Source organism: Paroedura picta, chromosome 1, assembly GCF_049243985.1.
Source record: "Paroedura picta isolate Pp20150507F chromosome 1, Ppicta_v3.0, whole genome shotgun sequence".
Classification (NCBI taxonomy): domain Eukaryota; kingdom Metazoa; phylum Chordata; class Lepidosauria; order Squamata; family Gekkonidae; genus Paroedura; species Paroedura picta.
Genome location: NC_135369.1, coordinates 171,556,693 through 171,628,781, shown reverse-complemented (window position 1 = coordinate 171,628,781; position 72,089 = coordinate 171,556,693). Strand labels below are relative to the sequence as shown.

Here is a 72,089-nt window from a genome sequence, read left to right as displayed (position 1 = left end):
CATGCAGACCCCTGGGGATCCATGGACACCTGGTTGGAACTCCCTGATCTAAATCGAAGAGACAGGGAGATAAAGTACATCGTTGTCTGACGTCTTTGCCAATTGGAAGCCATTTTATTACTCCCTACTCTGTCCTCAGAGCAACCTCTTGTTCAGAGTACAGGCTGCACATCAAACAACCAGATGTTGTGGTGCATGCATTTCTTTTAACACCAGCCATAGCTTTTCCTGGTCCACCCAGTCTGTCATTTGTATATTGTTAATTCATTAATTATTATTATTTTATAAAGGAGCTAAAATTCACAAAACACTGCCCAAAAACTGCAACAGAAGGCAATCTCTGAGGGCGAGCATGTAATCTAATTTTATAACGATAGACATGCTGACTTTCTACCTGTTTGCAAATCCTGTTAATGAAAATGTGTCTATTTTAACCAGCTTGGACTTTTTTTTTTTTGATCTTCCTTCTGAGTATTGTTGCCATATTTCTCTTGGCTCCCGTCACTCTCCAGTCTCCCTCCCTCCCATCCTCCTTGTATCCAGTCCATCCCTCCTGGAATGAGAGAGACTTGGCCTATTGCAAAGGATATGGAGATTATAGAGGATCACAAGCTAAACATGAATCAGTAATCTGGTGCTGTTGCAAAAAAAGAAAAAGTAACAACAACCATCCTTTGATGATTCATTTACGACGGGTACAGGAGCCAGCTGCTGAAAGAAAGGAAAAAAAAACAATGGGATTGTTTCGTTCTGTCCGGGTTAAGCATCAGCTGTGATGCTGTTTTCTACATTTTACGAAGGCCGCAAACAAACGGAAGCTAATACAGAGCAGAGCAAAATAAGCATTCTAATTCCATGCGGCTTGTGTGCCCTAATGCGCACATGGAACTCCTGACTGCTTTGAATCGCCCAGCCATTAGTGTGCTAGGGGAGAAAGAGAGAGAGAAAGAGATGGTTTGATTATATTTTATTGAAGCCATTTGCCTCTGGTTTTCCCATCATTTCAGATGGGGGCTCCCACCACGGCTGGAGCCCTCCTTCCAGCAGGGTTCTGCTCCTCTGGGTTCCTACTGCTGCTTGGAGCTGCAGCAGAGCAGAAATGAAGAAAAAAGAGGCATCACAGCAATGCCCATTCGGTTCTGATTTCACCATAGAATTCCTACAGCAGGGGTGGAAGGGGCCCATGGTAAGTGTAGCCCATGGACATCTAGAGAGCTACAGGGTTGCCGCAACACTTTGACATCACTTCTGGATACTGAGAGTGTTGTGGTAGTATCGTGCAACATGACACCACCCCTTGCCCGTCCCCCCACACCAGGGCAGGTGAATGGGGAGGGAGTAAGTGGTCCGTTACCTACCCTGGACCCAGGCCAAAATGGGACTAAGACCAATGGTACACAAAGCTCCTTGCTCAGTTGAAGTGAATGGGGACCCATCATGGAAGCTGTAGAAGAAGCCCTTTGGAGACACATGAAGTAAACTGACCATTTCATAAAAACTGGCAACATATGGAAGGTACCTTTACTGGGAGCAACATAATTCCACTGGGGGATCATCATTTGGGCAGTTTGTTGCACTTCATCATACACACACACCATCAAGTTGCACTCAACATTCAGACGTGGTTTGCCATTGCCTGCCTCTATGTTGTGACCCTGGACTTCTTGGTGGTTTCTCACTGACCAGTCACTCTCGCACACCCATTGACCATAGTGCAGAAGTCATCTTTTGACCCAAGGTGCAGCCGGATACAACTCTTCCAATTTCCGTGGAAGTATAACTCCGAGCAGCTTACCATTCGAGGTTGTCGAAATAGAACAGCCCAATTTCCCCCCTCTCGTGGGTATCTTCCAGAGAAGCACTGAGCAATCAGAATTTCTAGCTAATACCAACTCCAAGAGGGATTATTTTGGAAGTATCAAGCATTGTCATTCTTTTCAGGGTCGTTCCCCCCCCCCTCCTTTGGCCCTTGTAAAATCAGGCAGACAGTGCATTTCAGGGGGAAGAATTATATTGTCACAGTATTTATCTCTTGACACTCATTCAGCTTTCCACGAGCCCAAATGAAATAATCTCTCTTACAGCCTCAAAAAACGATGGCTTCATATGCATGGCAAAGGTCCAGCCAATTTGGGGGATGAATAAGTTGGCTTGGTGTGCAACAACAAGCAATAAAAACCTTTGAGCTTTATGCAGTCGGGCAGGCTGTGGGCAGCAACTACCCTGTGTTGCTAATTTCCAGGAAATGCTTATTTCCCCCTCATCCCCCTCCCACGTTTTGGTTGTAATAAAGATTCCCACTGCCTCACCATAGGCCTTTCTTGATAAAGCTGACAAAATCTGTATCTCTCTCCTACTTTATTAGAAGGAGTGGACAGAAACAATCATACCCCTGCCCCCACACCAAAACAACAAAACCTCCCAAACAAACAAGGGTGTTGTAACTTAGCCGGAGGACGTAATTAACTTCTGTGTGCTGAGATCTTTGATTGCATTCCTAGCATGATCTTAATTGGAAGTCTGAACTTGTAAAAAAAAAGACCTGATGGTGTTTCGGAAGTATTTGAAATGGTTGGCTGGTGTATCTTTTCTGGTCCCTATGAAGTGGAGCCCAGGCTGTAGATAAATACCCGCTATTACGGTGCAATCAAATATCGCACAAAGTAAACAGAAAATGCATGGAGCTCACGCAGAGAATCAAGAGGCCGGAGCACGCTACAGACTTGTTCCTGCACCAAGTATGTGTGGGCTAAACCAGGGCTGCATTCATTAAAGCTGATTTTCCCCACACAATACACTTTTCTCCCATGTAGTGTGGGTTTCCTGTCTAAGCCCTATTATGCACCGATGTTTTCTCTCTCTTTCACCATGCGTGTCCACCGGGTTTTCTTTGTTGCTCTGCATTGATCTTCCTCCCTTCAGCGCTTCGTTTGTTTTCTGGTCACTATTTCCCCAGAGTGTTTTTGGGTCAATTTCCCTCTTGTTTCGCTTCCAAGCTGAAGGTAATTCAAAAGCATACAGATTTTCTCAGATTTTTCCTGGCTTTTTTTTTTGCCATCCTTAGAAAGCCACTCTCCCTACACACATCAAGATCATTCTGCCCACTCTGCACCTTCTACCAGCCTCCCCTCATCATTGGTGGACGAACTCCATTTCCTCCTCGTTTTTCAATTTCATCTCTTTTACAAGCAGCATGAGTGTATCGATATGAGGCAATCTCTAGTCTTGTATTGCTGCATTTTAAAAATTTAAGGAGCTGCATGAAGTTTAAAAGGTAAAGGTATCCCCTCCTGTGCAAGCACCGAGTCATGTCTGACCCTTGGGGTGATGCCCTCTAGCGTTTTCATGGCAGACTCAATACGGGGTGGTTTGCCAGTGCCTTCCCCAGTCATTACCGTTTACCCCCCAGCAAGCTGGGTACTCATTTTACCGACCTTGGATGGATGGAAGGCTGAGTCAAACTTTAGCCGGCTGCTGGAATTGAACTCCCAGCCTCATGGGCAAAGCTTTCAGACGGCTGTCTTACCACTCTGAGCCACAAGAGGCTCATGCATGAAGTTTAGTTCCCTGTTAATATTGACTTGAAAGAAGGATGAAGATGAGGCAAATGACAGGGGCTTTCCGCACCAGGATCTTTGTAGCAAATTGGTTGCTGAATGAAAAATCGCCATTTAAAATAGTGGAATTCGTCGTTATGCATACCTGCCTTTGTAGTGGAATCCAGTTGCGTTTTGTAGCGTTTCCCACAGGCTTCCGGTCTCGGCAAAAATCGCTAGCCAGGAAGTGCTATTGCCAAGCTCGTCCCGCCCCTGGCCGTCAAGCAGCCAATGGGCAGCCGTTAGCATGCTCCCAAACAGCCCCTTTCCCTTTAAGAAAGTTTAAAAAAAAAACACACCCGTTGCAACGAATCTGTGTTGATTCGTTGCAACGGAGAGACCCATCCAGCTGCCTGGTGTGTTTGAGCTGTCGTTTCATCGTTGCCACGCTCCCTCCCAGTGAAAAAAAAAAATCCCCCCCCCCTCACGGGCCCGATTTTCGGCCGAACACAGTGTAAAAAATAAAGGGAAAATACATCAGCAAACGGGCTTCTCTCGTTTGTGCTTAGTGACTGAAGGGGAGGGACTGAAGCCGGGGAAGCCTCTAAACAGAAAGAGGCTCGCTGGTGCGTTTATCCCTGCTCGCTCGGAGAAAAAAAAATGGCGATCGCTTCGCCGGAAGATCAGAGGAGAGAGCCAGGGGGAGGGACTTTGTAGAAACCGCAACAATGTTAACGCACAGGTCTTTTTCGCTAGTGTTGCAGATTGGTTGCAGGAGTGTATCGCTTTCCGGAGGGTGAATCCACTTTTGGGGATTTCCCTGAAAGCGCTACAACGAAGCGCTTTTTGCGGATCGGTTTCAGGTGTGTGGCAGATTGTCAACGACGTTGTGCATAACGGCAAATCAATAGCGTTTTCAATTGGCAACCATTGTGCGATTTTGAAGGCGTGCGAAAAGCCCCACAGTGTTCCCAGGGCAAAAAAAGAACAAAAAGTACTTCAGTGGTGCATGCAAACAAAAGGGAAGGAGGATTGTCAGCCTAGAATGACATTAACATGAGATGTAATAAGAGAAACACTGGGACTGGAAACCTAAGCTTTGAAAACATGTTTTCCCTTTGATGCTTTAGTGAACAAAGTTTGTAGGGGGACCATTTTGGCAATCTCTGAAAACCTAATATTAAAATAGTGGCTGAGCCACATTGGCCTTCTGCAGACTGCTGAACTTATTAATCACTTGGGATCAATCTATTTGGAAAATGGCGGGCAATCCACATAGGACAGGCTTTGATTAATTGCCAAGATCACGACTGGTGTGCAGGATCAAATCAGAGAATAACAAAGAGAAAACTATACAAGAACTATACAAGAAGGGGACAACAGAAATTGAGGTGGCTGGATGGAGTCACTGAAGCAGTGGGTGCAAACTTAAATGGACTCCGGGGAATGGTAGAGGACAGGAAGGCCTGGAGGATCATTGTCCATGGGGTCGCGATGGGTCGGACATGACTTTGCACCTAACAACAATACAAGAAGGGTAAGAAACATCCAGAAGAAGCTCTTGACAGAGTGGTTCCTCACTGGAACAGGTTTCCTCAGGAGGTGGTGGGTTCTCCATCTTTGGAAGTTTTTAAGCAAAGGCTAGATAATCATCTGACAGAAATGCTGATTTTATGAACTTCGGCAGATTGTGAATGGGTGGGCAGGAAGGGATGTGCCAGTGTTTGTCTCTTGTGGCACTTTCTTGCATACCCAGGGAATTGCTGATCGCCACTGTGAGATGGTAGGTGAATTTCCCCCAGGCCTGGCTGGATTCTGGAGATTTTTGGTGTGTGCAGGGATCATTTGGGCATGAAATTGGGGTCAGTGTGGGTGGGCAGATACTTGCGAGTTCCTGCACTGTGCAGAGAGTTGGACTAGGTGACCCTGGAGGCTAAGGATATTTGGTGATGGTGTGATGTCACTTTGGGGGAAAAACCAGGGAGTGAACATAATGTCTCTCTAAGATGCCTACTGCACATCTCTCTGATTTTGGGCCTGGGGATAATAGCCCTGATTCTTCTCACTAAAACAAGGGGAGGCTTTGCCCCACTTGTCCACACCTGATTTTTCCTTCATCATGAATCCCTTGAGGCAGAAAAATAAGTTGGCGCCTCTGCAGACGTTGCCATCTTCCCACATCCTGTCGCCGCAGCTCAGCTTGTTAGCTGTTCAGGCCACTGGTAGGGCCAGGGCCCTCGCACCACATCTCCACCACTGGTGGTGGTTGGGTGTGTTCCCAGCACTCTTCCCTCCCCTCCCAGCCTGTCTTTGTGGAATGAAGCAGTTGCTTCTCCACTCAACATCTTTGGGGGATGCCTGCAAAATGCCCCTCTCCTTTCTGCGATTCCACTGCAGTAGAGCTGAATGGAACATTTTTTAATTTTTAAAGGACTTATTGTGTAATGTGAAAACGCCTTTAAAATAAAAAAAATGCGGTGATGCCCTTCCACCACGGTATTCTCTCTCTCTCCCCCCCCCTCTCCACGGCCATCTCCTAAATGGAAAGGGGGAGTTTGCAGGCATGTATTCTTCTTGCAAGAGGAATGAACGTTTGTGCCATTGGAAAGCATTACTGCAGAATGCAGAAGAGCTGCACCAGACATTTCGAAGAAGGGAAAGTTTGAGCCCACCAGGTGTGTGGAAGAGAAGGACTGGTTTTCCCATTAGAGAAAGATAACTCTTGTGAGACAATAAAATGTGGGGGAAAAGCTTTCTGCTGCTCCACAGGGTCTGTCTCCTTACTGAAGCACAGTATGAAAGTTAATGAGTAGTTACAATAGCAGCAAATTGCAAGCCTCTTGTGGCTAGGCTGCAGGCAGACTACATGCCACACATCAGCAGATGGAGAAAGAGCTGAGCCTAATGTCTGCTTGCTTGCTTCAGCAAAGGTATACACACTGATCTGTTCTTCCTGAAGAAGCAGGAAGTGGGTGGGAGCCCACCTTAAACAAAGAAATTCCCAGAGCACAGGCTCAGAATTCCTTGCAGCCTCTCCAGTGGCCACATGATGCCACTAGCAAGCACACAGGTACAACAGCTTAACAAACAGCCCTTCAAGGCTGACTTCACCAAATTACTTGCTGATTGCAATTCCAACAGAATTAATGTGACTTCTGGATTTCCCTCAGAAGTGATTTTACTCCTTTCTAGGAATGACTGGCCATTCCTAGAGAAGACTGGTGTTACTTCTGTGTATCCACTGGAAGTGGTGTCCTGCCGTTAGGTCTATGACCATTTAATCTCCCCTCCCACTGTCTGAATGGTGGAGGCTGGATACTGATAGGGGAGATGTTTCCACTGGACACAGGAGAACCTTTTGTACTAACTATGCAGGCAAAGAATGGACACAGACTTCCTAATAATTAATAAACTATTGTAAAGTTTTACAAGAGTATAACTTTACTCAAAACAAACAGTACACAACAAAGGAAGAAGAACAGGGACTTCAGAGCAGCTTGCATGGATCCAGACTGTATACAAAACCATAAGTAAGATCTTGCTTGGAATGCCTCCGGATTTTGATATGATGGAACTACAATAAAGCACCAACTAGTCTGATTATTAGACTCTCCGATTCCTTAGACTTAAATGACTGAAAACCTGCACTATCCCTGCCTTTGCTGCGTTCCAAGGAACCAGGCCTGTAGATTTGGACAGCCAACATCCTTTTCGGTATGAAACAAACCAAACCATTTGTGTGAGATTTATGCTTTACTCCAAATAAATTCACTTCTTCCACGCTGACTATTTACTGGGTCTGCAGTCACTGTGTCAAAGGGCCCATTGTGGGGAAATGCCAAGGTTCCAATTCAGACCAGCAAATACATACCCAGTACAGGGTGGGGAAAAGGTTTTGGGTAGGAAGAATCCTAAAGATTTATCTGCATGCATCACCATAGTCTTCCACTGTGGTAGAGATGCTGATCTACTTATCCCAATTTTGGAACTGGAATAAGAGCCTTTGTTTTGTTTTGTATTTTGGCAGAGTTTCATGTCTTCCGTTGCGTGATTCACCTGAACGTGGCAGGGTCAGATGGCTTCCATACAACTTTTGTCTGTGGCTTTTATCATAATAAAGTAGATCACCACTGTGTGGCATCTGTTTAGGCGCATGAATTTAAGGAAAGCTTCACCGCATGAGAGTGCCTGGGAGAAATGAGGGATGATGTCGAATGGCTCGTCCCTGCTGTTTTGACCTGGAAAAAAATCCCTCCTTTGGTTTTGCTTCCTCTGTGTAAACTACACATCATTCCTTCTTTTTGGATCATTTTCTTTTGCCTGCCTCCTCCTTTAGAATGTATGGCCCCGCCCCCCCTTTCCAGCAGGGGATATTAATGATACATTATGCATATAAAACATGTACCATTTATGTAGAAATATTGCATCTAAAAAATATCCTATGCATACATAAAGGAACATTACAGCAAAGAAGTGGAGAGCCTAAACTGTAGGTAGAAAACTACCATAAAGGAATGAACTAGGGCAGGGGTAGTCAACCTGTGGTCCTCCAGATGTTCATGGACTACAATTCCCATGAGCCCCTGCCAGCAAACACTGGCAGGGGCTCATGGGGATTGTAGTCCATGAACATCATGGGGCTCATGGGGATTGTAGTCCATGACCACAGGTTGACTATCCCTGAACTAGGGAACATTTGGCCATTTATTAAATATGTACCATTTCATTTGCTTAAAACCCCTGAGCTGGCCCGCTGGGAGAGCAGTATAGAAATTAAATTAATAATAATAAAACATGGCCGAGTCTCACCACAGCAGCTTATTGATGCAGTGGAGGGCCAGCTGGAGGCCTTAGTGGGCCGTTTGTGGTGCGCGGTGCTTTTATGCATAGCCAGGAGCATAGATAGCCACTTGCTGGGATACAGCCTGGAGTCACTGGGCTTCACCCCCCTCCCTCCGCCTGTGCACTTACTGGCAGGTTGGGTTTTTTGGACCGGCTCCATGGGGTGAGAGTAACTGGGGTGGCCGAATGGTGCCCCCCCCTCACACTTTCAGCCAGTGCTTGCACAGGGGATACCTTTACCTTTTTAAAGGTATCCCCTATGCAAGCACCAGGTCATGTCTGACCCTTGGGGTGACGCCCTCTAGCATTTTCTTGGCAGACTCTACGGGGTGGTTTGCCAGTGCCTTCCCCAGTCATTATGTTAACTTAGCCTAAGTGTCACATTAGTAATTGCCAGCCTGCTACCCTCTTGCCCTTCTGGCAAAGTTGCCAACTTCTAAGTGGGGGCCTAGAATTGCAAGAGATCAGGTCCTCCCCTGATCTATGGTATCCCTGCAAGGACACCACATGTCCCTGTCAGCTCCGCGGAGCCGTAGACCTGGCCGGGCAGTGCACCGGGCATTCCCCTACCCCCACCTTGATGGGAGAGTGGCACGCCACTCCCCGCCATTGTTTAGTGGGAGCCTCGTCCCCCCCGCTCCCCCGCTTCACCACCGGGCAGTGCACCAGGCTTTCCAGCCCCGGCGTTGCGCATGCACGGATGCTACGCCAGGGCAGGCTGCGTACGGCGGGGGATTCCCACCCCTGTGCATATGCGAGAAGCAGCAGGGTATTCCAGCCTGACGTATAATGGGTCAGTATGTATTTTTGTACGATGCATCAGATTCAGATTATAGTTTGCAACTTGCATTTGTAGTGTACTGTACAATAATGCCTCCCAGCAAGTCCCTTAATTTGTATGAGTGACTCTTCAGAGCCTGTGTCGGATACCCATTGTTGGAATATATAAGATCTGTAGTGGGCATGATTCAAAAGCATATGAAGAACATCCTGCAGGGGACATTGGAGTCATCATCTATCTGTTCCACTTAATATTTCTGGTAAGGCCTTGGAGGAGGAGTACGTCTCATGATTTAAGTGCCACTCAACGCTTAACACCCACTCAGAGTGGCTGTCCCAACCCTAAGTGCCTCCTCCTCCTCCAACTGGCTTGACTGTCTGTCCAGAGGCCAGCTAATCATCTTCCGTCCCCCACCCCCAACCACCCTCTCCTCCTTCCACTTCCCTCCGAGGCTCGGAGGCTGCAGATCCCCGCCTAACAGCTCCCTGCAGCCTTTCCAGGTCCTGGGGGGAGGGAGAGGCCTTCCGCAGTGTTCTTCCACCCCACCCCCGTAATCTACCGCCTGTTGTATTTCTGAATGCAACGGGCTTGACCCCTAGTTTAGTATAGGTAGATTAGGAACCCCTAAGAACAGAGGCTTCTTGCTTAAGGGGACCAAATTTACAGAACAAGGTCCTTCTTAACAATTGCTGCATGAAGTGAGTTGGGGTATTCCGTCAATTGGAAAAAGGCAGTCTAAGTGATCTGCCCAGGAACTGCTGATGAGACCAGACTGCCTTTCACCAGTTGGTAGAATATACCCCATTCAGGAGCAACAGTGTCCTTCCTGCCTGGACTTTTTCCATTGCTGTGGCCAGGCAGGGTGAGGCGATATGGCTGATACACTACTTCTGGCAAGGGGCTGTTGGTCAGGGCTGGTTGGGGATATGCTGCCTGCCAGGGGCTGTTCAGCTACAAGGGAGCCTTGGCCTCTGCACGCCGGTCTGATACATCTCCAAGGATCGTCTATGCCAGGACATGGCTCGGCCTCCAGGGAGCACCCCAACCCTCCTGCCCACCCATGCCTTCTCCCCCTTACCAATGTGTATGCTGGCAAGGGGGAGTGGGTGGGGGATGCGTCCACCCACCCCACCAGCCTCAAGAACTGCCCGTCCACGCTTCCTCACCAGGCACCCAGGCCTCTATAGATCTCATATCCAGGTGGCAAATCCACATCAAGGAGCCCAGCTGAGGCTATGGAGGCCTGAAGGCATGGATCCCCCCCCCCCACCAACCAAGCCTTGGCCAGCATGAGGGCAGCCCCAGGGCTGGCTGACTTAGCATATCCCCCAACTTCCTTCCCTTTTGCCCGCTGACCTCCCCAATGGTGACGTTGCCCCGTTTTTCTAGGTCCCATTGTATTTGTGTATGATGCATCAGATTCAACCTAATTCTTCGTTGCATTACAGCTGCATGGTGAAAACCATAGAGAACTGGGGAAGTCCTAGAATATTGTGATTTCTCTTCTGGGTACCACTGGATGTGGCATTGCAAGGCCAATTCCCACCCCTCCCTTTGTGAGAACGCATGGTGGTGAAAGGCCAGATGGCAGAGCCAAGAGACTCCTTGCCGTGGCAAGCAATCCATTAAGCCCGGCTACCCATGAGCCACAGGCCTTCTCCCATTAATCGGAACATGTCCTCGGAGGGACTGAGTCTGCTGCACGGGACGATCCGGCTTTCCTTTTTAAAAATATCTCCACCAGGTTATTCCCCAAAATCATCTTTCTTTGTTAAGTCTGAGGCTGCAGTCTCCATTCGAAATTAAACAGTTTCATTCCTAGTGGCAATACCAGGCCTTTATTAAGGACATGTTTTGTTGCAGCGGGGTGTCATTTATCCACGATGGCCGCTGTTGTAATAGCACTCCAAGAAGTTGACAATAACTTTCTGTCCCTCCGGGCTTGAGAGTTGTTCTTGGCACGTAGCTCTTGCTCTTTTTTTTTTTCTTCCTCTCTCGCCCTCTTTTTAAAAGCACAGTAAGAAAATAATAAACATTGTACTTCATGAAAGGGGGAAGAGGGAAAAGTTGGCCGTCTCCTTCCTGCACTCTGTAATTGAACATGAAATAATAGTGAGACGGACTCGCGGGCTGTGGCATTGTGCAGGGGGCGTTCTGAGATGCCTGCCGCTGCCCCTTGCCTCTGCAGAATTTTTTCCCCTTAATCGTCTTTTTTTATTCCCCTCCTATCACAACAGCCTAAGTCAACTATTAACGCTGAAATGAACACAACTGTAAACAAGAACCAACATGCCGATGGCAAGAGGCCAGTCTTTGGCTGGGGGCGACTTTTATCTCTTGTGTGTGCCCTCGTCTGATGGCTGACACGGCGAAAGGTTTCTCGCTCTGTTTCTGATGACTTGCTATTAGCAAGAATCCCGGTGTACAGTCAGCGGACGCTAGGCAATCCCTCGGAGCCAGTTAAGCTCGCGTCTCAGCAAAGTACATCTGAAAGATTTTCTTCTCACTGGGGAGGATGGGATATAGTCCGCGGAATGCTGCCCGAAGAGCAAGTCGACGGGTGAGATTTTTGGTATGGATCATCACTGTACTGTTAGCCAACCCTCCAGTTTGGTGTAGTGGTTAGGAGGGCGGGCTTCTAATCTGGCGAGCCGGATTCGATTCCCTGTTCCCCCACGTGAAACCGGCTGGGTGAACGTGGGCTCGCCACAGCACTGATAAAGATGTTCTGACCAAACAGGAATATCAGGGCTCTCTCAGCCTCACCTCCCTCACAGGGTGTCTGTTGTGGGGAGAGGAAAGGGAAGGCGACCTCCACCAAGCCAGGATGAGGTCTGAAAAGCCCCGGGCCTGAGTTGAGGCCAGACGCACATTGTTCGGGCTGGGAATTCTCAGTGTGTTGTTATTTGCTGACTGATGCACACCCTGGGGAACGTATTCAGATTGGCAGTCCCTTAGATATGTAGGGCCCAGACCATGTATGGCCTTGAAGGTTAAAACCCAAACCTTAAATTCCTAAACACCAGAAGAGGATTCTGATCCATTAATTCGCTTTGTCCATCTTCTTATCCTGAGGTAAAATTTGAATCCTACTTACTACAGCTGATAGACAGCAGTATGAGGCACAGATTCAGACTCATAGCACTTTGAGGTTTAAAAGGGAGAATCTTTACTACATGGCTATTTTCAGAAAATATGCCATATTCATCTGCTTCAGTCTCCTTACTGAAGCAGACTACAAAAGCTTAAAAGACAGTTACAAAGAAAAACACATTACAAGCCCTCCCCCTTGCCCTTTTGGATATCACTGTCATGTGTCCTGGGAGAATGACCTCTTGGAGGGTGGCTTGGACATGGTGTCCATGAGTCCACCAGAAACTCTCCAAACCCAAAGCATGCCGACAAAAGTCACAGCTCTCACACAGGGCTTAAATATAGAGCTAGTAATTGGAGGACAGACAGAAAGGCAGACCTGGCATCCCAAGAGTTTTGATGGGGTTTCTCCATCTACCCCAGGACAGCTTGGTGGGCAGCCCAGCCAGACACCATAGGGCCATTGAGGGCTGCCTCTTTCCCAACCACCCACACATCTCCCAAAGGCCAGGCTGCTTGGGGAAGACCATGGCTGCCTCCTTCCCTTCGCCTTTCTCCCAAAGGGCAGGCTGGACAAGTAAGGCTATGGGGGGCTGCCTCTTTCCCATTCCCCCCTTATCTCCCAAGGGCCAGGCTGGGTGGGGAAGGCTGCTGGATCTCCCCAGCCCCTCAGTGGAGAAAGAGGGTTGGGGAATGCAAAGATTGCACCAATGGCCAGCTACAAGGCCATGGGGATGTGTTGTGAGGCCAGGTCCTGTTAGTCAGAACTCCTCAGAGGAAAAGCCTTGCCAGGAGCTCCAGATGATGAGTAACCTGGTCCCAGCCAGACTGGCACACAACCTGATATGTCCACACATGCCAGCCTGAAAAACTCACCCAAAGAACCGCACTGCTGGTCCCAGGCGAAGACCACAACGAGTCCCACATGGCAGCGTCAGAGGTGATCAGCACTGGCAGCTCGCTGTCAGGGTAAATGGGGCTCAGCTGTGCCTCCTTCTTCTGATGAGGACTAAGACCAGCTGCAAGCCTTCTGGCTGAGGGCTGCCCCACCCACCTTGGTTGTATTTAAAAAGGGCTTTTGGGCCAGGTCCTTCATGGATGCAACACATGCATTTCCCCTCTTATCTTCCCAGACAACTCTGTATTCCAGTTTGTGACAGTGAAACTCTGCCTGTCTCCTGACTCCTGACTACACTCCTAGCTCCAGACCCTCGGCTTTCAGTTCCTGATTACACTCCCTGCTTCAAAACTATGGCTTGGCTCCTGACTATGTCCCTGGCTTTTGACCACAGTTTGGCTTGTTTTCCTGGCTCCTGACTGTAGCTTGGCTAGATCTTGTTCCCTATCCCACCTACTGTGTGAATTGTCTCTCTGCCTCCTGACTGGACTCTCGTTTCTGGCTCACACACCCCTGCCTCAGCACAACAACCCAGCCAAGTAGGCGTGGCCTGGTCGGGCAGCACAAGAAACAAAGGAAACAGCTGGCTTCCCTTCCTTGCCTGGGGGAGATGGAGGGTGGGAAGAGGCTGAGGATGGGACAGCTTACCCACAGAAGGGCCTTTCAGAGAGGCCAGCACCTCTTCCACCTAGCAATCAGGAAGAAGAGGACAAATAAGCCCCATAATTGACCCTCATTGGAAGAGTACTCTCTCCCTATTGGTAGCACACCCCAAGGGAGGGCTAATCAGGCAGGGAGTGAGTTGTCTGCTTATAATTTGACCTGATTGACCTTCATTGACAGTGCATGCAATTTGACCTGATTGGTCCTCGTTTGCAGAGTGCAAATTGAACTGAATGACCCTCATTGTAAGAGAGCACTCTCCCTGTTTGTGGTACCCCCTCAGGGAGGGCCAATCAGATAGGGAGTGAGTTGTCTGCACACAACTTCAATGTTTATAATGTTTAGTGGTAGTGATATATATGTGGGGCAAATGCTACAGTGTACCTGTTGCCCATCTTGACTCTTGTCCTGATAATATAGTAGAGGACAATATTTAAATTGAACCTGTCAGCTGTTGAAATTTGGCCTCCTCTTCAATCGTAATGAATTATCTACCCAGTCCTTTGGTGTTCTTCATGTCATACTGAATCATATTCTTACCAAACCTCCTTACCAAAATTTTGCCTGGGAGGACTGAGGTGTATAAATCATTTTTTATTCATCATCAGTCTCCGGGAACAAAGATGTAAATATTCAGCTCTTGGACTTATGGGTTTGCTGGGGAAGGCTGAAGCCTAGCAAATAGCTTTGTTTTAATGGAAGGGAACAAGATCTACAAGAAGGTACTGGAATGATGACAACTCGGACAAGGCAATATTTTGGGGCCCTAGTGGAACCATAAACCATTTGTGCTTATGTTTTTTATGGCTGACTGAGATGCTAGCAAAACTCTGGGGCATGTGAGAAGCCCTAAAATTCACAAACATATTCTCTCTTTTTTATTTATTTATTTTACATACACACACACATTTAAAAATAGAGGTATTTGTGACTGGTTAAAAGCCGTTCTGTATGTGGTTTAAAAACAAAAAAATCTTATTATTTGCAAGCGTACGGATGAATTTATTAGATGTTATAGGTAAAAGCCAATGGAAATTGTTTTTTTACATTAAAAATTAATATTTCGCACCCAGCTGGGTCCGACTTGGCACTAAATCAGTGCCTCACAATTACTTATTTGTCAGCCAGCATGTGAGTTCGAAAAGCGAAGGAGCTGAGCCTGGAGGTCCTGCTGCACTTGAAAAACAGGAAGAGTTCAGGTCAAATCAATTTGAGCCACAGTAATTAAGAACAAGATTGAAGATTCTTTGCCACCTACATCGCAAGCATCTGGAGTCACCCAGGAAAGCTGGATCTAATTCATGAAGGCAGATAACAATACACTCAGAGAAGGAGGAGAGGTTTGGCGTGTGTTCTGTAGCATTTATTTCGAGACGGTGGCAAAGTGAGACAAAAATCCCATCCCAATTTTAGAAACTTTTTTGTACCGTAAGTTTAACTTCTCCTATTCAACCAGGACCCGGTGGGACACCATTGTTTTTTTGAAAAAACCCGAGTAAAGCCTGTAGTCTCACTGCTTTTCTTTATTAAAAGACGGCATGGTGAGCAAATTTCAGTCGTTGAGTAGTTTATAGGGACCAACTAAACAAAGCCAACAATAGGCAGCCAAGGTAGTCCATTTGGATAAAATAAATCCAGACAGCATCAGGAAAAACATCTGCATTTTATTTCAGTATTAAGATGGTAATGGAAGAACTGCACCGCGGAGTAATTGAGTGGGATCAATGCCCTACACAAAAGAGATCAGGTTACACTGAGGCATGCTGGGATAGGGAAACAATGGAGGTTCTCTGGTTGGGAATTCAAAACACAGCAGTGATCTTGATCTACGATGGGCAGTTAATTGGAAGCCCGTGAATGTGAGATCAACAACAGCATTCTGTCAGTACTTAATTTTCCCTACCAGCAGCTTGGCTAGTTCCCAGGACCTGACCAAAGGCAATCGTTTCTCAGAATTCTGTGGATGTAACCCAAGGTACCGATAAACGTGCTTCAGAGCAGGAAAGCTGAGGAATTTAAAACATTATCTGCAGTTGCGCGTACAGTGACTGTATTCTCACACCACCCCAAGACACCTCTTTTATTCGAGGAACACACTTTGGACAGTGAGAAGTTGGTGGCTATATGGAAGAAACTACAGTTTCTATGAGGAAGCACAAAAACACACATGGATGACTTTATCTGTATTTTGCACAAATTTATCTGTACCAGGACAGGTAATCTGGCTTCCTCAGCCTCACCTGTCCCTTTTGTCTCCTTTACGGGTTTGCTTTTATGTGGCTGTTGGCCAGACTATCTCTGCCTTGCCCTTCTGGTGAACCTCCTGTCCACTTCCCAACTCTAGCTTAGTCTGGCCTGTGCCCTCCAGGTTGTTCCTAGCTGCTGCTTTGATCCTTTCAAGCTCCCTGTTTTCTACTGATGTGCCTCCCTGCTTCCAGCTCCAATGGTATCTCTGCAGTGTTGGGTGATTCCGTCATCACCAGGCATCCCTTGTTCTACAGTTTCAGAGATTGTCTCCAGGGCTTGCACATTGATGACAGCCCTTGACCTCCACCTTCCCTGGAGGCTGCCCATCGTACAAGGGGTGCAAAGAATCATTCCTTTGCTCCGTCCCAATGGAGGCAACAGTGACTTTGCTGGGGGTTGTCGTAGACAACACAATAGAGGCTCGAATAGGTGCCTCTAGTTCCAGACAAGACATACCTCCCAACCAATGTAAGGAAATCCTTTAAAAAATCCTGCTCAAACACATCACTTCCCCAACTTCTCTGTCACTATGATTTAGAACAGCCTATCTCAACCTTTTTATCATTGAGAACACTCCTGAAATTCTTCAGGCTTCAAGGAATTCCTGGAGTGGTACCATCATGCAGAATATGGTTGGGAAGCAGAGCTGTGTACATGCCCATATGGGTCTCCTCCCCTTCCTACCCCCTCCTGACCCATCGTTGGCCATGGGAGGGCGGGGTCAACATGACCTTATATGATCATGTCACCTGATAAATGTTTAACAAATTTGAAATACACATATAAAACTAATTAACTCCCACCCATTTGGGATACCCTTCCAGGGTCATCAGCAAACCTCAGGGTTTCATGAAACCCTGGCTGAGGAAGCCTGAATCAGAACATAGCAGATTACAGAAAGAGTGAAAAAAAATGGGCGGGGGGATCAATAGTGAATATTTACAATCACAACTAGAGAGATTGTCAACATTTACTTGAGGCTAGGTTGAGGCTGGGGTCAGTGAGGTAGATCAATGCCCCCCCACCACCACCCTGGGTATGAGTAGTACTTCGTTGACCTCCTTACTCACCCCTCCTGTAGTAAGGGAGGGTGGGTTTTTTTCCGGCATGTTGGAATCTTTTTTAATCTTTTTAATGGGGGTTTTAATGGGGGTTTTATAAGACTTTGTAACCCGCCGTGAGTCGACTCGGAGGAGGCAGGGAATAAATTGATGATGATGATGATGATGATAATAATAATAATAATAATTTTTAAGTTCTGATGCAAGAACAGAGATACAGTCCTAGCATACCATATGATTTGTACAGTGTTTTCATGATTCTCGAGACTATGTTTTCCCAGCGCAAAACTTTGAAGGAGGCTCCAAGTTTTTCAGAAAGTATAATGAGAATTTTCTGGTCGAATTCATACATTTCACAGTGCATCGTCAATGATACAGGATAACAGGATATGTCAGGGAAGTATCTGGCTAGTTTGTACATGATACGTTGTGACAAGGAGGTACATTACATCAACAAGAATTGTTCTGGGTTAAGTGATAAAAATCAATTTTTATGCCACGGATTCACAACAAGCAAGGATTTTCAAGGGAAAGCGACAGTCGCTAACACTGGAAAATTATTGAAATTTGTGACTATAATGATAAAACATCTAAAAGCATGCATCTGTAATAACGCTCATGATTGAATAAAAATTAGTTTCGGTCATAAATTCAGAATAATGATTTTCTGCTTCTGATGTACCATAAATCACTTAAAAATGAAAATAATTTTGTAGACAGCTAGCGCTCACTGTACTTGGGGAATATGTATAGCTTCTTCGCTGTTGATAAAACACAATATAACGGTGGTCATGAACTGTCCACAGTTCCCTGTGCTGAAGTTTTAAGGAGTGTTGAGTTCAGCAGGATGCCTGCCTCAGCCTTTATGGTCAAGGCATTTAGTGGCTCAAGACACCTTAAAGGGGTCGGAAGTATGAAAGACAACTCTAACAATGGGCAGACAATGTGAATGCCCTCAAGGGCACCGCATAGCTGTAAGCTACATACCGAACTATCTTATTAGGTAAAGGTTCTGGGAGTGAATATATCCCAGGAAATAATGATTTCTTGGCATACAAATTCTGTTATTGAACACACTAACAGAAGCCAACTCAAGGCTCGCCTCTTTGACAGAGCGAAAGAGCTGACTGAGGAAAACCAAACCTTTGTTTCTGCTTTCTGGCCTCTGACAGCATATCGCCTGAGAAGTCATGAAGGCGACCCAAAAACATGGCTGCCAACTCAGGGCTAGAAGAAGAGTTGATTCTTATATGCCACTTTTTCTCTACACGAAGGAGTCTCAAAGCAGCTTACAGTCGCCTTCCCTTTCCTCTCCCCACAACAGACACCCTGTGAGGGAGGTGAGGCTAAGAGAGCCCTGATATTCCTGCTCGGTCAGAACAACTTTATCAATGCTGTGATGAGCCCAAGGTCACCCAGCTGGCTGCATGTGGGGGAGTGCAGAATCGAAACCAGCATGGCAGATTAGAAGTCCGCACTCCTAACCACTACACCAACTGGCTCCAATACCGAACTGGCTACATTGGGAGTTAGAGCTTTCTTTGAAACTGCCCCTGCTTCAAAATGGGAATTTGCTTCCCATTGAACACTGTACATGTCCTTCGCTACAGGCGTTCCGGCATCACGCAGCTTTTATTTTTGTTCAATCTTGCCCTGGTGCTTGCAAATTTTTAATGCCTGTTGCCTGTTTTCAAACGGTATGTAAAGATTTCAGTATTGCAAGCTGCCTTCATTCAAAATTTTTAAAAATACTAACTATAAACATTTTAATAAATGAATGAATCTTGTGGTCTTTCATATCATCTACTTCCCAAGTCTTTTTTGTTATATTGGCTAAATTTCCCCACCCTGAAATGAATTAGAATTCCTTATTCATCTTACAGATCATGGGTCCTAATGGCATCTCTTCTGTGCCATTTTCACTTCAGTATTAGACAATGTTGTCCTGTTTTTCCTCTTATTTTTGACCTGTGTTTGGAATCTCTGGCTATCTTCGAAATGACTGCAATAGGGGCTGTGTATGATCTCATAATGAGCCTCTTGTGGCGCAGAGTGGTAAGGCAGCAGACATGTAGTCTGAAGCTCTGCCTATGAGGCTGGGCGTTCAATCCCAGCAGCCGGTTCAAGGTTGACTCAGCCTTCCATCCTTCCAAGGTCAGTAAAATGAGCACCCAGCTTGCTTGGGGGTAAACGGTGATGACTGGGGAAGGCACTGGCAAACCACCCCGTATTGAGTCTGCCATGAAAACGCTGGAGGGCATCACCCCAAGGGTCAGACATGACCCGGTGCTTGCACAGGGGATACCTTTTCCTTTTATGATCTCAAAATATTGCTGAGTTCTACAAACTGATTGGCCACCCCGTAACCGAGTAATCTGCAATGTAGTGTCCTTGAGCACTATGGTGCCTGCAGATGTATTTTTGACCTATGTTCTTTTCTCCAAAACATCTCATCAAATCAAAGAGCCCACCCTGTCTTTACTCCACCTCACATGAATGAGTGGTCCTCCAGAATAGCTCAGGGGCACCATCTTCCTCCATCTCTCATGAATAGTAGGTTTTCCAGAGTAGCTCAGGGGTATCATCACCAACAAGAAATACCTATCTCCATGGAAATAAGTTGCTTGGGTTGGGACCTCCTGTTATTCCGTAGAAACTTGCATCAATTTGAGAATGGACACAGCCCCTGCGGCAAACATTTTGTGATTATTACCCCCATCCTATGGCAGTCATGTTGTTGTAGTTCTCATTTCCTGCTCTCAGTATTTCAACTGGGCCTCCAGGCTGACAAGGTTGAAGACCGATCTCATAGATTTGTAAAACCCAGGAGGACAGCTTGGTGTATTTCCTCTGGGTTCCTCGGAGAGAAGGCAGGTTAACAATATTTTAAATACATGTTTAAGATGTTCACAGTATCTCTAGTCCACTGGGGCTTTTTTTTTATAATAATGCATTAAAAATTTTCTATCCAACTATTAGTTCAACATTAACTTTTTTCTTCTTGCTTTTTCAAGAAAACTTCACTCTTTTAGGACTCCAACAAATTCTACATACCACTAACATAATCAAAGACCCAGTCATCAAAAAATTAAAAAGTTATCACATTATTACATTACTTTATCAGCGTTGTGCGCAAGGCTTCTAAAAGAGCCTAACTGATACCAATTATTTTGTCATTATCACCAATGCAGTTGCTTGTGTCTTCCTCGGGTTCTGAAATCTAATTGTATTACTTGCTTTGCTTTGTGGTAAGCACGTTGCAAACCCTTTTTGCTATTTATTGAGACAAATGAACATTTTGTCGCATGCAGTGTCCTTAACACGAGTTTCTTGATCCCAGACTAATTATTCTACAATAAAACGGCATTGAGTTGAATTTGCCTTCTGCTTGGGCAATCTTATAAAGTCGTTAGAATTTGATTGCATTGTTCCTCATTATTTGTTCCCCGAATTCCTTTTTGGTATCCTTGGCACTGCAGGGGAAGTTATCATCAGTAACTTTTTGAATCGGTTCATATACAACTGAGAATTATCAAACACTTCTCACAAGAAGAATCTATTGGGATAATAGTTTTGCCCTCCTGTGTCTATTAGCAGGAAGAGATGCATCTTGGGCCTCTGTTTCTCACTCCTTTTCTAAAAGAGTTGACCCATGTCAAATCAAAGAACAACAATACTGGATGAGGCCCATGGGTTGTCTGGTTTTGGTGTACTGATGGTGGAGTTCCTGTACCATACTCTTCTTGCATAGCTTGTGGTGGTTGTGCCTGAGATCCAGTTTGGTGTAGTGGTTGGGAGTGTGGACTTCTAATCTGGCATGCCGGGTTCGATTCCGCGCTCCCCCACACGCAGCCAGCTGGGTGACCTTGGGCTCCCCACAGCACTGATAAAGCTGTTCTGACCAAGCAGTAATCTCAGGGCTCTCTCATCCTCACCCACCTCACAGGGTGTCTGTTGTGGGGAGAGGAAAGGGAAGGTGATTGTAAACCACTTTGAGACTCCTCCTGGTAGAGATAAGCGGCATATAAGTACCAACTCTTCTTCTTCTTCTGCTTCTGACAGAACTGAATCAATGTGTAAATAGAAAAAGCAACATACACCATGAAAGAAATGCTTGTAGTGAAAAGAATATGTTAAAGGGAAAGATGCCGGGTGTTTCAAGCAAGAGTCATCAGCCCAGAAGGGAAAATGCTCTGATTATTAAAAGCAGGAGTGGGTCAAGGTGCTGTTGCGTGTCCCCTCTTGCAAGCCAAAAGTAGTGTTCCCAACGTGTAGTCCAGCCTTTCTCAATCTTTTTAACTGTTGGGAAACCCCTGAAACATTCTTCAGACATCAAGAAACCCCAGAAGTGGTGTGATCATAATTAACTCCTACCCATTTGAGAAACCGTTCCACGACCATCCAAAAAAACCCAGGATTTCATGAAACCCTGGTTGAGAAAGCCTGGAGTCATCCCTGAATGGAAAGGGATTGACTTTGCAAGCCTCCGAATGCCTTCTGAACATGAGGACAAATTTTGTTCACCAAGACGTGGCAAGAAAACCTTTTCTGTATTGCTGGCCTCAAACCCCCATTCATTTGTCCTGTTAAACATCACCACACTTACTACAGGTTGCATATAAAAGGACTGCTACGGGTGCAATCCACAGGAGTAAGGCCTCCTGAATAAAATAAGGCTTACTTCCAAGAAGACCTGTTCAGGATCACTCCCTGAAATTCCGATTGCATTCTCTCGATACCACATCTCCAGTTGTGGCCACTTATGGCACTTCATGGTGGAAAACATAGACAGTTTCTTGGCCCCATTAACAATAGGCTGCTGTTGACACATGTGAGGCTACTCATTGAGTTATCTGGTCTGGCTTTCCTCCTAATAGGATTTTGACCTTCCCATCAGCTGCACTAGGGTGCAAGTTCTAGGACCTGCTTTTTTCTAATGATTAGAAATGTCAATAAAGGGTTATCTGTACAGACACTTGTTAGCTTTTTTCTGAGAAACAAGAGTACCATCATGCTTTGCAGCATTTACAGTGATCACAGGGAACCAGCACACACAGAAGTGGCAAGAAGCACATATAAGATCTGTCTTCCTCCCCCAGTCTATAGGCATCTTCACTTAGCCCTTCAAGCAGCCAATCAGCATCTTGGTTTATTTGAGTCCAAACACATTAAGAACACGAGGGGCTTTGCATACAACAAAAACCACCCATGGGCTGGGGCGGTAAACTTTATAATCGAAGACTGGCAGGCATATAAAGGAACAGCAGTTCACGTTACGGAGAGTGCAGGAAGAGGGGAAGAAAATTCCAGGGTCAGGGGTCATCCCGGGGACGCACGGAGATGGGGGAAGTCATGTGATTTTCTTTTCATGTGATGTTGATTGGCTCTGGATAACGTAAGGGTTCCCCCGTCATTTTGGTTAAGTTGTAGCAATGGCAGGTACCATCTGCCCTTCCAGATACATGTATTTGCTGAAATAGAGGCACAGGAAAGGGGTCAGTAGAGGGAAATCAATGTTGTGGAGGGTGTTGAATAGCAGGGTAAGCATGGCGGCAGTTAGTCCCAATTTAAGGTCAGAAACGCAGGCCTAAATTGGGGCAGGCAGAACATAGTCCAAGGTCAGGCAAGAGCAGGCAAGGATCAGGAACATAGAGGCTGAGCCGAACATCATGGTAGGCAGAGGAAAAACAGAGCAAAGTATTAATTATTAGAAATTATCAAAGATAAATTTATATCCTGCCACTCCCATGCAGTGGCTTGTGGCAGGTCACAATAATCCCCCAACATTAAAATTCCCCTTAAAAAAATACCCCCCCCTCTATATAAAACCGTGGTGGCTGCCGGAGAGCACCAAAGGTGAGCCAGCGGCAGAGTGGCAGGGCAGCCCCCGAGGCAGCAGCCGGGGAGGAGGACAAGGAGGAGCGGCGGCCCGGTACCGACTTATTCATGGACCGGTACCAGTTCGCAGACTGGGGGTTGGGGACAGCTGCAATAGTGGACAATGGTGACAGGATCCACTGGTTTGCTTATGTATATGTTGGGGTTTTCTAGGGGGGGAATTGTTGGTTCGGTTTCTGGCTCAGTTCAGTACTTCTTGTACCATGCTGGGGTCCTAATAAAGAGCTCAAATCACTTCGAGCGTCCGTGTCCACCTCTGGACCCACAGATCTATCAGAGAGATTAGATTAATATTAAATTAAGAGAACAAGATTGAAATGGAAAGAAAAATGTCACCACAAACAGTATATTTTAAAAGACTATTTGTTTAAGCTATATCTCCCTATCCTAACCAGAAACATAATGTGCATCTGAGAAGATATCATGCCACACATGTGGCTTGAAACTGCAGCCTAATCATGCTTCCAGGGCAGGGCACACCCCTAAATAGTCATGCAGAATGATGATCCCATCTTTTACTCCCAGATCCTCTTTGCAAATCTAAAAAGGTAAAGGTAAAGGTATCCCCTGTGCAAGCACCGGGTCATGTCTGACCCTTGGGGTGACGCCCTCTAGCGTTTTCATGGCAGCCTCAATACGGGGTGGTTTGCCAGTGGCTTCCCCAGTCATTACCGTTTACCCCCCAGCAAGCTGGGTACTCATTTTACCAACCTCAGAAGGATGGATGGCTGAGCCAACCTTGAACCAACTGCTGGGATTGAACTCCCAGCCTCATGGGCAGAGCTTTCAGACTGCATGTCTGCTGCCTTACCACTCTGTGCCACAAGCATACTTTTCCAGAAGTAAACCCAAGGTTTACAGGTTCACTCTAGCCACAGGAAAGCAATGGGGAATAGGGTTACCAGATCCAGGTTAGGAAACTCTTGGAGATGTGGGAAAGTAGCCCGGGGAGTACAGGGACCTCGGTAGGGTACAACGTCTAAGACTCCGTCCTCCAAGACATCCATGTTTTCCAGGAGAAATGACCTCTGTAGTCTGGAGATGTGCTATAATTCCAGGTGATCCCCAAGTTCCACCTGTAGATCAAAATTAAGAGGAAAACTAGGACAACCCTGTCTAGTACTATCCCAAGAGGAAATGGTACAGAAGATGTGCCAATCCAGCCTCATAGCCAGAAAATTTTTATTGAATGGGCAAATGAGTTTTTTAAAAACAAGACTCTTCAGCCCTGCTACCTGCTAATTCTATTCTAGTTGGTTAAAAGAGAATTCACATTTGGGAGGTTTATGACAGAATTCACACCTTTTTTACCAGGCAACTCCTTCCTTTTTCACACAGAGAATGTACACTTGAGGACCTTGTGACAGATTTCATACCAACCCTGAATGATGATTGGAGGGGCCAGACAAATGATTGATGGGGCCCGGCCTCTTTTTGCCCTGTTGTGGCTATGGGCCTGTGTGCTTTTAGAACCCTAGATCTCTAAGACGAATAAAGAATAAAAATAACAGACCTCCCCATTACTTGAAATGTTATTATGCCCCCAGGATTCGTTCCCAAACACCAATGATAGTTAATCTTTATTAAGTTCTATATTGCAGAAAATATTGATCTGTAATTGCTATGGGGAGATGCAGTCCTGCATTCCTTCAAGGAACAGACTTTTTGTTGGGGGAAAAAAAACACCATCAAAAGGAAACAGATATGTTGAATTAGAATAGGCGTAACATTCAGCCTTTCTTTTAAAAATAGGCTTTTGTAAGAGTGGGGTTCAGACTGAGAATTGATATTCATTACATTTCTAATGGGAATTTTATATTTTCTTTGTTTTATCTGGAGTTTTATTATTTGGTAATTATTTTTACTTGTCGTCTTGAATCTTCAAATGGCTGCCTTGGTTCTTTATGTACGTATAAAGCAAATAAGCAAGCCACAAATGGCAGCCCAATCCAAGCAAATTTGAACATTACCGTCTCGCTGATTTCCATGGGAGATAGTTAAACATGTGCTTAATTCTTCTCCTGTTGTAATTGATAGGGCTTTAAAATGCTTAACTCTGGTTGCGTTGAGTCTCCTTTAACACAAGGAATCATTTCTGTGCATTGTCAACATACCCAGGAAGAAAAGGAAGCTGCAGGAAAAGAAATTTAGCTGGGCGTCTTGGGAAGATAGACAAAAGGTAGATCTACAGCTCTGAATAGTGTGGAAATCTCAGGGTAGGACTATTTTGTATGAGAAATGGGGGCATTCACTGAAAAAGGAGGCTTCTCCTTCTGCCTTTGTGAAAGGAAAAGCAGGGAAATGCAAAATGTGAGCACCTCAGGGCTAGGATGTTTTCTGGTATGTTATGGGGAGGACATAAAATGGGAACACCATTTTTAGTGTAACTGTGCCGACACTAAAAAGGTATCCCCGGTGCAAGCACCGAGTCATGTCTGACCCTTGGGGTGACGCCCTCCAGCGTTTTCATGGCAGACTCAATACGGGGTGGTTTGCCAGTGCCTTCCCCAGTCATGACCGTTTACCCCCCAGCCAGCTGGGTACTCATTTTACCGACCTCGGAAGGATGGAAGGCTGAGTCGACCTTGAGCTGGCTGCTGGGATTGAACTCCCAGCCTCATGGGCAAAGCTTTCAGACAGCTGCCTTACCACTCTGCGCCACAAGAGGCTCAGAGTGCCGACACTAGAGTGTATAAAACTTGATCTATCACTGGAAGGCAAAACCACAAAACTCTGGGTTTTGGCCATCTCATGCACCCTGACTCAATGGACACAGCAAGTATGCTAGACTGGTCAGTGGTAAAAGGAAACTAGGCTGACAAAGAACGGGGTGGTTAGATGTGATCTAAATGGGCACTGGCCATTATTCAAATAAAATGGTGCAAGACTAAAAAACATGGTGACACTTGAGCCACAGGCTCGCCTAAAGTTCAACGTGATTGAATAGCTAGCATCATCTTCATGCTTACACAAAGCTCCAATTTAGGGTTGCTAGCTCCAGGTTGGAAAATTCCTGGAGCTTTGAGGGTGGACTTTGGGAAGGGTAGGGGCCTTAGCAGGATATAATGCCACAGAGTTCACCTTCCAAAGCTGCGGGTTTATCCAGGGGAAACAAATCTGTATAGTCCAGACTTGGAGATCTGTTGATATTCTGGGAGATCTCCAGGCCCAGCCTGGAGGCTGGCAACCCAACTCCAAAGTTCAGTTTTATTATATCTCCCATCTGCAGATTATTATTTTTTTAGGAAGTGGGGTTTTCCCCTCTTAATTTGACTGAAGGAAATACAGAAGTTTGAAGTTTTGTTTCTGTGGGTTGCTCTCTCTTTTTCACATGCACACTCACATGTGCGCACACAAAATGAGAGAGAAAGAGAGAGAGGGGGGAATAAGAGTTGAGTTTTATTCCCTGCTTTTCACTGCCCGAAGGAGACTCAAAGTGGCTTACAATTGCCTTCCTTTTCTCTCCCCACAACAGGCACCCTGTGAGCTAGGTAAGGCTGAGAGAGCCCTTATAGGACTGCTCAGTCAGAACAGCACTATCCGAGCTGTGACTAGCCTAAAGGCACCCAACTGGCTGCATGTAGAGGACCCGGGAATCAAACCTGGCTTGCCAGATTTGCCCATTATGCACGGCCGCCAAACCGGCAATTTCAGGTCACATGGAAAACGCGGAGGGGGAAGACGCGAAGCACACCGGTTATGCACAGGACGGGGCGCAACGGCAGCAAAACCCAGAGCAACCAATTATGCACACGGCGATCCGGCCGCCGCTTCTGGTTGCGCCCCGGTCACCCGGAAGCTGTGCTTTCTTCCGCATTTCGCTAACGCGGCTTTTTCGGCGGCATGCAACAAAGCTGCGGCCGGTTCCAGCCGGCACCGTGCGTTATCGATGATTTTAGTCGCCGCCATTCCACCCCGAATGTGCGTTATTCCCCCCATGCATAATGGGTCTAGAAGGTGCCACTCTTAACCACTACACTATGCTGGAGGAGAGAAAGAGACCGTTTCTGCACTGGGAACTTCACTTCCTGGCTCCCATGTGGGAGCACAAATCTTGGGCGGATGAGTTGCACCAGGACGAAGGTTGCCCCATACGGGAGCAGGAAGAGTCTGCAGCAGGATGCGGAGCCCCCAGTGTGGAAAAGGTGTGTGTGTGAGAGAGACACACACTCAGACCCATCGCCGTGCCTCTGCAATAGGCTAGTTCGCCCCTTCATCACATACACTCACACCAGGTAGTACTAAACTCAGGAAATACAACTATGGCATGTTTTTATGAGAAGACAGTGATTTTACTAATGATTTGGGGATCTGCATAAGTTTTACAGAGAGGATGTAAAACTCTCTGAAAATAAAGTTTAGGAATTGGCTGCGAAAACAGCAGTTTGTAAATATTTAGAGCATGAAAGGAGTTAGTGATTTTCCCAAAGACGTTGCAGGCAACAGCGTTCAAAAAGAAGTGAACAGTGGGAGCTTAGAAGAGATATTGGTGGTAGCCAAGGAAGAAGGCCTTAAGGCTGTTGCTGGGCTAGAGAGCTGCTTATGTTACTATGGCTCATCTCCATAGGAGATGCAATGCCAGAAGAGAAAAGGTCGGCAGAGCTAGTTTGCTGCAAGAGGAGAGGTCACGCACTGCAGAATGCTGAACGTCATGCAGCCCTGGGTGTGATACTCAACATGGGGCTGCTGCAGAAAATGGAAGTCCTTTGTCAAAGTCTGTCCCCTACAACTTTTATAGTGATTTAGTCACATGGTTTTGCTGTAGCCCCCTCCCTGTTGCTGGCAGCAGCCAGAGACCCTGTTGGAACAGGGAAACACGTGCCACCACAATAAATGTCATTGAACCACATACCAGGGCTGATTCTGCACTTCCTTTGTTTATTCCGTTGTGGATCCTGCTGAATTTAGATCAATTTGAACTTGGGTCTTCCTTACCCCCTCCATTGAAACAGAAAAGCATTCTGCACGTGGTTAGGGAAGATCAGAAGGGGGGGATTTAAGTACAGCAGGAGCCTCTTTCTTTTCTTGAAGGGGAGGGGATTGGAGACAGCAGAGGAGAGAGAAAAAAACCAAGAGGCAAATTTCTGCCAAGAGAAGTAAGGGCTTCTGGAGCTTCTGCTGAGAGAGGGCTTCCCCTTTAAGGCAAGATTACAAACTGGAAACGAAGAAGCCTTTGAACTGACGCCTTGGCCGATCAGGGCTTGGAGGCTCAGCAGCAAGTCATTTTGGGGAAAGCAGACAGCTGCATGCTTATTCATGCCGATTTTTCAAATATCGAGGGTTATATTCACTCCAGGATATCGTGGGGGAAAGGTAGGGTCACTCTGGATCAATCCTGCTTGTTGCAGAGGGAAAATTTAAATTGGCCAAAATCAAAATGGAAATCGCATTCGGTGGAGATGGCAGGGACTGAATCGACCTGGGACTGGAATAAAAGCTCCATGCAAATTGAGCCCAGAAGACTGAATTTATCTAGTTCTGTCCTAATGAGTCTGAAATGTGTGTTATTTAAAACTGAAATTATACATCTAGGGCAGGGGTTACATGAGCACTTCCCAAGGGTTATGAGCCCTTTCTCAGATGGACACTGACATCACTAGACATCACTGGAGGCCACCTCCCTTGTTGCTGTATAAGGTTAGTCTCTTTCTCCTCAATGGAAAAATGGTAAAAATCCATTGATTGATTGGCTGGCTCCTGCACCTGGTAGAATGAGGTCCTGGAGGAGATGTAGGCCCTGATGGAACTTATTCCGTTCCACAGAGCCTGCAAAATGGAGCTCTTCCATCAGGCATTTGGTTGAGGCCCAGCTGCCAGTAATGTCTAAGATACCACCCCCCCCCACCACACACACACACATTCTCTCTCTCCCCCTTGTCACTTACACACTCTGACAAACATAAGAGCGAGAGAGGATGGTAGTAAGGATGCTGGGGCAATTCTGCTATTTTACTTTACTGTTCTATTTTATGGTGTTTTAATGGTTTTACCTTATGTTATTTTACCTATGTTATGACATCCTTTCTGTAAATAGCCATGTAGTAAAGATTCTCTCTTTTAAACCTCAAAGTACTGTGAGTCTGGATCTGTGCCTCCATCCACAGAGGTAACTAATAACTGCATATTTTCAAAATGCTCTGTTACATTGCAGCTTTTATTTTCTAGAGCGATTTAGGACCAAGTCCAGCCCAATATAGAGCCTCTTGTGGCGCAGAGTGGTAAGGCAGCCGACATGAAGCTCTGTCCATGAGGCTGGGAGTTCAATCCCAGCAGCTGGCTCAAGGTTGACTCAGCAAACTAAATTTCACTCTATGCCACTAGCAGGCACTGAAGTTTCAGCTCAGCCCAGCTAAATTAGAAGGCTTGAGCGAAAGCCTATTTTGGTTAAAGTGGTATGGGAGTTGGACTAAGAGTGGGAAGGTCCAGGTTCAAATCCCAACTCAGCCAATGGGTGACCTCCTCTCCCCCCACCCCCGCATCAAAATCCCAAGATGTCATAGTCCCATTGTATACGGCACTGGTCAGACCACACCTGGAGTACTGTGTGCCGTTCTGGAGGCCTCACTTCAAGAAGGACGTAGATAAAATTGAAAGGGTACAGAGGAGAGCGACGAAGATGATCTGGGGCCAAGGGACCAAGCCCTATGAAGATAGGTTGAGGGACTTGGGAATGTTCAGCCTGGAGAAAAGGAGGTTGAGAGGGGACATGATAGCCCTCTTCAAGTATTTGAAAGGTTGTCACTTGGAGGAGGGCAGGATGCTGCTCCTGTTGGCTGCAGAGGGGAGGACACGCAGTAATGGGTTTAAACTTCAAGTACAACGATATAGGCTAGATATCAGGAAAAAAATTTTCACAGTCAGAGTAGTTCAGCTGTGGAATAGGCTACCTAAGAAGGTGGTGAGCTCCCCCTCACTGGCAGCCTTCAAGCAAAGGTTGGATACACACTTTTCTTGGATGCTTTAGGATGCTTAGGGCTGATCCTGCGTTGAGCAGGGGGTTGGACTAGATGGCCTGTATGGCCCCTTCCAACTCTATGATTCTATGCTTCTATGAATTAAGTTATAGGATTTTTGTGAGGTAAAATGGAGGAGGGATGAACCATTTGCACCACTGTGAGCTCCTTGGAGAAAGGTGGGGTACAAATTATGACTAGGACCAGGGCCTTTCGCTCAAGCCTTCTAATTTAGCTGGGCTGAGCTGAAACTCCAGTGCCTGCTAGTGGCATGGAGTGAAATTTAGTTTGCTGAGTGTTTATGGACCATAAATGCCTTGGTCTTTTCTTGATCATTTCAATGGGACAACAAAAGCATCTCTCTGTAATAAGGGGCAGTAGTCTCCTAAATCATGCTTAGACTTTTAACAAGTGCTGTAGATAGGGGCGGGGGAATCTTCAGTGATGAGAGATACCACCTGGGAGTCTAAGTGAGACTTCAAACTGTCTGGGCTAATTAGAATGCTATTATTTGAGATAATCTTATTGGGATGCTCAGAAATGAGTTCTTGTCTTCATTACAAGGACAAAGGACTCAAGGCCATGCTGTATCTTTAAAGGGCATTGCTAATATATGCACAGAGGGCGAAGGATAATGTACTAAATAAAGCTCAACAAAATGGGACCCAGGTTGGGCTTACAATGAAGGAAATTTGAGGAGGAAGTGGGGATCTGAAGAAAAGCAATTTGAAGGCTCTAGCCACAAGAGGCCTGCGGATCATCTCTCCTCTAAATTGGTTTTAGATAATGAAGTTTTGATTGTAAAACTATTCCAAGGAAGCTCAACAGCCATCCGTATACAGATTTTCTTCATTACAAAACTTCAGCCCAATTTTATCCTGTTCAGTGGCTCAATAGCAGCACTAATCCAGGAAGATGGAAAATGAGTTAGCCAGGTCTGGTGCCGCAGGGTGATCTAAAATGCCAAAGATTTTCTAGACTTGGTATAAAGTAGGGAGGATTCCCTTTAGCATTTATCTTATCCAGCTGGGAGAGGCTTCATGGAACAAAATGGCCCCTAGTGTTCTGTGCTTGTGACAAAAGTGTCTTCAATTAGTATGGGGGGGGATTCAAAAAGGTGGGGGCATATACAAATGAACTTCACAGTTCACCATCTCTGAGTCCATTCCCACTGAAATATGTTGGGAGTTTTGGTCTGGTAAAAGGTAACGGTAAAAGTATCCCCTGTGCAAGCACCAGGTCATGTCTGACCCTTGGGGTGATGCCCTCTAGCGTTTTCATGGCAGACTCAATACAGGGTAGTTTGCCAGTGCCTTCCCCAGTCATTACTGTTTACCCCCCAGCAAGCTGGGTCCTCATTTTACCGACCTCGGAAGGATGGAAGGCTGAGTCAACCTTGAGCCGGCTGCTGGGCTTGAACTCCCAGCCTCATGGGCAGAGCTTCATGTCTGCTGCCTTACCACTCTGCGCCACAAGAGGCTCTATATTGGGCTGGACTTGGTCCTGAATCGCTCTAGAAAATAAAAGCTGCAATGTAACAGAGCGTTTTGAAAATACGCAGTTATTAGTTACCTCTGTGGATGGAGGCACAGATCCAGACTCACAGTACTTTGAGGTTTAAAAGAGAGAATCTTTACTACATGGCTATTTACAGAAAGGATGTCATATTCTTCCGCTTCAGGCTCCTTACTGAGGCAGAGTGCAAAAACTTAAAAGATTAATTATACAATCAGCACATTTCAAGCCTCTGTGGCTAGGCTGCAGGCATACTACATCTCACACATCAGCAGAGAGCCTTTATGAAGGATGCTCTGTCTTGCTTCAGTGAAGGACACAAGCTGGGCAGGAGCCTACCTTAAACAAAGAAATCCCCAGGACATGTGTTTGGGGTTTTTCCAATGCAACCTCACCTGTGACCACTCGAAGCCACTAGTGAGCACACAGGTACAACTCAACTGCTTAAACAGCTTAACAATAGCCCTTCAAGGCTGTCTTCACCCAATTATTTGCTGAATGCAATTCTAACAAAATCTGTCCCCCTCTAATTTTCAGCTTGGCTCACAATGCCTCAGTGCCAGTCCCTTCATCAGCCAGGTTACATCTTACTCATGTCTGTCCACCAAACCAAGTCATAATGTAACCCTTTCTAATGGGGAAGGTTAGATCAATAAATGACAGCACCTTTATGGCTTGAGAAGATGGGAAAAGGCTTCAAAAGAAAAGAAACCGTTTCAGACATGGAATAGTTTTAAACAGAACAATATTTATCACCAACCCCAGAACTGCAAAACTAGAGATAGAACAAAATCACAATGCCTATGAGCATAGCAACATTAACGGAACAAATTATTCAGTGCCCTTTAAAAAGGGCAATCAGAACAGAACCAATCCTACAAAACCCTGAAAGAAGAAAGTCCAAACTTGATCTTATAGAAGTGTACGGCTGCTGCTTCTTACCTGCTGCCTAAGGAGGTGGTGAGCTCCCCCTCACTGGCAGTCTTCAAGCAAAGGTTGGATGCACACTTTTCTTGGATGCTATAGAATGCTTTGGGCTGATCCTGTGTTGAGCAGGGGGTTGGACTAGATGGCCTGTATGGCCCCTTCCAACTCTATGATTCTATTTCAGGAGTTGACTTGCTGCTGCAGGACCTCACTCCCTGGCTTGGGCCTGCAAAGGAATCTGCAGTTTCCCTCAGTCCAGCTCTGGGCCTTCCCTCTCCTGCTGCAGGGCCAGACTGACTGAGGGGGAAGGAGCCTGGCCCTCAAACACCACACAATTGAATAGGGGGAAAGGGGCCAGACTGCAGGGCCAGACTGACTGGGGGGTGGGGCTTTTGCAAGTAATATGTGAGCAACTTAACTTACTGCTCATGCTCAGTAACCTTTGGCTCCCTAGGCCTAAATCCTAAACTGATGGAAATTCTTAAAAGAAAAATGACATGGGTTACAATAAGGTGGCGTATGGCAGCTGGGGCAGGAAGGTGAATGTTGAGGGCTGTTTCTAAGCTTGTGCTCACTCTTTGCAATGCTCATTCTCTGGCCTAGCTTAGAGCCTGCACATGTGTGTTTGTGTGAAGAGCTGTCAAGTCTCCTCTGACCTAAGGCAACCCTATGGATTCATGGTTGTTAGCAGCCTTGTTGTTAGCAGCCTTGCTCGGGTCATGCAAACTGAGGGCTTTGGCTTCCTTGACTGAGCCGATCCACCTCATGTTGGGCCTTATAGAATCATAGAGTTGGAAGGGGCCATACAGGCCATCTAGTTCAACCCCCTGCTCAACGCTGGATCAGCCCAAAGCATTCCTCTTTTCCTTCCTCTTTTCCCGCGGCCTTCAACTCTGCCAAGTGTGATTCTCTTTTTCAGTGCCTCTTGCCTTCTCAAAATGTGGCCAAAGTACAATGGCCAGTGTCAAGTCTGGAAACTGTAATGTTTTATTCTGTCTGACACATTGGCCAAGAAAAAAAATTAAAACTGCTTTTGCAACTACTCAGGCAGTGGCTGAACAGATACTTATCCTAGATGCTTTGGGCTGACCCTGCATTTTGCAGGGGGTTGGACTAGTTGGCCTAGAATCATAGAATCATAACTGTTGTAAGGAACCTTTTGGGTCATTTAGTCCAACCCCCTGCACCATGCATGACACTCACAACCCTATTACTGACACTGTAACCTGCCACCCCCTTGAATCTTCACAAAATCAGCCTCTCCGTCAGATGGCTATCCAGCCTCTGTTTAAAAATTTCCACAGATGGAGAACCCACCACCTCCCAAGGAAGCCTGTTCCACTGAGAAACCGCTCTGTCAGGAGCTTCTTCCTGATGTTTAGACGGAATTTCTTTTGAATTAATTTCATCCCATTCGTTCTGGTCTGTCCCTCCGGGGCAAGAGAGAACAACTTTGCTCCATTCTCTATATGGCAGCTTTTTAAATATTTGAAGATGGTTATCAGATCCCCTCTCAGTCGTCTCCTCTCCAGGCTAAACAGACCAAACTCCCCCCACCTTTCCTCATATGTCTTGGTCTCCAAACCCCTCACCTGTCTGTCCCCTTCTCACTCCATGGTTCCATAATTCTATAATCCTTCCCAGCTGCCATATTCTGTCTCCCCCACCCTCACCCTTGAAACTTGGGTGAGTTTGAGAAACGTGAGAAAAGGCATGAGAAAAATTGGGGGATGATGGAGCAATGGAGCACTTCCCAATGGCTCTGTCTTTCCAGGCTTTGCAGAACTCCTAGAAAATGCTCAGTGTTCACCCCAGCTGTTCCCTCCCCCCCTTCTTCCAGAAGCTGAGGAACACCCAGCACGTTCTGAATCAAGATGTCTAATTTATTATTCCATTACGGGCGTCTAATTTATTATTCCAAACCAAATTAAGCCATGGTCGTACAGGATGCAAAGGTAATCACAAAGAATTTTATCCAGTGGTGACAATTTTACCTTGCTGTGGATCGAGGAGACAGCGTGTTCTTTTAAGTGTGACACCTGTAAATGCTAGTTTCCTCACCATGTTCATAAGACCTAAGCTGTTTTTCCTTATACAGGGGATTTTCACAAGGCAGTGAAGTTTTAACTCCGTGTCTTCTGCTATGTACTGTCTGTCTGTCTGTCAATCTGTCTGTCAGTCATCTGTCTGTCTGTCAATCTGTCTGTCTGTCTGTCAATCATCTATCTGTCACTCATGTCTGTCTATCATCTGACTGTCAATCATCTATCTTTCTATCTGTCAGTCATCTATTTATTTGTCTGTCCGTCTGTCAATCATCTGTCTACCGTCCGTCCGTCCATCCATCATATGTCTGTCTGCACGTTTGTAGTCGTCGTCATCATCATCGTCATCATCATCATCATCATCATCATCATCATCTCTCTCTCTACATAAAAAACCATAAAAAAATAAACATAAAACATAAACATAAAAAACAGATACCATAAGTATATTGACAAAATCATAAAACAGGAGAGCGAAAACACTCCAACGTCCATTGGACTAAAATAAAATAGGACAATTCCAATCTAAAAAGTTTAGATTTCATGGAAAAATCACCTTACCATAAGATGATGGATTTTACAGGTGGCAGCACAGAACCTTGCAGTAGAATCAGACACCTGAGGGTGCTCGTTGTGCCTACTATATACTAGGAGAGCCAGCATAGTGTAGTGGTTAAAAGCGGTGACCTCTAACCTGAGGAACCGGGCTTGATACCCCACTCCTCCGCATGCAGCCAGCTGGGTGTCCTTGGCCCAGTCACCATTCTCCCTGAGATCTCTCAGCCCCACCTACTTTACAAGATGTCTGTTGTGAAGAAGGGAAGGTGATTGTAAGCTGCTTTGAGACGCCGGGCAGTGAAAAGTGGGGTATCAAAAAACCAGCTCTTCTTCTAGGAGATCAAGTGATTATCAAGAAAACCAAGCATCTTTTGTGTTGGCAAGGGACAGGCGAATTGTCCTTGCTTGTGGTATCAAGAGAGTAGAATGGTGGTAAAAACAGATAAACTGACCATGCCAGGATGAAAGTAAACTTCTGGCCTGCAGTGACATGACTGCAAGATTCTGACTTAAACGAGCTTTGATCTTCAATTGGAAGAGCCATTAGTCCTCCTTGGGGTATTTCAGTGTGGAACGGCACTGCATGTGTGCAAAAATCACATATGAAGATTCCAGGTTCAAGTTGGACTGTGTGGGATGCAATCACAATTTCCATCCACCCTGGCTATTAAAGGTAAAGGTATCCCCTGTGCAAGCACCGGGTCATGTCTGACCCTTGGGGTGACGCCCTCTAGCGTTTTCATGGCAGACTCAATACGGGGTGGTTTGCCAGTGCCTTCCCCAGTCATTACCGTTTACCCCCCAGCAAGCTGGGTGCTTATTTTACCGACCTCGGAAGGATGGATGGCTGAGTCAACCCTGGCTATTAGGGAAGCTTAAACATCTCTCTTTCTCTGAGAGCCGCCATCGGTTTTCAAATGGAGCCCAGCACGTTCAAACTGTGCTTTCTTCCCCAAATGTTCGAAATGGGATTGCAAAGGCTCAAGCGCATGAACATGCTCACATTGCTTCCTGGAATCCTATATGGCGAGAAATCAAAAGAATCGAAAAGGATGTTTGTCTGTGCACGCAGAAAGCCCGGAATAGTCTGTGTTTGTTCATAGGGATCCACTGTCGTTACTTTGTTTTCTGTCTCGCTGTTTGCCTCCGCCACCAAGTACATACGCTTAATGACTTTTAAAAGATGTTTTCTTCTTCCTTTGGAGGAAAGACGCTTCGTAGGAACTTCTCAGTCTCTCTCTCTCCCTCCCTCCCTCTCTCCCTCTGTTTTGCTTTCCCACTTTGGTTGACTGACTGACTCATGTGTTTATTCATGGGAATATCCGGGTCCATTAACAAATAACATTGCGTGTGTAGATCCTCTCCCTCTTCTCTCGCTCTTTTGCCAGCACATCTGATAGGCAAGAACTGTCACATCGTCTCTTGCTTTGAGAGCTCTCAGAGAGCACAGCCCGGGCGCTGGGTTGCTGGCCTGCCAGGTGCTGTGAGCTTTTCCGCTGTCTGGGTGGCTTATTTCATCACGGACTAATATTTACAGTCGTTCTATCTATCAGTGCTGCTAACGTATAGGAGAGAGTTTCGCCTCCATGCCTCCCTCCACTGGCAAGACAGCCTGGCTCCTCCCTTTGGAGATTAGAGGGTCCCTAGGCCCCTTTTATTATACAACATTTGCCCCTCAAGTCACCCTGTGTGGTGGTGGTGGTGGCAAAAAGGCACTAATTTAATGATCGGACTCAGTCCTTGTTTCCTTGTTCAAGATTACCTGTTGACTCCCCAGTGCTTGGAGTGCTTTTTATATGGCGTTCCTCTCTCAGTGCCTTCCCCCTCCCTTTTTGCCATTGTCACAGCCGACTTATGTTGACCTCATGGGATTTTCAAGGAAAGAGATGTTCAGAGATAGTTTCCCATTGCCTACCTCCATGTCATGACCTTGGACTTCCTTGGTGGTCTCCCATTCAAATACTAGCCAGAGCTGTCCTGACTTCACTTCCAAGATCAGATGAGATCGGGCTAGCATGGCCTTTATTTATTTATTAAAAACCTTTACTAGCCACCTTCCTCCCTTGCAGAACTTAAGGCATTACCCTGCCGAGCTACAACTACAGCCACAGAACTGCAACCAAATTGCAGTCCAGTAGCAAAGTCATGAGCAGATTGGGCTCAAGTCAAGGAGACAAGCAAACAGAGCCCAGTAGGTAGAACCAAGTCCCAAAGCTAGCCAAGAATTGTTACCAGGAGAGCAGTCCTGAGACAGGCAGGGACTGGCACAGCAGAGCTGGTAAGTCAGGGAGTGGGAGGCCAGGTTTCTGGAGTTGAGCAAGTGGGAGTCCAGGAGGCAGGCTGAAGTCGAAACCGGGAGTCCAACTAGCAGAACTTGGCTGATATGAGACAGGAAACCAGGAGTCTGGATGGAGGGGCAGGGAATGTGCATGTTGCACCTACAAAGTAGCCAAGGTCCCAGCAGCCTTTAAATGCAGCCTTGCCACGGTTCTTTCAGCTATGCTCATTCCTCATCCAGCGTATTTGACAATGAGCAGCCAGCTGAGTGCTCTGTCAGCACACTGCCAAACTCACCTGCCAGCACTGTCTCTCGCACTCCAGAGAATCCTCGGGGCTGGACACTGACGATGGGAGGGGTACCGGTACTACTGGTGAAAGGGCTGGGTTTGGCGCTCAGCTAGAGCTCAGCAGCTCTGTCTCTGGGGTCCTTGATAGATCTTGCCTGATTCCTCAAAACCAGACTCTGGGCTTGATTCTTCTGTGTCCGGGGGTGCAGCACTTGGTCCAGGCTCTTCGCGGGGATCCACCTCGACCACTCGCGTACCTCCACCTTCCATCCCTGATTGCAGGGGCACAACAGCTTACAACATAAACAAAATGATTATAAAAACGCAAGAAAAACAGTTAAGGCAATAACACACAAAAGGTCACAATTTTAAAAGGACTGCTAATTTTTAAAAAGTCCCCTTAGAACTGCCGATAAATAAAATGTAAATTGGTCAAATGCAGACCTAAAAAAAAAGAAAACTGTGTTTAGCTACCTCGTGAAGATTGACAGTGAGGGAGCCAGGTGCTTTTTCTAGGGCAGGTTGTTCCATAATCCCACACGTTGCCTTCACATTGTGCTGTCACATGCACATTAATGCCACTTCTGCCTGAGCCTAATTGGCTTCTAGGCATCTACGCAGTTATTCTGTCCCCCACCCCCCGGCCAGATGCAATCACAGAAATATTAACTAACGAAAGAAGAAATATCCCTTGTTGGCTCAGTCCTGCTGGGGTAGATTAGAGAAGATGCATCGTTTGTCTTTCTAGTGTTTCAGTCTTCCCTATTTTGCCTTCCTGCCTGACACCCAAAGCAAAGTCGGTGTGTGTTAACTGAATGGCATTTCCACATTCTTGCGTTGTTGCCTGGGAACTCTATTTGGAGCCAGTGAAGTCTGAGCATGTGCCAGCACAGTTAATGCACAATGACGGCACATATACTGTAATAGAGCTGATTTTCATCCATATATGTGTTGGCCAATCATGATCCTGGGGCATGGGTAATCCAGGCAAAGCCAACCAATTGTGAGCATGTGCCCACTGTAGCTACTTGGCCAGCCACCGTGCTGAATGCTGCCACCATGCTAACACAAAACAATGTGGCATACTGCTCTTTTTTTTTTTTTTTTTTTGAATTGTGGGTCAACCATTGAGGCTGTCGGGTTAAGTTTTGTTTTCAAACATCTGTTCTGCAAACACTGCATGTGCTAGCAGTCCAAGAAGATCTGAGCATGTACCGAGAGCACGACTGGCCAGCTGTCCATGTGTGGATGAATGTCATCAAACTGCACAGATGCAAATACATTTTAATTACTGCTCACTGTGAACAGATCATTAATGCCTGTAAAGGAAATGCTCAACCCACAAGGAAAATGGGCATTGGGAACAGGGTTAAGTTCAATTTTCAAATATGTTATTTACACCGATTGTGGCGTTGCTGCTTTCTACTAATGCTCCTCTGGTTAGGATTGCTTTTTTTCTTCTTCTTGCAAGGGAACATATTCAAGGAAATCACAAGCAATGGCCTGAATTGGACGATGCTCTGATAGGAAAATAGCCTCAATTATTGAAACGATTGTTCTGGAAAGTGTGTATTTGCTTAGTTGTTTACAACCTATTGATTTTTTTATCGCTGGATTAAGATCCATATCGTAGTATCCTTTTCCTTTTTTGACCTGCGATGAAATTGACTTAGACTATAAAGAGACAAATTGTCCTATGGATGATGAATATAGGTGGAAAAAATTCTGGGCTCTGTTCAATATAATTAATGGAGTGTTACTAATGCAGCCTGGCTTGTGTATTGGCGATCCTCTGTAATGATTTAATTGAGGATCTCCCGCTACATTTGGTATACAAGTTACAAATGATGCCAAATACAGCTGATCAGAAATATTGACAATCACTCATTAGTATTGATGGATGCAAGATTCACTACTGGAAGCTGATGCTATTATGAGCTGATTTGTCAAAGCTTTGCTTTTTAAACAAAGACTAATGGTACATACTACAGTCTCCTGAAACCAAGGGATGGTCCCTTTACTAGTCTTTATTGAAATGTGAATTTGGCTAATCCAAGTTGAAAACATAATTCAGCTGGATATATTTTTTGATGTGGAACGCATCTTCTGGTGCGCCCCTTAGGACGGAAATGGGTACGGATGTGATGTCCGTAGTCCTGGCCTGGGGAGCAAGCCAGAAGTGGTCGGGGCAGATGGGCAGTGCAGCAGCAGGTCAGGCCAGCACTGCCACAAGAGGTAAGGAGAGGGGGAGGGGAGGGGGAAGTGGGAGGGAGGAGGGATTCTGGGTGTGTGTCTGAGGGAGGGGGGAGGAACCAGGGAGGAGGTCAGGGAAGCAAGAGATAAGGCGGGGTGAGGGCAGGGAGAATGGGATGGAAGGAGTTTGTGTCTGTGTGTCTGAGAGAAGAGGAAAGGGAAGGGGCTAAGGACCCGCTGAGCAGTTAGGTGTTCTGCAGACCTTGTGAGAGCTGGGCTGTCACTAATATATTCACTATTTTTCAGCTACCTGAAATGGAAGAATATTTGGGATATTTTTGGATCACCAGATCCAGATCAGCTGTAAATGTGCATTTAAGAGATCTCAGCTGTACTGCCACTGCTTGCAAAAGGCATTTAAATCTTAAAGGGACTGTGTTCCCTTTAAAGTTTAAGTGCTCCCCCATTTGAAACAATGGGGATAGAGGAAGCTTGTCAAGTAAACAACATTAAGTGAGTTTCCAAGATCTAGTAAGGCCATCATTCAGTCAATGAAGGAAACCATGTTGGTCTGCCAAGACGTATTAGAGACAAATTTGTGCTGACTTCTTCAGATCAAGAAATTGTCCTTCAGATGTTTGCAGATTGCTTTCTTCAGTATCTGCTCTATTCCCTGCAAGTGAGGTCAGACTCCCTGGCCTATAATGCCTACTAAATCATATCTGTCTGTATGAGAAACTCAAGCTCTTCCTTCTAATTACCCATGCTTCAGGCATTGGTATATAGACACCTGAAGCTTTTAACCCTTGGTTCCACTTGACCTGACTTTCCCAAGCTGGTCACTGCTGTTTGCTCTTCAGCATTCCCTCCCATATTCTGCACTATTGGGCCACTTCTGGGGTTTCTCAATGGCAATTTTTTTTTGAGAAAGCCTGTCCTAGTGTTTAGTTGCATTCTTTTATGTTAGTACTCAATGAAAATTACTTTTAATCCAAATTATGTTCCTTCCTTCCTTCCTTCCTTCCTTCCTTCCTTCCTTCATTCATTCATTCATTCATTCATTCATCCATTCATATTTTAACTTATATACCACTGCTCTCAAGGACTCACAGCGGTTTACAATAAAAGAATAAAACAACCCAATCCGTAAAATCCCCAATCCATTAAAAAATGGCAATTCATTGGAGTTAACTCCCCATCTTCCCTTCCCTGTTCAGCAGCAGTCAGGAGCTTGTTCCACCAGGAGCAAGGGTCTTGATCTCACTGATTCTAGGGGATCCCCTGATAGTAACTCCAGGACCTCAGCCCAGCCTCAACCATATGCCTGGCGGAAGAGCTCTGTCTTATAGGCCCTGCGGAAAGCTGATAACTCTGGCAGGGCTCTTAGCTCTTCCAGGAGCTCGTTCCACCAGGCTGGGGCCAGGGCCTAAAAAGCCCTGGCCCTGGTCAAGGCCAGGCAAATATCTTGGGGCCCCAGAACAACCAGATTCATACCTGCAGAGTGGAGTTCCCTGCAGGGAGCACAGGCATACAAGCAGTCCCACAGATACACAGGGCCCAAGCCACGTATAGCCTTAACGTTTAAAACCAATACCTTAAACTTGATCCGGAAACAGACTGGTAACCAGTGCAGATGATGTAGCACCAGCAGAATGTGGGACCTCCAAGATGTACCAATGAGGACCCTTGCAGCCGCATTTTGTACCCACTGTAATTTCCAGGTCAAAACTAAGGCATAGAGCAAGTTATAGTAGTCTAACCTGGAAGTGACCGTAGCATGGATCACTGTGGCCAGATGATCAGAGGACAGGTAGGGCACTATTAGCCATGCTTGGCGCAGATGAAAAAATGCCATTCGGGCTACCTGTGTGACCTGAGCCTCTATGGAAAGGGAGGCATCGAATATCACCCCCAAATTCCTGGTGGTTGGTGCAGGTGTCAATTGCACCCTATCCAGGCATGGGAGGCTCGCTTCCAGATCCCACCCTCATCTCCCCAGCTTCAGGACCTCCGTCTTGGAGGGGTTGAATTTCAGGCGGCTTTGCCGAAGCCATCCAGCCACTGCTTCCAAACATCCAAATGATCAGTTCATATTGTTCTGCAGCCTTGGGTCATTACTCATGGTCAGTGTATGAAGACATTTTGGAGAATCACACAAAAGAACTTTGATTAACTGCTCCTGGAGTTCTCAGGCAGCCAAGTGACTCCTTCCTGAAAGTCCCTGAGGAAATATATGCCACGGTTAAAAGCCTCTGTCTTGACATCAACATGCAGCTTGACCTAATTCTCCAAGACTTCATCTAAGACTTCACAAAGTCAGAGAGATTTGGAAGACAAAAAGACAATGAGTCTTGGGGATCTATAGGGGCAATAATATAAATGTCCAATTCTGCCTTAGGTGGGGCCCAATGATTCTGTGAGTTGCTTTGTCCGAGTCTTGCCTATCAGGAAAGTAAAAGCGATAGAACATTGTAGAGACTGAAATGAAGAAGTAAATTGCTGGCAATGGATGGGAAACTGACTGGATGGGTTATCTATGATATCCATTTAGCAACCTGACCCATGATTGGGTGATATCATAAAACACTCTACTTTCTTAATATGATTATCAACACATCAAAAATTTTTAAAAATATTAAGCGCAGTCTTAGTCCAGCTAGCACTGTCACACCTGTATTGCTTTTTGGAAGGTATGTAATTCACTTTATCCAGCGTCAGGTTGCCTAGCTTCACCGTATATGACCTGGCCAAATTACAGTTCTGAAAACCTGAAACAAAGGTATGTGTATGAATATGAAAGACTATACCTGTGAATGCCATCGCGGTTTCAAAACTGCTTTTACATTTGCCCTCAGATACCAAGATGTTGACCTCCTTGACTCATTCTTAATCATAGCGTTGTTAGAAAAGGATGGCTCTATCAAACTTTGACCTACAGTTGCTTACACAAGCTACAAGTCAGCAAAGCAATACAGTACATTCAAGCAAGACTTCTCTGAGGAAGGAAAAAAGATGCATATGCTTCCATTTACTGCAACGAGAAAATAACCACATGTGGATCTCTGAATATGACCTCCATAGTTTGTTGTTGTTGTTTTTAAATGGAGCATAATGCAACCCCTGGAATTTTCCTGTAGTGCAAGTCTGGCCTCTGAAAATAACAGAGGAACTTTATTGGTTTGGTCTTCATGTTTGTTCTGAGCTAATGGAAGCCTGTTTGATCACATGGACCTAAAACTACTGATAGGTACAGTTAATAGTTTAAAATAAAATCAGCAATTCTCCACTGCTAGCAACCCAGGGACCCCTGTTTTGATCTACATTTTCATGGACTTCAAAGCCCTCTCCTCCTCCCATAAGCCTGATATCTCCTTTCAAAGAGCCTACTGAGGAACATGTACCTGTGGAGGGGTCTGTCATCTACAGTCTTCAGAACAACTGAATAAGAAACATATCAGCAATGCTCTAAAAGCAAGTTTAAGTGAAATCTTTGTGTAACCTGTATATGGCCATAAGATCAGGTTTCCACAGGAGAGCTAATTCTATAGGATTAAAGCTTAAAAGTCTCTGATTCAAGTTCTTGTTGTTCTCACCCTTTGACCGAAAGAGACTTTGCACTGGAGACAGCAGTCTCTTATGCTTTAATAACTTTAAGATAGAGGTCAGCTAAATGGAGCAAGGGAGGGGTCTCGGAAACATTTCCAGAGCTTCTAATTGAAGTAGGAAAAGACCTCTGTCTCACAAAACCTGAATTTTTGATATTCCACTGAACACCATCCCTGTCTGTAATTGTTGATGGATGCAGAAGGGCACCTTTCTTGGAAAATATGGTTCAGGTATAAAATGGAAGTTACTGTCAGTATTCTGTTGGTGCCACTAGATCGATTAGAATTCATCTAGATGAGCTACTGATTCTTGTCTGGTGTTCTGTGGTAAACTATAAGCCCAATGAGGGCGACTGTATCAGTTTCCACTTTGGAATAAGTAGACATTATGCCAAGTATTCCCAACCAGGGGTCTGTGGGAGTTCTGAAAGGGGTCTGTGGGATCTCTGAAGTGGCATGGCGTGTGGGAGGGTTGTGGGCTGTTTGCTCGGATCCTACTCTTCTTTTTGGCCTACATGAATCATAGTCACCATAGTAGTAGTCTAGGCAGGAGGAGGGAGCAAAAGGATGGCTAAAGGTATGGTTAATGATGTCACTTCTGGGGCGTGGCAGGAGGCGTGGCCAGAGGACATCACTTCTGGGGCTCCTTGAAGTCTGAAAAATTATTTCAGGGGTTCTTCCATGGTCAAAAGGTTGAAAAAAGCTGCTTTATGCAGTCCCTGCCCTCATTCTTAAAACCTGAGAGGACTACTGTAACAGATAAACCACAGATAATTTACCCCTGCAACATCAGAGAAATTTACCCCAGCCAACCAGTGCAGCGATCTAAATTAGTCAGATTAGGCGGGAACTAGAGTTGACAGAATGGAAACAGCAATCAAGAGAGAAGTGTTCATTTGATAGAAGCATGAATTAGAAGATGTGTGGAGACATCAGATTGTTGACTGAGTTCCCTCCTTGTGGGGAAATGTGGTATTACAGTATGTCAGTAGGTTTTGCTGAGTCTAGTGTGCAACTTGTTGCAGCCGAACCTGTATTTCATATGTTACTAGGAGCCAAGCCCGTTGCATCCAGGAATACAATGGGTGCTAGATTGGGGTGGTGGTGGTGGTAGTGGAAGAACTCTGTGGATGGCCTCTCCCTCTCCTCAGGACCTGGAAAGGCTGCAGGTTGGAGGCAGGGGCAGCTCTCACACGGCAGGGATCTGCAGCCTCTGAGCCTCAGAGGAAGGAGGAGTGGGTGGTCAGGGGTGGGGGATGGAAGGCATTTGGCTGGCTGCTGGACAGACAGGCAAACTGGTTGTAGGAAGAGGCATTCAGAAGTAGGACAGCTGCCCTGAGTGGGTGTTAAGTGCTGAGTAGCACTTAAGCCATGAGACACACTCTTCCTCTAAGACCTTACCAGAAATATATTATGTGGAACAGATAAAACTGTTTGAGAGAGTGTTCTGTTTGAAACACAACACCTTGTGACTCCTGGCTGCTGGTTAACACACTCCAGTTATGTGTTTCTTCCTGAATCAACTTTGTTGTTGCTTGAAAATCAACCGTCTTGTCCTGTCAGTTTACCTCATTATCCTTCAGTTGTCAATCTGGGCTTCCGTGGGCTTCTACCCAAGCTCAGATTCTCTCTGAACCTTTTTAAGATTCCCTACTGGGAATCCAAATACAGACTAGTAGATGGGAACTTGTGGCCAGAAAAAAAATCCTGCGGAATGGTATCTAGATTTGGGAAAAATCTATCACAGCTCATTGCAAGACCTCCTCTGTATCCTTGTGAATCCCCAGGAGTCCCGGTTGCCAACATTAATTTCATTTATTTGAATTTTTGTTTTGGCTGCCTTTCCTTCCAGATGGGGTCCCCCAAGGCAGCAAACATGAAAACATTTGAACATCAAAACAGCATTTTAAATATATATTAAAAAATTCTCTAGAAAATTGCATTGACACCGAGCATGCTGTTAGTACCCCCCTACCACAGATAATGCATTCATGTCATACTCGTGGATTCTGCAAAATCTCTCCATGGCTTTTCCCAAAGTGTTTTCATATGTTTATTCTATACACACACTCGGGAATGGAACCACCAAACACCAAGTATGTCGGGCTCAGCTACGCTTTAACAAAATATCAGTCTTACGGAATATGGAAAATAAATTAAGATGAAATAAATTGTATACGTGGAGATAAAATTTACCCTTCCATATAGACAACAAAAAAGAAAAGAAAAAAAAGACATGGACATGGTTAATATCTGGATAGCAAATTGCCCTGATTTGGTGATCTCTTGTAGCCGCAGGAAATCCAATACATATATTTCTGTCTAGTTATTCTTTTAGACAATGTTGATAACCTACCCCTGCACATATCTCTTATGCTTTCTGTTTATGTCCATGTCACTCGGGAATGGTAGAGTCCATTGATCATGTGCTCCTATATCACCAATTTTACCAGGAAATTTGTACCCAATATATTTTGCCAGTATTGTCTAAGTTCCCAAGTTATTGTCTTCTCCTGGCTCCACCAATATTATTTTTAAGGTAATGAAATAGTGTGCATTGGTTTACTCATTAAGGAAGAAGAAACTGACTCCCAGTAAACTTCTTTTTGTTTTTATGTATAGATTTATGAGATATTAATCGTTTTATAATTTGTTGTGTGAATGGCAGCTGATTTTTTGGGGGGGGGATGTGTTTGTATACTGATCTTCGACTATAATAAAAAAAAATAATTGATTGATTGATAACCTGCCCCTCTGCAGAGTGAGCTTTGGACCAATATCAATGCAAAATAGCCAACCAAATGCAATGGAAAAGACTTGCAACTAGCCCCAGTTCTGAAATCAGTAGCACGAATGCCGTCAGGACATGGAGCCAATGGCCCTAATCACAAACTTTGCCCCCTTCCTTTTAGTGGGAAGTAGAGGCATATGCATGTTGCATCTGGAAGCTCTCAGCCTGACTAACTGAGCCGGAAACACCATGCGACAGCCAGGAACAATGTGAGAATGACATCCGATTGCGCAGGATGGAGAAACAACAAATGGAGGAAGTTGGAGAGAGCTTTGGTGGCTGATGCATGCTTTGTGTGACAGACATGTCAGCCCTGTGTAAACTAATATCTTCTAGACACTTGTTTCTGTAAAGGCAGGGAATATACAATGAATCTGTGCTCAAGGTTCACAATGCAATGTTTGTGTCCCATGCGTCCTTAAGACATATAAGCTCCCTTTTATGCCTTATGGTAACCACCACAGTCGAGGTTCAGAGCATTCATATTGGCTGTATATTGATTCAGTTGGCCCTGAGTGTACGTTTTAACAAAGTTATCTGGGGGAAAGAGTTAGTGGCCACCTTCTCCAGCTTGGCAGGATTTAATTGTAGGATATCACTGGGCTCTTAACGTTTCCACTTGGGGGGGGGGGAAATAATAGCTGTCTCTCTGCTAGAAAATGTTTCCTTAATATATTTTTATGGCATATGCATTAGGTTTCATAGTCTTCCTTGATAATAATTTTCAGCAACCAGGGAAACATTATTGACTTCCGAATGATTTATTAAAGATATTTTGCTGCGGGAGACAGAGAGAGAGAGAGGGGGGAAAAATCAATGGATCTACAGATCTAAATACCCAAATAATAGAGAGAGATTTCATAAGTGGGTCTTACAATGTGTGCTGAGTGATAATAGGGCTCTAGCCTTCAAGTGCTTCATCAATTACCTACTCTAGTCAATAGGCTGAATTTCCATCATACATAGAAAGCTCTTTCTCTATGGGGAAAAGGACAAAGAGCAGGCTTGGGAGGGAGAAGATCAACACCACAGGATGCCATAAATACTCAAATCCTGGTGGAGAGGGCTGTGAGCATTCTCCATGCACTTTTTTGATCTTTAAATCATCCCAGCATTCCTTCTTTCACACCACTCTAATGGGGAAGCAGTAATTAACTATTTATTAAATTGTTCCTACAGTATTTCATTTATGGCATTACACAGCCGAGCGTTCCCCGAGAGGTAGTTTGGTTTCTATCAAATTCTCCATTTTCAAAGACTCATCCAGGTCTTTAGTATTAATTCCAGAGCCAGGGAGAATTATTTTCTATAAAAAAATCTGAAACAGCTTTAAAACACCTTCTCCCTTGGCATGGGCTCAAGATTTTTTTAATACTACGCGCAAATTATAGGTAATAAAAGTGTGGCGCACACCATATCAACATGACTAGTAGCAGCTTAAGATCATATGTGCCGCTGAAATAATATACAACTAACAGAAGGCTGTTAGGAAAAGGACCATTTTGCAAGCTTTTCTGAAGGCACGGGAAGGAGGAGATGGCCTTCCTTTTTTGGGAGGTTTGATCGATCCCATTCATTGCCACAGGGGTAGTCAAACTGCGGCCCTCCAGATGTCCATGGACTACAATTCCCAGAAGCCCCTGCCAGCGAATGCTGGCCGGGGCTTCTGGGAATTGTAATCCATGGACATCTGGAGGGCCGCAGTTTGACTACCCCTGCATTGCTATAACCACAGAAAAAGCCCTGGAATGAAGAAGAGTTGGGTTTTATGCATGGCTTCTCACTACCCAAAGGAGTCTCAAAGTGGCTTGCAATCACCTTCTCCTTCCTCTCCCCACAACAGACACGCTGTGAGGGAGGTGAGGCTGAGAGAGCTTCCGACAAGACTGCTTAGTCGAAACAGCACAACCGGTGGCGGAGTGCGACCCGGCGCCCACATGCAGGCGAAGAGCTCTGCGCCTGCATGCGTGCACCAACTAACGTGCTGGTACAGGAGCCACCCCTCCCCCCCCCCACGCTGCAGCGCTGGTTGTTTCAGGCTCGAATGGCCACTTCAGCGGCCGAAGCACACAACTCTAATTTCCTTATCCTCTCCCCACAACAGACACCCTGTGAGGTAGGTGAGATTGAGAGAGCCCTGATATTACTGCTCTGTCAGAACAGCTTTATCAGTGCTGTGGGGAGCCCAAGGTCACCCAGCTGGCTGCATGTGGAGGAGCAGGGAATCAAAGCCAGTTCAGGAAGTCAGCGTCCCTAACCACTACACTAAGCCTCTAATGAGTACATTTGTGGGTAAATCCCCTCTCATTCCAAATTTGGTAAAAACAAGCACATATTGTTCATCCATTCTGTACTCAGAGATGTCAAGCCTCATTCTCTGGACTACTATTCTGTGCTACCCCTGCTAAGTTATGGCCTAACCAGCCAAAATCTAAGTATATTACAATACACCTTAACATGTAGCCAATTTATGTTTCCAGGATCAGTTGCCTGGTGTTAGATGAACCAACCAGTCACCAACACCATGAGTGGAAAATAACAGAAGGTTATTTTTGCAGCTTGGATCAACCAGATGACTACTATTAGGAGATGGAATTTGGGATATAATTTAACCATTTCTTCTGTGCATTTGATATTACAGACTTAAAAAATATTATACAAAATTTCTTCCACCTCATCACCCCAAGCAGATCACCTTGGAGCCTATAACACAACAATTTTGCCACACATAATATCTTTTGCACTTTGGAATACGATTAACTTCCAATCTGAGAATAACAGTAAGAAACAGGGATGGGAACAAACTGGCCAGTACACTAAAGTTCGTTCCAAATTTTGGCCTGTTTGTAGTTTGTGAAGTGACGTTCACAAACTGAAGAACTGCCATGAATTCCCACAAATTTTGATACAGTTCAAGGCAGGTTGTGACTGTATGTGAAGAACAGAAAACAGGGGTTTAAACTTGAAATGGCACTGTGCGTTAACATACTGGTGAATCAGGGCATTAACATCATGGTGTTCATGGTTCAGTTTGTGGTTCCATCATTAACCTCAAACTGAATCAAACTGCAAAAATGTGATTTGTCCCCATCCTTTGTAAGAAATACTATAACCTAGGCATTAGCTCAATGCTAAAAAGTGAAAATGTCTCAACCTCCCATCAGTCTACTTCCGTACCTTCCAGAAGCTCCTGGTGATAAGATAAAGAATTTAATCCACATCTAGATGGAATTCAGATCCACATCATTTCCTCAATATTTATTTATGTATTTATGTATGTATGTATGTATGTATGTATGTATGTATGTATGTATGTATGTATGTATGTATGTATGTATGTATGTATGTATGTATGTATTTATTTATTTATTTATTTATTTATTTATTTATTTATTTAATGTCCCACCACTCCTGACAAGTCGGCTCAGGGCAGCTTACAGAATAAAATAGACTCAGTAGCCCCAATACAAATAAAACAATAAAATCAACACGCTCCCCCCTAATATTAACAATAAAACAGTATAACAGTAACAAGATGGCGGGCAAAAATCAAAATACTTTCCAATAACTCCCCCCGCCATGCGCTGCCTATATCCCGCCCACAGAGTGGCATGTGATGTTATATATAGGCTGTCAGGTGTACTTGCCATGCATCTAAGCTCAGCAGTTGATGTAGGGTGGGACCCACAGATTGAACCCTGGTATCTCCCCCGGCTTCAACCAAATGCCTGGTGGAAGAGCTCCATCTTGCATATTATATAAATATCTTTGACAAGACGAAGGATTATGGGTTCACTGAGGAAGTGTGCATGCCCCTGGAATAAATCTTGGTTGATCTTAAAGGTGCCATTGGACTCAAATTTTGTGGGGTTGGCTATTGGTGATAGTACAATAGTATTCATACAATGCAACACCCTCTAATCCTTTTGGTCACACAGTGTAGTGTAGAGGTAGGAAATTAGTAACAACCGGTTACAGTAAAATATATTTATGCCCTTCAGCATAGTGGAATAGTTTTGCTCCCCATTAAAGGCTGGTGTGAGTTGAAGGAGGAGGAGGAGGAGGAGGAGGAGGAGGAGGAGGAGACTACCCGAAGGAGGCTCAAAGTGGCTTACAGTCAACTTCCCTTTCCTCTCCCCACAACAGACACCCTGTGAGGCGGGTGAGGCTGAGAGAGCCCTGATATTTCTGCTCAGTCAAAACAGCTTTATCAGTGAGCCCAAGGTCACCCAGCTGGTTGCATGTGAGGGAGTGCAGAATCAAACCCAGCTCACCAAATTAGAAGTCCACACTCCTAACCACTACACCAAGCTGGCTCAGCACAGCCTTCATTCTTAACATTCTGTTGGCTTCTTGAGTTGCTGGTGTCCATGAAGTTGGACCAGTGTGTTTTAACCAAATTCTCGGCTACGGTCACATGGGACTATTGCAAGCAAATACTTTCATTACTAATCTCTTAGGAGTGTCAGTAGAGGCCTCAATTAGCTGAGAATCATCTCCTCACCATGCTAAGAACTGTGACTTGATTTCTCCCACACTGAAGGTTACCAAATGGTGACACAGAACAAGTGCTAAATATCTAGTCAGACTTGATGTTGCCAATGAAATGACAATTATGTTAACTATGCATAAATAAAATATGGGAAGCATTCCCCCCCTACACACACTTTGGGTATATTTGCAAAGGAGTTGTTGCTGCACAAGCTGTCATCCATCCACAGTTCAGGCTTTCTGAGTCATTAGCAACAAAGGCATCGTTCAGACATAATGACAAGCCATGATTTGTTGCCATGTGGATGAGCCAGTGAGATCCTTGGGCTTGACCACTCTCTAAAAATGAAAACTTTTACTTTCATGGCAAACTATAATATGCTTTTAGAGCTGGACCACGGAAAATGGTGAGTTTAGTCTTCTAAGAGCCAGCTTGGTGCAGTGGTTAGGAGGGCGGACTTCTAATCTGGCAAACTGGGTTTGATTCTGCGTTCCCCTACATGCAGCCAGCTGGGTGACCTTGGGCTCCCCACAGCACTGATAAAGCTGTTCTGACCGAGCAGTAATATCAGGGCTCTCTCAGCCTCACCTCCCTCACAGGGTGACTGTTGTGGGGAGAGGAAAGGGAAGGCAAATGTAAACCGCTTTAAGACTCCTTCGGGTAAAGAAAAGCGGCATATAAGAACCAACTGTCCTTCTTCTTCTCAACAAGGATTCAAACTCAAAGTAAAATATAGTTTATAATCCTGATGGACACGGCAGAGAAAAAAAAATCTTTGTTTCTAAATAATAACCCTAAATGTACTGAAAAGGGGAAGTGTTGTATGGAAGGTGGGAGCACTATGAGGATCCTGCAAGCGCAATCATTAATGACTAAATCACGCCAAAATATACAGGGTAGAATCCAGCCAGCTTTTTCACTCTGTCGTGCCCATACTCCTTCTTTACTATGGAGGGAGGTCAAAGGGAACCTCTCCTCCCTCTGGTTGGATCTAATCTATTATCTCTAGTAATTTGTTTTAAAAGAATGTTACAATGCTTGCTCAATGTTTTATTATATACAAAGGTATGCTTGGGTATGTAAAGTATGTAAAGTTTACTATGTCTTATGGTGCCATATGTTTTGAACTGAGCCTTTGGAATTCTCCATCAATGGAGAATCTATTTTGAAATGGATCACAGAAACCCATTTTCTGATAAAAGTGGGAAAGACTTCCCATTTTACGTGGCTGGGCCATTCTTTCCTTATCGTTATTAAGTTCTGGGGGGAAAAAAATTGAAATGAATTTTGTGTTATCTGAGGTTTTTGTGATTGTTCAATGTGTGATCTTGTTTCGTCACTGATCAGCAGTTGCCTATGGTGTTTCCATGTTTTCTAAATATACAACAATTTAAACAACAATTCTAGATATTTCTCCAATATATTTTAAGACTTTCTGGTTCTGTCATTTATATCCATGGCCTCCCCTGGGTGTTTCTCTGCGAAACAGTTTAGTTATCTGTGGTCACCAGCGAATACATTACACTAGCCCATGTAGAATGGCTATGAAAGTCATTGTTTCCATACAACTAAGTATACCCGGGGGTAGGGCGGAAGGCATGGAATTTGAAGGAGTGTACATGTTTAGTCTTGCCTATTACACAAAAATGGCTACTAATTAAGAAACAGGGGAGCTATACAGATGTATAAGAGGTATAGGACAGCTAGCATTGTTACTCATGCCTTGTAATGTAGTTACATCTCTCTATGTCTGCTTTGTCTTCTGAAATAGGACACAGGTGGTCTTTGAAAAGAGCACCTACAAAGTTTTTAGTGAGACAGAAGGAAAGGAAGCAGGGTCAGATTCAGGTAGGGGTAAGATGCATGGTAAGTGTCTGAATAGCTCAAGCCAGACCAATCTCATGAGATCTCAGAAGCAATGCAGGAGCAGCTCAGGTCAGTGTTTGGGATGGGAGACTACCAAGAACACCATAGTCACCCCACACTGGCTGGTAATGACAAACCACCTCTGAATGTCTCTTGACTTGAAAACCTCGCAGGGTGGCCATAAGTTGGTTGAGACTGGATGGCAAAGAAGGAAGGAAGGAAGGAAGGAAGGAAGGAAGGAAGGAAGGAAGGAAGGAAGGAAGGAAGGAAGGAAGGAAGGAAGGAAGGAAGGAAGGAAGGAAGGAAGGAAGGAAGGAAGGAAGAAAAGAGAAAAGGCCCAGGTATTTAAAGAAAGATAATCAATCCAGGATAACTTCCTTAGCACTCAACATCTTTTTGAAATTACCTTAAGTCCCTGCAATTTTTTGACTTCCAGGCTTGCATCAAATGATGCTGATGCTGATTATGTGATTTATTCCCTGCCACTCCCAAAGCTGGCTCATGGTGGGTTACAACAGTCCGTCATAAAACCCAGATAAAACCCCATTAAAAACAGGTTATCCATCATTAAACAAGAGAACCACAGATGGCGAGACCTAAACCAACCCTCCTACTACTATCTAGTCACGTGGGCTAGGAGGGGGCCATCGATGTTCCATAACCCAATGCTAGGAACAACAGCACTAGGACTTGAAGGGGCACCCAATGGGCACCCAACGGGGGTGGTAACACCCTACTTGCGATCCTCCAAATATGCACAGTCACTATTTTGTGTGAACAAGGCAACACAAATATTTTCCCAGGTCAATACATATGAATGTACATCCTCAAAACATTGGGTTTCCAATCCCATGTACGGAAGTTGGAAGATGAGTGTATTGCCTTATTCCAGCCTTTCCCAACTTTTTTTACCACTGAGAAACCTCTGAAACATTCTTTGGGCTTCGAGAAACTCCAGAAACTCCGGAAGTGATGTCGCCTCCCTGTCACACCCCTAGAAGTCACAGGTCACCAGAAGTGACATCACCCAGACACTCCCACCAGATGTGACATCATATCCCATCACCTCCCAGCCCCCAATGCCAGAAATGGGGAACAGAGCTTGGGTTGAGAATGCAGTTGAGAGTCATGACCTTTCTGGACTCATTACTGCCATGTGCGATAAGCCTCAGCCAGCAGGCATCTTTATAAGCAGGGCCCCTCCCCTTTCCACCTCCTCCAGGTGGGTTGACATAACCATATATGTTTTAAAAATGTTTTTAAAAATGCACATACAAAATTACAAAATTAATTAACTCCCACCCAATCGGAAAAGCCCTCCCTGGGCCACCAAGAAATCCCAGGGTTTCATGAAAGCCTGTTGCTTTACTCACACAAAACGACAGTCTCGATGTTCCAAAAAGATCACAGAAGCGATATCCTTTTTGTGGGCGTTTGGATCATCGAATGACTTAGCAGGACTCTAGCCAGAGTCACAAACGATACAATCCTTCGAGCTTTAACTCTGCACCCTCTTACGTAGGCTTATTTGTCACCCAGATGAAATGGACGAGTCGTGGGGGAACAGGATATGCACAATTACGCGGCGGAGGAGAGAATGCTCATATGTTCCTGGAATCCTGTAGTCCTGCTGTTAGCCGTTCCCAGCTGAAATCAGCCAACAGAAAGCAGTGGGTGTTGCTCTCACCAGTGTAGTGAGAGCCCATAAATATTTGTTATCAGAGAACTGACAGATGTAAGCAAGAAAAATGTGTTTACCATTCAGGGCAATCATCTGTGATGATGATTGTATAACCTACCCTGCCTACAGTAAATTGGAGGTGTTACACTATCTCACTCCTTCAATGGCTTATTGACAGTGAAGGGTGACTCAGAGACTACACTGTTACATTCAATCGCCGAGGCTGTCGGCTTTCTCTAGCGCTGTGTGAGCTCATAAAGTTGTCTTCGGCGGTAGCTCAAGCTCCCCAAGGTGAAACACAAAAACTCTTTGTCACCCGGAAAAGTCTCACTTGTGGGTTTTAGCTTAGAATGTGAATAACTGTGGTGGCCTTTTAAAGATTTGACTTAGTCCCTTCTTCAAAAATGACCCGTTTTGAACCCAGTTTTATCCCCTAAAAATGGCAAGCATGAGAAATACCTTTGCATTTGCAGCGATTCACTTTAGGTTAGAAGACGCAGACTCAAGCCGGCTGGTGTTGTTCCCACAGAGCAGTTTTGTCAGAGCTCTCTCAGCCTCACCTACCTCACAGGGTACCTGGGGAGAGGAAAGGAAAGGCGATTGCAAGCCATTTTGAGACTCAGTGAAAAGCAGGGTTTACAAACCTTCTTTTTGTTCAAAGTCCAGAGCTTCTCTTAGAAGAAAAAGCAGAGTAGGTTTTCATCCCCGTAAGGAGTTTCAAAGCTGCTTAGAATCATCTTCCCTTCTTTCCACCTTGTGAGGTAGGTGGGACTGAGAGAGTTCCAAGAGAACTGTGACTGGCCCAAGGTCACCCAGCAGGCCTTGTATGGAAGGGCGGGGAATCCAACCCATTTATCTAGTCACTCTTAACCACTACATCACTTTGGCTGTGAAGAGGCGAACTCTTAGTTTAGAAGAACTCTTTTTGAGTTTCAAACTGGCTGGGAATCTTGGACTTGAGCAAACTTTGTATACTCCTCTAAAAAGTCCTTGGTTGATCTGAAGTAAAAAAAAGTTTGGTGACAGTTTCACTTTTAAGCGAAAGAAAAGTTTCAATATCAGAAAGAAATGAAGCCCCTGACCTAGATAGTCCAGGCTAATCCCAATCTTGTATCTCAGAAGAAGAAGAATTGGTTCTTATATGCCACTTTTCTCTACCTGAAGGAGCCTCAAAGCGGCTTACAGTCGCCTTCCCTTTCCCCTCCCCACAACAGACCCCCTGTGAGGGAGGTGAGGCTGAGAGAGCTCTGATATTCTCGCTCAGTCAGAGCAGCTTTATCAGTATTGTGGTGAGCCCAAGGTCACCCAGCTGGTTGCATGTGGGGGAGCGGGGAATCAAACCCAGCTCGCCAGATTAGAAGTCTGCATTCCTAACCACTACACCAAGATGGTTCAGAAGCTAAATGGTATAGCATTTGGATGGGAGACCCGCGAGGGAGTTTAATGCCGAGACAGGCAATGGCAAGCCGCATCCGAATGTCTCTCAACTTGCAAACAACGGAAGTCAGTGGTGACTTGATGGAAAGAGCAACAGAGATGAAAATATTACAATCGTTCATGGTATACAATATGCTTTTCCCTGGGTCCTAGTTATCTGACATGCATTTTTAATCTGAGTTTCTAGCCTACGGCATATCTGGGCCTGATTCACATTAGACCCACAGCATGTGGCAGAGAGGTTCAGCCATCTCATGCACTGGGCCTGCTGTTAATGTTCTGGAGAACTTTGTGTGGCATAAAATCATTGAGCAAACATAATGGTATAGACAGACACCATACAAACTCCAGGTCTCCTTGCCTTGCTGCTGTCTGAGCCAAGTGGCACGCTGAGCAGCTTTGCAGCTCTACCACTGCGAACTTTCTTCTCTTTAGAATCTGTGGCCTTCTTTGGCATCCTCATTGTATATGACATCTATCTTCCACTGCAGCTTTTCTCAACTGTTTTACCATTGTGAAACCCCTGAAACATTCAGGTTTCGAGAAACCCCAGAAGTGGCACTATTGAGCAGAATATGGTTGGAAAGCATCGTTGTGTGCAAGCCCACCCTTCCCACTCACTCCAGGTCCATCACTGGCCGTTTGGGGAGGCGGTGGATGGGTAGACATGACCATATATGGTCATATCAGCCAATAAATGTTTATCACATTAAAGATATATATAAAAAAATTAATTCCCACCCATTCAGGAAACCCTTTCAGGACCATCAAGGAACCCGTGAACTTTACAAAATCCTGGTCCCATTCCGCACACTTAAGATAATGCACTTTCAATGTGCTTTGGCAGCTGGATTCTCCCGTGCAGAACAGGAAAATCTACTTCTAAAGTACATTGAAAGTGCATTATCTATTGTGTGCAGAATAAGCCCTGGTTGAGAAAGTCTGGTCCACTGGTCCACTTCCAAGTAATGCCATTAAAGTACATAACTACCCCCCTCCCCCTGCGCATGTGTGAAAACACGGTTAATCCAAACACATTGGCAGCTATTGGAGTTCACATGCCCTTTGACGCCAAACAGTAAGACTTCAAAACAAACCCACAGTATTTCTGTATCTCCGATTGATTAACTGGTTTGTTTGCTCTTTATTTAACCGACTGGCTTCTTATTTTCTTGGCGCCGCTGGATGACGACGACAATGTTGTTCCGGGGATATCATTGTTGCTCTATTGATTTTGTATTATGAATCTGATTGTGTTCTGTAAGCCATGCTGAGAACCTTTTGGGCTGACACAATGAAATAAATGAATGAACAAAATGTCAGCTGGAATCCTTGGGGTGGGGGGGAGAAACAGGTGTGTCTTTAAAAGTCCACGATAAAAGCAAGCGAGACTGTCTGTCCCGCAATCTGAATCCCACATTGTTAACTCCTCCGTATTTGACTGGATGCATTTGCCATGGTATTATCAGCCTGACACCATAGCACTCCACAAATATTCCAATAACAGGCTGAATGCACTGCTGAACATTAGGTCAATTTGAGAGAGAGAGAGAGAGAGAGAGAAAGAGAGAGAGAGAGAGAGAGAAAGAGAGGGGCAAATAAGCCCTTGTCATTTCTCCATTCATCAAGATTGCATTTGACAATGGCAACCATGACATTCTCATGTGTTGCTCGCACACCATTTAATGCAATCAAACTGAAATGCAGTTATTACTGAAGTCAATATTCTTGGAGCATCCTTTGCTGGCTGGCAGGAGAAGCCTGGAACATGGTCGTCCCCGTTATTGCTAAGTGGTAGGTCGACATAGTCATAGGCCTTAGGGCTGAAGCGATGGAGTTTAGCCAGGGGCACAGGACCCAACTTCTATATTTTCGTCAGCACAAAGGTGATGAGGATACAAACTTTGCACGCACATGTACAGTAGCTGCATGTTGTGTTGGCAGGGATCGAGATGGTCCACATTAAGCCTGTGAGCACATAGCTTGTTTGTATGTCATCCAGGGCACGGAAGACTGGATTGGGGGCGGGGGCAGGGGGGACAGAGGCTGCTGTTCCATTCCCTCCCCGCACATCCATTTAATGCGCAATTTAGCTGTCTAGGCAGGGCTGTAGATCATCTTCAATCCCAGGCCAATTCAAACCACCTTGCTATCCTAAGCCAAGACTGATTTTGCCTCCTTACCATGTGTCTCGGTCCAGATAGGAACGGGTTCGATTTCCTTGATATGTCCTTAAAGGTTTTCTCAATGAGAGCTGCTTCCCTTGCCTTTGTATATGATGGAGTGAAAGAAAAGTGTCCTTAAGGAAAATGGATTAGGGTAGGTGGCACTTGGCCCAACCACCAGTTTGTGTCCTACCTTATATTTCCGACAAGAGGACACGTTATTATGGTAAACCGCCGCGAGACAGTGTTAAGAACGGTGGTATATAAATCTAAATCAATAAATAAAGGTGGGAGTCATACCTGCTCAAAGCAAGTGAGAGGCAGAGGTGTTTCGCCATTGCTTCCTTCTGCAGAGCATTTCGTGGTGGTCTCCCTTCCAAGGACAGGCCCTACTTGGCCTCTGAGATCTGAGATCGGGTTATACCATGCCACCTTCCCTCCTGCTCCAGTTAGTACATCTCAGTTTTAATTCTGGCCATGAAAGATGTCAGGCAACATCCTAATGCGATGAAATGCCTGAAGCAGAACTGCCTTTCGTATTTGGTTAAAAAAATATGGGCAGCGGTATCTCGAAAGTTATTTTTCCATTGTTTCGATTTCATTTCACATTCTAGATTATGATCGTTGTTGTTATTCCAAAGACATATGCACTCCAACCTGTAGGCTTTGCGGTCCATCAATATGGGACGCATTCACATTTTTTGGGGGCTTCTCCTGCTGGATTTCATATTGCCAAAAAGCTGAGCTGGTAACTAAGCTGGCAATTTACTCTTCACTAGCATAAATATTAATGTGCTTCAGGGAGGAAAGAATTACCTTTTTTTTTTCCCTGTAAGGTATAGAAGTACTTTTCCCCCTCTGGATTTCATTATCTTTTCTGTCCCCAGTATTGATTTTGCATTTGCTGCATCTTTGTGTGAGCACTGAGGTTTTGTCCTGCACTTCCTTTCCAGCTCATCTGGGTGGGGAGGGGAAGAGAAAAAGTTGACTTTTTTTTTAAGGGGGAAAAAAAACCCTCCTTTCCTTTTCCCCTCCAGCGAAGTTTTAATTGGGTCATCATTCTAATCACATATGAACCGGTGGCTCTGCTTGTTCAGCAGCCGGCCAGCCCACTGCAGTACATCACATCGCGTCTCTTTTAGCAAACTTAATCAGCAGATGGCGAGGCGCAGCAGAGAGCTCGATAGGGTTTGGAAGACTGGGCTGCTGAGAATACCGGGTGCTTCACGAGCCAGATCGCTCGTGAGGCCAAATGATTTGTCTCCGGTCTATAAGGCGCTGCAGCAGCAAGGCAAAACAGCCACCGGTAGAATGTGTCTTGGGACCAGATTTTAAATAACATGCATCTATGTGTGCACGGATATATATATATACACGTTTTTTTTCTGGGGTGGGGTGGAATGAGTGATAGGGTTGTGAGAGTCCTGCATAATGAGCGATAGAGGGTTGTGGGTGTCCTGCATAATGAGCGATAGAGGGTTGTGGGTGTCCTGCATAATGAGCAATAGGGTTGTGATTGTCCTGCATTGAGCAGGGGGTTGGATTAGATGACCCAGGAGGTCCCTTCCAATTCTATGATTCTAGGATTATATGAAAGAAGCAGTTTCAGACTTTACCCAGGAAAGCAGGGCTTTTCCATGCAGGCGAAATTTGAGAGGGCATTCGTTATCAACCCCACACAAGATACAGGAGTGGGGAAAGGGATGCCAGACCCCTGGCTTTATGGCTCATCTCCCGGCGATACAGAAGGCCAATAATCTATGGGCCTCCCTCCATTCATCTCCAGGTATTCCCTCCACTGAGTTAGAACTTGATTAAAATATCATCCTGTCCATGAAATGGACCAGGAGGTGGACTGACCAAGTGAGGGGCAGACGTAACGGAGCACCATAAGTTTGTAATAATGTTTTAAACTGTGATCTTTATAAACGATGTAAAAGTAACATACCAACCAACCAATCGTGAGCCACCCTAAGCCTGCGTGTGAAGAAGGCTGGTACATTAAAACTAATTAATTATTAATTATTAATAATTGTCAGTATTATTATATAATCATTAGTATAATTATTGATGGAAACTCAAATACTTTGGCCACCTCACGAGAAGGACGGACTCCCTGGAGAAGAGCCTAATGCTGGCAGCGATCGAGGGCAAAAGAAGAAGGGGACGACAGAGAATGAGGTGGCTGGATGGAGTCACTGAAGCAGTAGGTGCAAACTTACATGGACTCTGGGGAATGGTGGAGGACAGGAAGCCCATTGTCCATGGGGTCGCGATGGGTCGGACACGACTTCGCAACTAACAACATAATTATTGATAATTTTAACAATGATGAATTAATTATTATTATTATTATTAATAATAATAATAATAATAATAATAATAATAATAATTAACAATTGCAATTCATTTGGCCTGTTATGCAGTTCTTTGCTCCTCAATCTGCCAAACCCATTTCCCACCCCAAACAGCCCTTTATGAAAGAAACATATTTTGCTTCCCAACACGTATTTATTTTGCCCCCCCCCCAAGTGTGCCGCCATCCTTAAATCCCTGGGCATGGATGCAGCGTAATTCATTAACATCACCTCAGGTCAGCCAACTATCTCAATGCATAACCCAAAGGGGAAAAAAACGGAAAGAAATCACTGCTGATGAACGCGGGATCACCACCCAGGACAGACAGAAGCCCTTCCAGCTCTGCACTGCCAGGATCGACCATTTCACTTTTATAATATAAATAACGGCTATTTTCTCTGGAGGTAAGTGCCAATGACAGGCCCTAGTTAAACATAGTCTTTTGATACTGTAAACCAGGGGTAGTCAAACTGCGGCCCTCCAGATGTCCATGGACTACAATTCCCAGAAGCCCCTGCCAGCATTCCATGGACTACAATTCCCAGAAGACCCTGCCAGCGAATGCTGGCAGGGGCTTCTGGGAATTGTAGTCCATGGACATCTGGAGGGCCGCAGTTTGACTACCCCTGCTGTAAACTAACAGAGAATTTAGATCCCTAACGTTTCCAAACACCCAGATTGATTTCATGCCCCAGATCTATTTGCCGTCTAGTCATATCGTTGTGTCGTTGTTGTTGTTGTTTTTTGACCAAACTGCATTCCTTCCCCAAAAGGATACTATGCAGGTTAGAAAGAGAATGAATGCCCGCAGGTATTAAATCTCCTTGCGTTGTTCCTTTTTAGCGTCGCGTAATATTTCCTTAATTCTAAGAACGGAGCAATTGCCAGTCGTAGAGATCTAGTCGCTACGTCGTCATCGAGCTTCACCGCAGGGCTTATCATACTAAACGGCCTCTAAAACAGACCGGCAAAGCAGCCGGACGTAGAAAACGACCAGTCCTAATGTCCGGAAGGCCTCCCATGTCTGGAAGGCCTCCTGCCTCTTTAACACTGCCCTGGAAATAGTTTTTGCAGGAGTCCTTCCCTGTCTGTCCTCATTGTGCTCGCTTGACAATGGGATTAGTTCTTGTCCCTTCGCTTTAGCGAGATTCACGTGACGGCTCAAGACTAATTGGAATATTTTCATAATTATTAATATTTTATAACCTTTGCTTCTTTTCATAACGCGGGTAAGATAATGAATAAACAACGAGCCCAAGACGAGGGGCGGACGCCGTGCCAAGTGCTTCGTCTAACATTCATCTCCAGCTGTGCTAATATAATCATGTGGACAACCACATCTTTTTCTTTTCTTTTTTTCTGGACTTTTTCTCTTTGCCATAAAAGGGATGCAAGCGTCCTGGCCAGCATAGGAGGGAGATCTGAATAACGACAGGGTGTTATGCTTTCAAAAGGAGACAAGCCAGGAAACACACCCTCCCCAGCATTCTTGGGTTCTGTTTAAAATCCCTACTTACTTTCTTTTGAATGGGACAATTACCTTCCTTTTTCCTAGGGGATGTATTGAGGGGTCAAAGGAGAGGAGGACAAAGAGCTGGTCTTTTAACAGCCCGCTTTTCACCGCCTGAAGGAGTCCCAAAACAGCTTACAAGCACCTTTCACTTCCTCTCTCGATAATGGAGACCCTGTGAGGTAGGTGGGGCCGAGAGAGCAAAAGCACTGCTATTTCAGCCTTTGAATGAGCGATGCTTCCTAGGAATGGTGACAAACAGGTTAAGTTCAACTTCTCCCTCAGTAAGGGATGCCAGCCTTCAGGTAGGACCTGGGCATCTCCTGGAATGACAGCTCATCTCCAGATTACAGAAATGAGATCCTCTGGAGCAGGGGTCCCCAACCCCCGGTACGCGGCCCGGTACCAAGCTGCAAAGGCCATCGTACCGGGCCGCCAGCGGCCACGCCTGCCTCCCCCCCTGCAGCGAGAGGGGGGGAAAGAGGCCGGCACGGCAGCCGGCACGGCAGCCGGCGCGGCAGCCGGCGCGGCAGCCGGCGCGGCAGCCGGCGCGGCAGCTGGTGCGGTAGCCGGTGCGGCAGCCGGCGCGCCAGCGACGCTAACGCGCACGCGCGGAACTGCCGCGCGTGCGCGTTTGCACCCCCTGGTGGCCAATACGCGCATGCGCGGCAGTTCCGCGCGTGCGCGTTTTTGAGCAACTGCGGCAGCCGGGCCGCTGGTTCTCCCCCACCCCCGGAGGCGGTCCCCGACCAGATGAAGGTTGGGGACCGCTGCCCTGGAGAATATGGGTGCTTTGGAGGGTGGACTCGAGGTCCCTGTCTTCCACCCCCAAACCTCCAGGGGTTTTCCAACCTGGAGCTGGCAACCCTGCCTCCCTGTCCTGGGGGCCATGGGGGACTGGCAACCCTGTCCCTTACAGCAACCCATTTTCACAAGTTACCTCCAAGTACTAGATTTTCCAACTGGGGGAGGAGCCTGGGAAAAGCAGACTTGGGGGAAGGGAAGAATCTCCATGGATATGTGCTAGGAAGTCCGCCCTCCTAAGCAGCCATTTTCTCCAAGGGGCGTGGCCTTGATAGTCTGAGGATCAGTTTTAATTCTGGGAGACCTCCAGCCCTCACTTGGAGGTCGGTAAAGTAGTTGTGTATGATATTTCAAAAGTAAAACATTTAAAGAAAAGTTAAAGCCCCCTCCCCTATTGCACTCAAATGATGCTAGATCTGAATAGGTAAATACCCAGGATACATAAAAATTAGGGCTGACTTCAAACCTCTATGTGGGTTTAAAGAGACATTTCTAGCAGTTGTAATAACTACTCCTCCTTATTTATTTAACTTATTGACGGCCACTCCTGGACCATGCAGCCTCGTGGCGGTTTACAATAAAACCTCCAATAAAACAGCGAGTTAAAAAACAAAATATATGACCTTGGGCAGCAAAAACTCTAGCTATAACCCCCCTCCCAGCTTACCCACTCCAGAATAAACTCCATACACCGCCTGCAAGCTTTGGGAAGGTCTTGCACATCCGGCTCTTGATGTTCCAAGGCAATCTGAGGAGGGACTTAAGATCTTCCACGGCCTGGCCTCAACCAAATTCCTGGTGGTTCTTGGTGAGATTATTCAAAGGTGTTGGAATTGCAATCAGAAAATAATTTGGTGAAGTCAGCCCTAAGGGGCTGTTATTAAACTGTTTAAGCAGCTGAGCTGCACCTACGTACTCACTAATGCACCTAATGGTCACTCTGAGGTTGCAGTGGAACCCCAGCACATGGTCTGAGAGACTCCTTTGTTTAAGGTGGACTTCCGCCCACTTCCTGCTTCTTCAGGAAGAAGTTCAGTGTGTGTGCTCTGAAGCAAGCAGAAGCCATTTAGACTCTCTGCTCTGTCCATCTGCTGATGTGTAGGCATTTAGTCTGCTTGAGCCAGTCATAGAGGCTTGCAATGTATTTTCTTGGTAACTATCTTTAAGCTTTTGTCCTCTGCTTCAGCAAGGAGACTGAAGGAGATGTATATGATATATTTTGTAAATAATCTTTCTCAGTAAAGATTATCTCTCTTTGAAACCTGAAAGTGCTGTGAATCTGGACCTGTGCCTCATCCACAAAGTTAACTGCATACTTTCAAAATGTTCTGTTACTCTGCAGCTCTAATTTTCTGGAGGGACCTAGAACCAAGTCTAGTCCAAAAGTCCCAACAGTAGCTTCAAATCCAGAAAAGTTGTGAGTTCTATGTTGAGAACCACCTTGACGGAGTGGGGTGGAGCCTGGAAAGGGCTGAATTTAAGGAAGGGAGAGTCCATCCTTCAAAACAGCTCTTTTCTCCAGATCACATTGGTAATAATGGGATATCTCCAAAGTTCACCTGGAAACCAGCAACACTACTCTTCTCTCAGCCCAACTGGCCTCACATTTCTACTCGACTTATGTCTGATGATGATGAAGAGAGCTTTGACTCTCAAAAGCTACTGGACTTGAATCTATCTGTACTACTACAGGCCAACACAACTACATGGTTATTACGAGGGGGGAAATGGAAGGAGGGGGAATGATGTCTATCATCCTGAATGGCTTGGAACATGAGTGGAATAAAAATGTACTAAACCAATAGTGGACGTTTGGAGGCCCCTTTAAAAGAGAGCAAGTAAGGTCAAAAGTAAGGTCCTCACTTGCCCTTAATGAAATCACATGACCAAATCTGATGTGATATCAAGTGGAGCAGAGGTCTAAACGGAGGGGAGAAAGTTGTAAGGCGCTTTGGGTCCCCCTTGAGGAGAAGCGGGAATACAAATGAAAAACAAATAAATAAAACAGGCAGGATAACTCAAAAGAAGTACATTCTTCTTGAAGGAGAGAACATGTTTTAAAATGATGCTTTAGAGCCACAGAAAGGGGGGGGGGGAAGACAGCTGCAAACCACCATAAACCACCATGAAGAAAGGTACGTTTCCAGGGGAATTTCAAGAAAGATTTTTTGCCTTCTCAAAGGCATTTACATTATGCCAAAAATCAGAAATGGCAAGTGTGCAGTACAGCTGCAGTTAAAATCCAGCGCCTTTCTACCAGCTTTTGAAAACCAAGTTAAATAAAGAAGTCTAAACAGAAATTTTAAAAAAGAGATGTTCAGTCTCAGATTTTGACAGTACTCACATGAGTGTAGGGTAGCCACACAGAAAACCTTTCCATGCACCCTTTCTACACAGTGCACGGATGGTTGTTTTTAACTGGCCATACAGAAGCAGTGCAACAGGGGTTCATGGGGCCTGTAACACCAGAGCCAGTTTGAGGATCCGTGGGCCCTGGCCGAATACAATTGCAGTGGGAGTAGCCAGACTGGGAGTAAAGCCCCCCCCCACTGTGGAAAGGGGTGTCACTCCAAGTGCCCTTAAAGAGGGGAAAGGGAAGAGGACCATCCTCATTCTGAGGGAAGGCCCCATATGGGGCTCCTGGAAATATGGGGCCCAAAGCACTTGAAACATGAGCTGCATGGATAAACTGGCCCTGAATGGACCCCAAAGATACTCAGGTCCATGTGTGGTGCAGAATGAGGCAGAATTCCCAGACAGCAAAATGGGCTGTACCATAGCAGATGGCAGGTGGAGATAGTCATATTTTGAAAAAGATCAGCCCTTCAAATGCTGTGCTACTTTTACACTTTAAAGAAATTCTTGTAGGAGTACTTGGGAAAACGAAATCTCTCTCCTGAAGCGTTGCAGTCCATTTTACACTTCGTTCTGCTGCATGTCTTTACCAGGCTTCCGTCTCAAATGTTGGAAAGTCTCCAAAGTTCCATAGAATGGAGTGGTGCCAAAAACATCTCCCAGCCTGTGCTTTCCACACTGATATTACTGCTAATATATTGTTCTTCATCAGGTAATTGGGTTCACAGTGGCCCACAATGGAGCAAGTAATTTATGAAATCCGTCACTGCAAAGACCATCCTGATTGCATGAGGATCTGTGCTTTCAAGCAACGTAGATGCTTCTACATCCATATCACAATGATAATCCACCCTCACCGTGTGGGTGTGATGTGGGTGGGAATGCCCAAACCCAGCCATGCCCATCAATTGTTGGACACCACTTTTTCTATGCAATCTAGAACTGGATCAGGGTTCTTATATTTACAAAGCGTCTTTCTCATGCATGTAGAAAATTAGCATGGCTTATATTAGAGATCAATCAGGAATCTGTAGTATTTCAAACTACTTGGTGTAGTGATTAGGAGTGCGGACTTCTAATCTGGCGTGCCAGGTTTGATTCCACGCTCTCCCACATGCAGCCAGCTGGGTGTCCTTGGGCTCGCCACGGCACTGATAAAACTGCTCTGACCAAGCAGTAATAGCCGGGCTCTCTCAGCCTCACCTCCCTCACAGGGTGTCTGTTGTGGGGAGAGGAAAGGGAAGGAGAATGTAAGCCGCTTTGCGACTCCTTTGGGTAGAGAAAAGCGGCATATAAGAATCAGCTCTTCTTCTTCAGTAATATCAGAGGTCTCTCAGCCTCACCTCCCTCACAGGGTGTCTATTATGGGGAGAGAAAACGGAAGGCGAATATAAGCCATTACAAGCAGCATATAAGACCCAACTCTTCTTCTATTTGTGTCTGTATATGGGGGATGATTGGATGGGGCTACATTATACAATGGTAGAATAGAGGGGGGAGGGGAAGAATTACATAATGCCCCCACCTTTCCCATACTAGCTTGGTGTGGTGGTTAAGAGCGGTGGCTAAGAGTGGCAACCTCTAACCTGGAGAGCCGGGTTTGATTCCCCGCTCCTCCACATGCAGCAAGCGGGGTCATTTTGGACTAGTCGCAATCCTGTTTGAAGCTGGTTCTCACAGAACAGTTTCTCTCAGCGTTCTCTCTCTCTTACCTATCTCACAGGGTGTCCGTTGCAGGGAGAGGGAGGGAAAGCAATTATAAGCCACTCTGAGACTCCTTAGGGTAGTGAAAAGTGGGATACAGAAACCCAGCGCCTTTAGCTGAGTTTTCTTGTGATCGCTAGATCTGAAGTACACTAAAAGTTGTCAGCCCCATGGGTCTTGTACAGAATGAGCCTTCAGAATGTACGTATTATTTTGGACATGTGCTCCAAGCCAGGGGTAGTCAACCTGTGATCCTCCAGATGTCCATGGACTACAAACACTGGCAGGGGCTTCTGGGAATTGTAGTCCATGGACATCTGGAGGACCACAGGTTGACTACCCCTGCTCCAAGCCAATCGGTCAGTCAAGTTTACTACTGTATCTAGCCACTGGCCATCACAACTAGGATGATAAACAATAATGAATGTACAAACCAAATATTAAAAGGCGCCGTTAGAGTGCTACACTAAACAATTAGTCACTTCAAACAGTATTTTGGATCTAATTTTTTTTGAAGCGTATGCAAACAAGGAAACTCTATGTGACACGTAGGCATTAACATCTGAAAGTAAAAATGATATTTTCCCTCCGAATCCGAGGAGAAGTTTAAACCAGAGAGGATTCCTGCCGGTAATTTCGCCCTAGGGTTTGCATAGAATGGATAAAACTCCAAAGGAGAGGAGCCAAGAATTCAAGTACGCTGACCCCCTAGGGCAGGGGTAGTCAAACTGCGGCCCTCCAGATGTCCATGGACTACAATTCCCAGAAGCCCCCTGCCAGCATTTGCTGGCAGGGGCTTCTGGGAATTGTAGTCCATGGACATCTGGAGGGCCGCAGTTTGACTACCCCTGCCCTAGGGACTTACAGATAATGCCCAGTCAGCATTGCCAGTGGCATCCTCTGAAAGCATAAGGAGAAAAAGGACCCTCTTAGATTGTGCACCAAGCCAAGTTTGGATATCCAGATACAAGCACCTTATAAATGATAGCAGCATGCTTGCTGCCGCCTGCAGAGCCTTACAGTTCCGCGTAACTTTTGGTGCTTTGACGGACCCACCCCTGGAGTCCTTGGCATTATTCGCCTCTTACGAGAATCGCCCGAGAGAGTTTGGCACAGCTCCACTATCCGTTCACTGTTAGGGTCAGACGAGGCTCCTCCCCCCTGTTGCACAGAGCGGCAGAAGGCTTTCCAAAGTGTTTTCGTTTCTCATCAGGGATTCTGGTCATGTGAAGAAAGGGGAGGGGGAAGTTTACAACAAGGAAGCATAAAAGCTCTTCTACATAAAAACAACAAAGTGTGAGCTGTCTCCCCAGATCAAATCCGAGCGGTCTCGGCCTGCCATCCATTTCAGGAAAGCTGATGCTTTCATTATAGGGGCACCCACACTTGCCTCTTTATGTGAGAATGCCATTATCTTTGTTACAATTTTTCAATTTAAACTGACATCTGAAATTGCCTCAGACTGTGTCGGGCGATTTGGCTCATCCAGCTGGGTGCTGTCTGTTGTGACGGGGAGTCGCTCTCAAAGTTCCCAGGCAGAGATGCTTTTCCTGGCTGTGGTCTCGGAGAGAGCCAGCATCGTGGAATGCCGGGCTAGAATCTGAGATACCTCAGTTCAAAATCTGGACAGGGATTCTGAGTTTTTTGGGGGAGCATCATCTGGGCATGGAACTGGGGTCCCTGTGGATAGGCAGGAGTTGTGAGTTTCCTGCCTTCTGCAGGGGGTTGGACTAGATGACCCTGGAGATCCCTTCCAACTCTATGGTTCTATGATTCTGTCTCATTTTACCATGGAAGCTTGCAAGGTGACCTTGGGACAATCCAATCTTTCAGTCTTACTTACTTCACAGGGCTCTTTTGAGCACAAAATGTGGAATTTACATTACCTTTAGGTAGTAAAGGAAGGGTGGTAAAAAAACAAAACGGTTGTTGGTAGATTGGTAGAGCTGTTCCACCGGGCCTGTGGTTGAGGCCAGGAAATTAACATTGAGACAACGCTGCCCCCCCCCTCCTCTCAGACTGCATTTATTACAAAGTGATACATGAAGGAGAATATAAGACTAGTCTTGAGTGCAATGGATTTTGTGAAAAGCTCAAAAACAGATGCAAGCTTCTGCTTCTTGGACGCAGAGAAAGCTTTTGATAATCTTTATGGGGACTTCCTCGGGCGGTTTTACAACAGATGGAGCGTGGGAATAACTTTTTCAGATGGATACAAAAAAGCTACCTATCCCAGGAAGCAAGAGTTTTAGTAAAAGGCATGGTTTGTCAAGAAAAGATTGTGATAGCTAAGGGAACACAACAAGGCTGCCATCTCTCATCATTGTTCTTTGATTTAGTTCTGGAAGCATTGGCCCCTAAAATAAGGACAGACCCCACCATTTATAGTCTCCAAATAAGAAGTTATGCTGATGATGTAGTCCTGACGATGGCAAAACGTGAATTATCTTTACCAAGACGCCTGTATCGATTAAATGAATTTGGTATAGTCTCTGGACACGAAACAAACAGAAAGAAGACAAAAATTTATAATAGACAGACACGAACAAAAAAAAACCCAAAAGAGATGCAACAAAATATAGGCTGCGAAGTCAATCCTAACAAAGTAAAGTATCTAGGCATATCTTTAGATAAGGATTGAAATAAATTATTTAAAAACAACTATGAAGAAACTTCGCAACAGATAAAGAGAGATTTCGCTCATTGGAAGAAAGATGAATCTTTCATGGTCAGCAAGGAATTTAGGGTTGTGCGTGGCGTCTGAATCAGCCATTACAGGGATCCTTGCACAACCCTAGCAAGAATCCTGAGCAAGGATCCAGCCAGGTCAGGATGGCCCAACTCTTCCCTGTCAGACAGGCCTGGCCTGCAGATGGTACCCACAGCACGGCAGGGAATGTGGGAAGAATCCGTGTTCCCTTGCCACAGCACAACTGAGGGCCTGAGTCGGGTGAGGCCCAGGCCAGCCTGGGCTGGCGCTGACATCATCTGGAAGCAGGGATTAGCCCCACAACTAGATGAGCACCGGCCCACTGCTAATCCCCCATGTGCAAAATGTATGGGGAGTATGTGTGTTTATAGTTTTAATTGTCCCTAATGCAGTCAAATTCTAATCTGCAAGAATATATATGTGCTTTGGGGCACTATCCTAAAATAGGATGTGCTCATCTAGTGCAGTGGTCCCCAACCTTTTTATCACCGGGGACCACTCAACGCTTGACAATTTTACTGAGGCCCGGTGGGGGGGGGTAGTTTACTCCTCTACTCTCAACCACTGCCCTAACGCTCTCTGACTCTGGTCGCTATGGTAATGTTTAAACATCCCTTCAAAATAAGATACAGACACGGCACAACAATGAACATAAGGAACATTTTATTTTCATGGAAATTTTAACTCATGACAATGGCAAATCAATAGGAACCCTGAGCTTGTTTCTCTGCAACGAGATAGTCCCATGTGCGCCTGTCGGATCATGGATGAAGTAAAGTGCCGGGGGGGGGGGGAGGAGAAGGCGTCCTTCGCGGCCCACCTCCAGTTAATCGAAGGACCACATGTGGTCCGTGGCCCACAGGTTGGGGATCGCTAATCTAGTAGATCAAAGTGATTGGTGAGAGAGCACAGCCTGCATAATTCATTATTCTATAACCCCTGGTGGCAGGGTTCATCCTGATGTCTTCTAGACACACCAAGAGCCATTTCAAATAGTTAGAAGAAACACATTGGGCAGAAATCTGGTGTGGTGTACTGGCTAGAAAGTTGGACTAGGATCTTAAGAGTCTCATGTTTGGATACCTACTCCACCTTGAAGCTCACTCTCTAATCTGATAAGTATGACAAGACCCATGCCACTCAGGCTGGTACTCTGTCTTTCCACCACCACTTGTACTGTTCAATAGTCTAGGCTTGTGCCAAAACCAGACCCTGTAAAAGCCTGACAAAGAACTGCTGGGAACAACTCCATCTTGGACCCCCCTCTTCGGCTTGTGTTGCACTATAGGTTGGGAATTACAGGTACAGCTTGATTCAGGAATCGCTTTCCTTCTTCTCCCCCACCCCACTGTATTGCTGATTCAGTGTCTTGGCTAAAGTTTGTTTGCCCAGGGGCTCCTAGGCAAACCTCTTTGTCTTACACATATGACTCATGCTTGGCCCATTTGCCAGAGGAAATCTTTTCCCCAGACTCAGCAGCTAGACCTATTGAGACATGACGGCTCCCTTTCTCAGACCCATTAACTCCTTTGTCTATGCTCATTAACGCCCATCTTCAAACCTGGCCAGGGCATTGCCCAATATCCTGCATGGAAAATTCCATCATGTGCTCACCTGAGTTACATCACCTGAGTTACATACGTGGCCCCCTCCCCAAAAACTTTTATAAACAGTGGCTTCACAAAGCCACCTCGTGCTTTCTGATTTTGGACCTATTAGAAAGACCCTTCACACTGGTTCGTGTTGCAGCTCTCTGCCTCTCTACTCCTAAAGACTGGTAATTATACTGAAACCTCTTTTCCCACTCTATTTTCCCTATATGACTACTTGCAAGTGTACTAAATATATTTTGCTTATTTTATTATTTTCCTTCTAATGAAATATTATTATTTGACTACATGCCTGTTGTTTGCCTTGAATTCTTAAGGGTGTAAGCACCTTGTAAACATTGGCAAATGATCAATTTCGCTATGTTACTACCTCCCGCTAAACTTATTCCCCACAGCTGAACATGCATGTGTCGCAGGACACGTAAGTGCGTTTCTGGTAACACATCATAACCTATCTCACGAGTTTGTGATTAATAGGCAAAGGAAAAGAAAAATGCTGTTTTTCACAGCCCCAAGAAATCTCAAAATGGCTTACAATCGCCTTCCCTTCTACTCCCCACAACAGACACCCTATGAGGTAGGTGGGGCTGAGAGGTCTGGCAGAACTGCACTGTGAGAACAGCTTTAACAAGACTGTGACTGGCCCAAGGTCCTCCCAAGCTCATTTCCCTTCAAACTGCAGAAAAACGTCCTTGTGTGTAAAAACAGTGCACTGGGAGAAAGGATTGTAGCCTGCTATTCTGAACATAAAGGAATATTCTGTATTCAGTACCTTCCCCTGCATTGTGAAGTGATACTGTCATGTCAATCCAGAACACCCATATCGCTCCATGTCATTCAAATACCCAAATCTCAATGGTGTTTGAAACATTGCATTTATATATTTAAATTTATGTGCCAAAATTCTTTATTTTTAAAATCCCATTTTTCAGTCAATAGCGAGAGTCAATTAATCCAAAATAATGTTAATGTGGCTGTTTATGAATCTGTAAAACAATTTCCTCCTCCTAAAAAAATACTTGGTATGACATCCCCATCCATTTCCCTCCCTCAGAGGCAAAATTTTCCCTATGTTTTTATTCTGTAGCTTAGCCCCCCCTTGTAATGTATTTTCATCTTTGCTGAAGGACTTTGATTGTACCACCCTGTCACAGTACAATATTTTGACTGTGTGCTCAGCCCAGGAACCTGAGGGAAGGATCAGGGGCTTGCTTTAACAAACAA

The 72,089-nt window shown here is 45.5% G+C and overlaps 1 long non-coding RNA gene across 1 annotated transcript; it reads right to left on the bottom strand.

The window, feature by feature from the left end:
• Window positions 1–34,322: 34,322 nt before the first annotated feature.
• LOC143820786 (uncharacterized) lies at window positions 34,323–54,139 on the bottom strand. Its single transcript, XR_013225521.1, has 3 exons — window positions 53,905–54,139; window positions 37,592–37,877; window positions 34,323–34,842 (listed from the first exon to the last, which is right to left on the bottom strand). It is a non-coding gene; the product is annotated as an uncharacterized LOC143820786 (long non-coding RNA).
• Window positions 54,140–72,089: the final 17,950 nt, after the last annotated feature.